The sequence below is a fragment of the Nicotiana tomentosiformis genome, chromosome 6 (assembly GCF_000390325.3).
Source record: "Nicotiana tomentosiformis chromosome 6, ASM39032v3, whole genome shotgun sequence".
NCBI classification, from domain to species: domain Eukaryota; kingdom Viridiplantae; phylum Streptophyta; class Magnoliopsida; order Solanales; family Solanaceae; genus Nicotiana; species Nicotiana tomentosiformis.
In genome coordinates, this window is record NC_090817.1 from 147,964,054 (window position 1) to 148,025,001 (window position 60,948).

At 37.3% G+C, this 60,948-nt stretch overlaps 7 protein-coding genes across 8 annotated transcripts in view; 5 read left to right on the top strand and 2 right to left on the bottom strand.

Moving 5' to 3' along the window:
- LOC104101434 (receptor-like cytosolic serine/threonine-protein kinase RBK2) overlaps positions 1-1,324 on the top strand; it is a 3,952-nt gene extending 2,628 nt beyond the window's left edge. For both annotated transcript variants that reach the window (XM_009608876.4, XM_033657443.2), the window contains exons 6-8: positions 113-248; positions 331-480; positions 703-1,324. In XM_009608876.4, coding sequence (XP_009607171.1) covers positions 113-248; positions 331-480; positions 703-873 — 457 coding nt within the window. In that variant the 3' untranslated portion in view covers positions 874-1,324. The remainder of the gene's footprint in view (positions 1-112; positions 249-330; positions 481-702) is intronic.
- Positions 1,325-3,795: 2,471 nt separating this feature from the next.
- LOC104101435 (histidine-containing phosphotransfer protein 1-like) lies at positions 3,796-7,099 on the top strand. Its single transcript, XM_009608877.4, has 6 exons — positions 3,796-3,954; positions 4,079-4,209; positions 4,315-4,383; positions 4,710-4,781; positions 6,157-6,229; positions 6,783-7,099. The coding sequence occupies exons 1-6, from the start codon at positions 3,892-3,894 to the stop codon at positions 6,831-6,833; spliced, it is 459 nt and encodes a 152-aa protein (XP_009607172.1). The 5' UTR covers positions 3,796-3,891; the 3' UTR covers positions 6,834-7,099.
- Positions 7,100-27,105: 20,006 nt separating this feature from the next.
- LOC104101439 (uncharacterized) lies at positions 27,106-27,735 on the bottom strand. Its single transcript, XM_009608880.1, has one exon. It carries the CDS (start codon positions 27,733-27,735, stop codon positions 27,106-27,108), a length of 630 nt encoding a protein of 209 aa, XP_009607175.1.
- A 171-nt stretch (positions 27,736-27,906) lies between these two features.
- On the top strand, positions 27,907-28,806 carry LOC104101440 (uncharacterized). The gene has a single exon (XM_009608881.1). The coding sequence runs from the start codon at positions 27,907-27,909 to the stop codon at positions 28,804-28,806; it is 900 nt and encodes a 299-aa protein (XP_009607176.1).
- A 7,464-nt stretch (positions 28,807-36,270) lies between these two features.
- Positions 36,271-38,145, top strand: LOC104101436 (LRR receptor-like serine/threonine-protein kinase SIK1). The gene has a single exon (XM_009608878.4). It carries the CDS (start codon positions 36,659-36,661, stop codon positions 37,880-37,882), a length of 1,224 nt encoding a protein of 407 aa, XP_009607173.1. The 5' UTR covers positions 36,271-36,658; the 3' UTR covers positions 37,883-38,145.
- A 10,800-nt stretch (positions 38,146-48,945) lies between these two features.
- On the bottom strand, positions 48,946-51,260 carry LOC104101438 (gibberellin receptor GID1B-like). The gene is made up of 2 exons (XM_009608879.4): positions 50,990-51,260; positions 48,946-50,395 (listed from the first exon to the last, which is right to left on the bottom strand). Exons 1-2 carry the CDS (start codon positions 51,026-51,028, stop codon positions 49,397-49,399), a joined length of 1,038 nt encoding a protein of 345 aa, XP_009607174.1. The 5' UTR covers positions 51,029-51,260; the 3' UTR covers positions 48,946-49,396.
- A 3,522-nt stretch (positions 51,261-54,782) lies between these two features.
- On the top strand, positions 54,783-55,898 carry LOC138894919 (uncharacterized). Its single transcript, XM_070179656.1, has 2 exons — positions 54,783-55,319; positions 55,389-55,898. The coding sequence occupies exons 1-2, from the start codon at positions 54,783-54,785 to the stop codon at positions 55,896-55,898; spliced, it is 1,047 nt and encodes a 348-aa protein (XP_070035757.1).
- The last annotated feature ends 5,050 nt before the right edge of the window (positions 55,899-60,948 follow it).

The following is a 60,948-nucleotide window of genomic DNA, read 5'->3' on the forward strand; positions in this document are numbered from 1 at the left end:
TATACTGTTTAGAGCTTCCTCAATGTCTTGTACTTGCAGCTAAGGTTTCTAATCTAGTATCAGTTTGTGTCTTGCTAAATCTTCTCATTGAACTTTGTAATTGAGGATGCAGCTACCTTGCTCCAGAGTTCTTAATGCATGGCATAGTAGATGAAAAAACTGATGTTTTTGCATTCGGAGTGCTAATCTTGGAACTTATAACTGGACGTCGAGCACTTGATTACACACAGCAAAGCCTTGTCATATGGGTATCCCTCTCTACTCTCTATTATTTACTCACCATTGTATGTGAAAAACAAAATCTGAATATTTCCTCTTTGCTTTTTCTAGGCCAAACCCCTGCTGAAGAAGAATAGAATAAGAGAGCTTGTTGATCCTTCACTTGCTGATGACTACAACTTATTGCAGATGAATCTCATGGTATTGGCTGCTTCCTTGTGTATACAACAGTCTTCCATCAGACGTCCGCGAATAAGTCAGGCAAGTGTTGAACATTGCTTGATCAAAAAAAAGTTAAATTTTCTATTCTACATACACAAGGCTATTCGAACATGTTACTGAGATCAAACCACTCACATGAATTAAGGGGGATGTTGGAACTGAACTCTTGCCTTCTTTACTCCACATGCCTTTATGATTGTTTATTAACAGTTTTTATGTATCCTCATTTGTGAAGAACTGAAAACTGAACTCTGAATACAGGTTCTGCAGCTTCTCAAAGGCAATAGTGGCAGCTTAGATATAATCAGGAGATGCAGAAAATCTTCCGATTGGAAGAGGCATTATGAACAACTCTTTAGTGCAGAAGAATGCAAAATGATCAGAGGTTTAAGTGGTTTAAGTATGCAGCAACAGATACCAATTGAAGTCTGAGATGTCTCTGGCTTAAGGCTCAAACTGTGATGTTGGGTTGATATAAAACTAACAACATCCTTTGGAAGAGGGATAGGGGATTTAGGACCTTCGATTTTCGTCTCATGATTAATGGAAAGTATGGAATTATGCATCTGCTCATATTTTTCTCCCTGCCCCGTCATGAGACCTACAATGGGGAACTTTACCTAACTGCCCGTCATGAGACCTACCCCCATATGATTAGGAATCAGAGGCGGAGCTATTTAGTGGGTTCTAAATTAATAATTTGTACATATTCAATGAACTTTTTAAGATAAATATCGGGTTTGAACCAAAGTCACTGAGTTCGGCTAAACCCGTAACCAAAGCGCTAGCTCCGCCCCTACCAAGGATCTACAGTCAGTCCGCGACTACTGGATGCCAAAGGCGTCTTCTAGCTACTGACAATGGTAAATAAATGTAGTGGTCAAACATTACATTAAAATAAAAAAGAAGTGATAATAGTCACTATAAGTATAGTGAAATAATTCTTTATTTGTAATTCTTATAATGCTATTGGAGCGTATCGGTAGAAAAGATTGACATGATTCAAGGGGGGAAAACACTTAAATATGCCAATGCAAGTTCTCTTGAACTCCCCCATTGCTGTTTGGTCAAGCTTTCTTCTTGGCCAAAAGTTTTTTTTTTTTTTTTTTTTTTTAAAGTTAAAGGTGTTTGACAAGCTTTTTAAAAGAAAAAAAGTGTTTTTGAGTAGAAGCAGAAGTAGCTTCTGAGGAGTAGAAAAAAATAGTTTCTTCTCAGAAATATTTTTTTGAAAAGCACTTATGAGAAAAATACACTTATAAGCACTTTTGAAAAGTCTGGTCAAACACTAATTGCTGCTCAAAAGTGATTTTCATATTAATTAGCTAAACACAAATTGATTCTCACCAAAAGTACTTTTTTAAAAAGCACTTTTTAAAAAAATACTTCTCAAAATAAGTAAATTTTAAAAGTTTGGCCAAACATGCTGTAACATTAGTTCGCTCAGTACTAGTAACTTTTTAAATTGTTTGAATGGACTACGAGTTTTTTCTGGCTATAATGAGCTTATAAAAATCTGCTTCTTACTTCCAACGCTGTTATATAGCCAAAAGGTATATCCTCCCTGTTGTCTTTTTCTTTTTTCTTCTTCTAGGATTCATCTTTAAATGGGTAATACATTGAAAATATTAAATTTATCTACTAACGACATCAAAAAATTACATGTTTAGTGTAATTTGATAAAAAAAAAAAATGTGCACCTGACAATTTTGATGGTCTAATGTTAACTCTTTGCGCTTTGAGTAGAGAAAATAGTTTAAAGATAATTTTTAAAATTAAAGAGAGAAAAGAAGGATGAGTAAATTAACTCTTTGCGTTTTGTGCCTCTACTAGAAAAAGTTGTTATTTCTCTTACATGCCAGTACTGAACTAGCAACAAAAAGGCTTGCGTTCATCAAGGTAAGATGCAATTATGTTCTCTCCAAATCCACCTCTTGGTTACACTCTGAGTTATAAAATTCTTTACAAGTTATATAGAACTATATGTTTTAACTATATCAAAATTCACCAATTAACCCAAATGTTAAGAGTTTCATTATTTATATAAGTATTTTGTTTCTCATTATTTATATAAGAAAATATCTAAATCCATTATTATAATGAATGTAGTCAATTCCACCTTTAGAACTTCACTAATTTGATCCTTCAACGCCTTTTCTCAGACTTTGGGGACCCATATATATTTGTCACATCTGTAACTCTCGTCATCTGCTTGATCTGCAAAGTTTAAAGTCACATAAATAAAACAGAAAAGGGCTAACAATACCCCTAACGTATTGAAAATGATTCAAAAATATCATCTGTTAACCTTTTGGTCCGCAAATGTCTCTAACGTTTGTTTTTTGGCTCAAACTTACCCCTATATCTAACAGAAGGGCCAACAATACCCCTAACATATTGAAAATGGCTCAAAAATACCCTCTGTTAACATTTTGGTCCGCAAATGCCCCTAACGTTTGTTTTTGGGCTCAGACTTACTCATATATTTAACGGAACTAACCTGGTCAATTTTTTGACTTTTACTTCGCCATGTGACATTTTCTTAACCTGCCACATATATTATTTGTATTAAATAAACTCACCAGTATCTTTTAAAATACCCAACGACCCTGACCCGCTTCTATATATTTGGGCGGTCAGCTAAAAATAATTACATTCGCTAGTTAAATATATAAAAAATATACATTGATTATATATAAAAATATGTATATTATACATTAATATTTTAATATATATTTTATATGATATTATTTTTACGAGAAATTATACGGTATAGTTTTCCCTTCAAATTTTACAGATCTTAATAAGTTTAACAAATATAAATTTTAATTTGCAAACATAACAATAGAATGATTCTAAAGGAGAAACAAAGAAACAAATGTAAAGGAAATTATTTAAAACCTTTAATTATATACATATCCAACTGCTTAGCACATTAATGGACTTCACATGATCTTTTTAATGGAAACTAATGGTGTTTTAATATATAACAATAGAGCTAAAATATTAGCAAAAACTGTCGTTTCATTGTCAGCTTAAATTCGAGTTATAGATCATAATTAATAGGGAAAACTATACCGTATAATTTCTTCTATAAATAATATCATGTAAATATATATTAAAATATTAATGTATAATAATACATATTTTTATATATAATCAATGTATATTTTTTTTTATATATTTATATAATATCATGTTAGATATAGGGGTAAGTTTGAGTCCAAAAATAAACGTTAGGGGCATTTACGGATTAAAAGGTTAATGGAAGTTAATTTTGAGCCATTTTTAATATGTTAAGGGTATTGTTTGTCCTTCTCTTAGATACAAACATTATGGGCATTTGCAGTTAACGAAGGTATTTTTAAACCATTTTCGACCGGTAACCCTTTTCCGTAAATAAAATAGTACTAACAGAATAGTACAAGTTGGAGTTTTGAGTGCACCCAAAAAATGGAAATTGTTGGAAAATTGCAGAAACAGTTTATCGACTTCATTACAGCTTTGTACCATGAGGTAAGTTTCTTTTCCCAATTTCTTTTACATTTGTTTTATTTTTGTTTATTGATTTGAGGCTTTTTCTGATGTGGGTTTCGTTTTTCTTGTTCAAAAAAATAATTTTTCTTTTTCTTTTACAAAGGGATTCTTGGATGATCAGTTTCTTCAGCTTAAGAAACTACAAGATGAGAGCAACCCTGATTTTGTATTTGAAGTAGTGACACTTTTCTTTGAAGATTCAGAAAAGATTATCAACAATCTGGCAGCTACACTGTGAGATTAAGTGTCTTATAATTTTCTGGGGTTATTTTTCCTTGATTTTGTTTTATAAAAGTTGAACTTTTGGCTCATTAGTTTTTTTTTTTTTTAATTGTTTAGTCAGCAGCAGGTTGTGGATTTTAAGCAAGTTGATTCCCATGTCCACCAATTCAAGGGTAGCAGTTCCAGGTACTTAATTTTAGTTGGTCCCTTACATTTTTAGGAATACTTAGTTTTAGTCGGCCCCTTACATTATTAGGTCTGTGTCGTTGACTGAACTACTTCAATTGATGTTGAAGATTTTTTGTATTTTCCAGTTACATTTGGACTACTTTTCTGAATAGTAGGTTAGTTGACAAGTAATACCTACTTGGTGAATTTATTGTACTCAGAGATTTTGTTTTATGCTATTAGATTTTAGATCACAGTAAGTAGATAGTTGAATTGAAGACTTTCTGTTTTTCTTAAGTATCACTATTACTTTATCTGACCTGAATCTCTTTAATGTTGAGCAGCGTAGGTGCACAAAGAGTAACGAATGCTTGTATAGCTTTCAGAAACTTTTGTGAACAGAAGAACCTTGAAGGGTGAGTTTTGCTTTATGCTCTATTCGTATGGGATTTGAGAAAATTTCATAAACAAATTTGGCTGCTTAGATATTCAGAAAAATAGTTTACTATGAAAGTTTTGTATTCTACCATGTCCAAAATTGGTCATTGTGGTTTATAATCATTAAATTCATTTCGCAGCATGGTCATAAACTGGTCGAGAGGTAGTGCATAGAAAAACGATAGTATGAGACTTACCTGTTATCATGTGGTATATTCTTTAATCAAATTAGAAGAATGTTTATCATTGGCTAAGTCAGATACTATTTGAGGCTAATATGGATCTTCATTCACAAGGGGTACATGTCTAGAACTTTCCGATTTCTCTTTTCCAGCTACTCCATTGTAATTTCAATCACCCAGTGTCTGTCACGTCTCTGTCTCCCCCCCCCCCCCCCAAATTTCCTGGTCTCTTTGTGTTCCTGTCTCTTCTTTTGTGTTTTGGGGATAAAGTTGTGCTTCTGTCTCGCTTTTCTGGACAAAATCAACCTTGTTGAAGCAATTAACAAAATGAAGTTCACGCCTTTTGGGAGTTTTATATATATAATGTATGCAGGTATAGAAAACAATGGGATTTGAGTAGAGATATTTCTGGTTGGTTAAGGATATTGGAGTCTAGCATGCCACTTCATTATTGTTTATCTCTTATAGTAGTAGCCAAATTCTTTGAATTGCCAAAGTAGCAGTAAGTTTCACTTTCAAAGTTATCAAATCGCAATAATAGACCACTTTCTCTAGTGAGTCTCTAAAGTTTCACTAAATTATCATTGCCCCTTAAGAGAACACCACCATGAACCGCAATCTCTGCAGAGATCTCTAAAAGTAGCATTTGTACTTCTTTCCGTCTCAAATTTGCTAAAGTTTGCATTGTTTAGCTGAGTATACAATCTTCTCTCTTTCACAAGATGAATATTAAGGCCAACTCAGTTGAAGCATTTCCACATAGTTACGTTTTAGTATTATGTTGGAAGAAAGCATTGAAGATTTATGTACCATATGTTATGTACATATAGTCCATAAGTCAGCAACTAACACCATGTAGCTGTGGCTTTGGGTTTCAAGACAAATAAAAGGATAGATAGGTATTCCATCTTGATTCGATTCCCTTGTAGGAACTTTTAACTCCATGAGATAACATAAGAGTTAAAGCCTCTTTATTAGTTCCGGCTTTCAGACATATAATTGCAAATGGTTGTAAGAAATGACGAGCCCCATCATTACCTTGCTTTAGTTTGGATTTAAGTCTTCATACTGTCTTGCTATTGTGTTCATGTTGCATTGGAGTTCGATTTTTTAGTTGTACCCATGAGACTGCAAAATGCTTCAGCTTTGTACATTTGTTTTCCTTGTGCAGGTGTGTGCAATGTCTGCAGCACGTGAAACATGAATATTTTCTTGTGAAGAACAAACTCGAAACCTTGTTGAGGGTAAGTACTCATCTATGAATGCATTCCAAGTCTAAGTGCCATATCATTGAAGAGAAAGCTACTTAGTATATGATACTAAAAGTTCAGTGAGTCGGGTGTTCTGATGCTCAACCATCAACTTGGATATTTCACCAATTATTTCATGATATAGTTGACAGAGTATGTGTTATAGGTCATAGCATTTGATAAGCAAACATGAAATTTGCCTTGAGGCTGGCGTTTAATGAGATAGTGAAACTGCCCTCTCAGCATTCTCATTTGATTTAGTTTTTACCACTCAAGTATTGTTTGAGATACCAGATTTCTGACATCGAATTCTCTTCCATGAGAAGAGTATGGTTCATTGCCTCTTTGGCTTCATTAAAAGCTTTTGATTCCCTGAAGTCTCCATTTTTTCCAATAAGGTTTTTAGCACCTTGCCTTTGTCACATTACCAATTATGTTTTCGATTATTTCCAATATATTAATAGTTAATTTTGAGAAAGGTTCTTTTTTGTTTCTCCCCGAAGTCTTAAAGTCAGCTCAAATCACTGCTTGTTTTATGAAAATGTAGCTAGAGCAGCAAATCTTGGCAGCTGGTGGTACGATTCTTGTCCTGTCATAGGTGCTGATAATTTAAGGCATACCAAAATACAAGGATAGTAGAGAGGAAGGGAGTTGGCATTGCAAATGAGTTTCAAGATTTTGGTGTGAACTGCTTTGATTGCTGGATTCTAATAGTTGAAGATGTAAAGAATTCATTGTGAATAGCAGATTTCCTATATTGTTACTTCAAAATTCCTTTCGCCTTTTGGCAGTGAGCTATCTATATACTAACAGCTGAACTTTTTCTCCCTTCAATGGTTATCACTAGGGTTGTTATTATCAGAATTTACGTGGTAAGCTTCAGCCATTATTAAGTACTAGAACTTGAGGTGTTCACCTTGTTGTTAACAAATTGTAAAGGACAGTGTCAGATGCATATGGATGATGTCTTCCACCTCCCCCCCCCCCCCCCCAAACAACAAGCAAATCTAGGATCTAGTGGGTTCAAAATTAGTGTGATCTTATTATATGCAAATTTTCTCAATTTTTGTTGTATATGTATAATTGTATACATTGTTTGACCTAAAAGTAATAGATTCAGTTGAACACATAGAACCCACTTCAGATTTGCCGTTGACCCACAACATGTGAGAAGTAGGGTGGGCATCGGCCGGTTCGGTTCGGTTGTGAATATTATCGGTTTAGCATGTCGGTTATCGGTTTATAAATATGCTAAACCGATAACCGAACCGATAAGATATCGGTTATCGATCGTTATTAGTTCGGTTATTGGTTTACCCGATTAGATAATGAGAAATATAGTGTATAATGCCATGGACTGAACTTCAATCACTGAAGTTTGCATAATCAGATTCCAAAGCATAGCCATTTCGCCATTCCATTTTTCTTTTAAAATACATACTTTTGTTTTACTCAGTGCAAGTTGCTTATTTGACCACAGGATACCATTTGCAAGTTCCCTCAATTTTTCATATTACAAACAAAGAAAAGGAAGTAATCAAGTAAGGAATAGTTTTACATAAAGTTGAGCCGCAGTACAATTCACTGGAGTCTATAGTGAATGTTAAGGAGGTTATATCCTACCTCAAATTATTCAATAATCACAAAATTATATTTCAAGAGTACATCTCACTGCTACCCTTGAAGGAATGAAGAATGAAGACTTGCAGTTGAACAAAGTTCAGAGAAGGCTGAAGCCCTAGATGTATTTATATACTTTAAGGATAAAATCATAATTTTTTTAATTTTATTGGGTTATCGGTTAACCAATTAATAAAATTGGATAAACCGAGACCCGAACAGATAACTCAATAGTAAAAAAATACAAAACCGTTACCGAACCATTAAACTAATAACCCAATATCGATAACCCAGTAAGTTTTTTTCGGTTCGGATTATCAGTTTTACCCGATATATGCTTAGCTCCAGCAAGATGTGACCTCTTATTATTAGATTAGCCACCTGCATGAAGTTGCTTATGGACTAGAAATTTAATAAGATGGTCAAAGCTCTTCTTTGGAGGTCAGTCAATAAGAGTTGCTTTCACTGATCTGTAGGTAGTTCAATGAATCTGCCTTTTTATAAGCAAGTTCTCCAACTACTTTAATTTAGAACGTGAAATTCATGGATTTCCTAACTTCTTTTGGTCTTTTTCACCTCAATGTGGTTGAACGGGATTTGCATAAGTCTATTAACATCTTTTTTGGTTTTCTTGCTCTCTCTTGTGATGAAGCCTAGCACTACTTTAAGACAAACTAGAGTTCTTTTGTCTCTTAAACAGGGGGAAAAAAGGGTATAAATAATTTGTTTCCTCACAAATTGGGATAGCTCTCTGTTTTTCCTTTTCCTTTTTAGTTAATTATCTGTATATCAAGGGAAGAATGGAACAAGGCTCATTTTATGGTTGGTCCTGCTACCTATATCATAAAGGGATAGGGTGTAATATACTCTTTCCGTTCACTTTTACTTGACACATTTTGACTTTTTACGTCCCTTAAAAAACAATGATTGACATGATAATTTTAACACAATAACCCTATTAATCGATACTCAATAATTGAACCCAAATTTTTAAATAACTTCTGAAGAAAAAATACTCCAAAGAACAAGAAAATAAAAGATGACTTTAGTGGACTTTTGTGTTTAACGAAGGGTGATAATAAAGAGTTCCGGGTGAATTCCAATATTAAGCATTGGAAAGCTACAACTGACTATTATTTATTCAAGAAATGTTGGTTAATGAATTAAGAGTAAAACAAAAAAAAAATTGTCATTCTCTTGATGTGCGTAAAGTGACAAGTAAAAATGAAAATCTACTTTTAATATACATGGCATGTAAAAGTGAACGGAGGAAGTAACTCATAGTCACTTTCGGTCCAGACCAATAACTAATCTAGCCAACAGCTAGGTAAATCCCCAGCTAGGAAAGTTATTTAATGAACCTTAGGTGAAACAGTTATTGGAAATTAGTTTAGTTGGATATATAAGCTAGGAATACCTTTGAGTTCTTGATTTTTCTAGTCTGACGAAATGGAGTTTAGCATTTGCTGAGATGGTTGGCATTCCTAGTTTAGCATTTCGAGACCAAGACGACATCCTAATTTCTGCATAAAAGACTTTTAATGAACATTTTAGTTTTAAGCAAGGTGTAGGGTTTTAGAAAAATCTCTCAACAAAGTTAATCCACACCTTTGTCAGTAGCTCAGTACACCTCTATTTATTCAACAGAACAAACATGAAATATCCATTTGCTATGTGTTAGCATTTGTCAACGACACAGCATGTGCAGTGCTCAATCGAATCTATACGTGCAAAAAGAGGAGAGCACCGTGTATACGGCCAAAACCGATCAGTCCGTCGTACAAACTGGTCGAGATGGTAATACTTTGATCGAAGAGCGTCTTCGTAATATCAGATTGAGGTCCGAAGTCAGGTCATCAAGCTTCGAGTTCTAGGACCGATCAATGTCAAGCTCGATATCATTATCGAGCTCGAATTCAAATCGAGCTACGAGGCGAAGCGAAGTTATCGAGCTTAAGATCCATAGGCCGACCGGCACCGACCCCGAATCGATATCAGACTCCGAGTCGGAATCGAGCTCGAGTCAAGATCGAGAGCTCGAGTCAATATCGAGCTCACAGACAAGAGCCGTTGCAACCGCACTAGGGGAGAGAATCATGGCAGGAATTAGGGAAAAGCTAATTCATCATGGGTTCCCCACTATGTATTTTTTATTATATCTAAAGTAGGATCTCTCCACTATAAAAGGGATGATTGTTGTTTCTGTAGGGCAGCGAGTCATTTACATTGTAACAAGAATCCTATTTTCTCGTATTGAAAGATTAACCTTTTTTGAGCTCCATCACTTCATCTTATTATGCTCATTCATTTTTCTCCTTTCTACTGTGTTTATCTTTTATTCTTTATAGTCAAGATTGGATATTTCTATTTCTCTTTACGATTTGTGTCAAGTTATTACATATACCCTTAGAACTACGTACAAATTCAACTCTATCCGATTTTCGGGGTAAATAGTTTGGCGCCCACCGTGGGGCTGAGAATAACAGTAGTTATTTGATACAAATCTACAACACATACCATTTTACGCTTGTCTTTTGAAAACACTCGATTAATGGCTTTACCTATCGAAAACGAAGCCGGCCTTCAAGATGAAACCAACAACTTGACGCCCAGGGCCGGAAGGCTGCTTGTCAATGCCGTGGAAGCTCGAGTCGGAGTACCTGAAGCTCGGGTCGAAGTACCACTAGACGTTAATTCGCATGTGGCACTTGAGGCAAACCAACGTTCTGAACCTGAAAATAGCGTTCATGGCGGTATTCGATCTGCAGCTCGAGACACCCATAACGTTGACAAAAACGGAGTCAACTTGCGTATGAATTTTGAAATGTTGCATGCCCAACAAGTAGCGATAACTCAGTTACAGAGCCAAACCCAGGTACCAAGCAGGCCAAAGCCCAGTCCACCTCGAAAAATTGCCCACATAACGGAGCCAGCCATAGTAAGGTCAAATGAGCAAGAATCGGGGACTACTCCCGAAATTGCTAAGATACTCGAGGAAATCACAAAGCAGATCGAAGCAAACGATAAAAAAGTATAAACATATAATTCCAGGGTCGATCAGATCCCGGAGGCTCCACCAATGATAAAAGGGTTGGATTCAAAAAAATTCGTGCAAAAGCCTTTTCCCTTGAGTGCAGTCCCAAAACCAATCCCAAAAAATTTTCGTATGCCCAAGATTCCCAAATATAACGGAACTACCGACCCCAACGAACACGTCGCCTGTTACACATGTGTAATCAAGGGTAACGATTTAGAAGATGACGAAATCGAATCTGTGTTGTTGAAAAAATTCGGAGAGACCCTCTCGAACGGGCAATGATTCGGTATCACAATCTGCCACCGAATTCCATCGACTCATTTTTCATGCTAGCAGATTCTTTTGTAAAGGCACATGTCGGTGCCATAAAAGTCGCAACAAGGAAATCAGACCTTTTTAAAGTAAAATAAAAGGATAACGAAATGCTGAGGGAATTCGTGTCCCGATTTCAAATGGAATGTATGGAGTTGACACCGATCACGGACGATTGGGCCGTTCAAGCTTTCACCCAAGGGTTGAACGAGCAAAGTTCAATAGCATCACTTGGGCAGATGTGCACAATCGATATCAGTCAAAAATCAGGGTCGAAGGGGACCAATTAGGAGCTCCTTCCGGATCAGTACATCCAAACAGGTCGGTTATAAAAAACCAGAGGGACATCGACGGAGAGCCAAGGTCGAACAGAGACCAATATCAACCATACACCACAAATCGAAGGAACAATAGTTCGGGATGCAATTCCGCCCGGAACAATCGAATGAGTGATCAAGGACAGAATTCTCGGGGACTTATGAGCAAAAGTGGTTTCAACAAATATGCCGATCCTATAGAGGCACCTCGATTATCGGAATATAACTTTAGCATCGATGCATCGGGCATTATATCGGCAATCGGAAGGATCAAGGATATTAGGTGGCCCAGACCCATGCAAACCGATCATTCCTAAAGAAACCCAAATTCAATGTGCAAATATCATGGTACACATGGCCACAAGACCGAGGATTGCAGACAATTAAGGGAGGAGGTAGCCCGTCTATTCAATGAGGGCCACCTTTGAGAATTCCTCAGCGATCGAGCCAAGAACTATTTCAGAGAGAGAGAGACGCCAACAGAAAAAATGAACAGGAGGAACCTGAACATATCATTCATATGATCGTCGGTGGGGTCGACACTCTACAGAAACCCATACTCAAACGCACAAATATACCGATCACTAGAGAAAAACGAACCCGAGATTATATGCCTGATGACACATTATCATTCAACAACGAAGAAGCCAAAGGCATCTCTTGGCCCCACAACGACGCTCTGATAATTTCTATCTTATTAAATAAAGTTCAAGTTAAGCATGTTTTAGTGGATCCAGGTAGCTCTGCGAATATCATCCGATTGAGGGTCGTGGAGCAGCTCGGTCTGCAAAATAAAGTCGTGCCCGCAGCTCGGGTCTGAAACGGCTTCAATATGGCCAGTGAAACAACTAAAAGGGAGATTATTCTACCTATAAACGTGGCTGGGACCATCCAAAATACCAAGTTCCATGTAATCGAGGGCGACATGAGGTACAATGCCTTACTCTGAAGGCCTTGGATCCACAATATAAGGGCGGTACCTTCGACTCTCCACCAAGTAATAAAATTCCCGACGTCGGATGGTGTAAAAACAGTGTACGGGGAGCGGCATGCTGCGAGGGAAATGTTTGCAGACGATGAGGTAACACCAATATCAACACTATCAACCTCAGAAAGGTCAAGCTTCAAAGGTAAACGAGAAGTTAAATAGCAATCACAGCTGCAAGCCTCGACCGAATCGGGGAAGCAGCAAAATAGAAGAAGAGGAGGAGGACTTTCTGACCCCTCGAGCTTTTATCATCCCCGAAGATTCTGACGCCACCAAATCGACGGTCGAAGAGCTGGAACAGGTTATATTGATCGGGCATCTGCCCGAGAGAAAGGTATACCTGGGAACAGGATTGACCCTCGAACTCAGAAAAAAACTTATTCAATTTCTTATCAATAACATAGATTGTTTTGCTTGGTCCCATTTAAATATGACAGGAATCCCACCGTCAATAACAACGCACCGGCTGAGCCTGGACCCTAGGTTCAAACCGGTGAAACAAAAAAGAAGACCTTGGTCCGAGGTAAAGCACGCATTCGTAAAGGACGAGGTAACTAAACTTCTAAAAATAGGGTCGATTCGGGAAGTAAAATATCCTGAATGGTTAGCCAATGTAGTTGTAGTCCCTAAAAATGGAACAAACTTAGAATGTGTATAGATTATAAGGATTTAAACAAGGCGTGCCTCAAAGATTCTTTTTCACTGCCTAACATCGATCGCATGATCGATGCCACGGCCGGCCACGAGATCCTTACTTTTCTCGATGCCTATTCGGGGTATAATCAAATTCAAATGAACCCGGAGGACCGAGAAAAGACTTCATTTATCACCAAGTATGGAACGTATTGTTATAATGTAATGCCCTTCGGGCTAAAAAATGCAGGAGTTACTTACCAACGCCTAGTAAATAAAATGTTCGAAGAACAAATAGGTAAGTCAATAGAAGTTTATATTGATGACATGTTAGTTACGTCCCTGCGTGCAGAGGACCATTTGACTCATTTGTAGGAGACGTTCAAGATTTTAAGGAAATATAACATGAAGCTCAACCCCGAGAAATGTACTTTCGGGGTTGGTTCGGGCAAGTTCCTTGGCTTCATTGTATCGAATCGGGGAATCGAGATCAACCCCGATAATATCAAGGCCATCGAAGACATCGCCGTCATGGATAGTGTAAAAGTCGTGCAAAAGCTAACCGGACGGATAGCCGCCTTAGGCCGATTCATTTCGAGGTCGTCAGATTAAAGCCATCAATTCTTCTCTCTACTCAAAAAGAACGATTTCACCTGGACCCCGGAATGCCAACAGATATTAGAAGAATTGAAGCGATACTTGTCGTGCCCACCACTGCTTCACATACCGAAGGTAGATAACAAACTTTACTTATACTTGGTGGTATCGGAAATCGTGGTGAGTGGCGTACTAATTCGAGAAGAGCAAGGTACGCAATTTTCTATTTATTATGTAAGTCGAACCTTAGGAGAAGCAGAAACTGGATATCCACACTTAGAGAAATTGGCACTTGCACTGATAAGCGCCTCTAGAAAGTTAAGACCATACTTTCAATGTCACCCCATATGCGTGTTAACCACCTACCCACTTCGTAATATTTTGCACAAGCCCGAACTATCGGGCTGATTGGCCAAATGGGCTATCGAACTCAGTGGGTACGATATCGAATATCAACCCCGTACAGCCATCAAGTCTCAAATTTTAGCGGACTTCGTGGCCGATTTCACGCCAACCCTCGTACCCGAAGTTGAAAAAGAACTCTTGATAAAATCGGGTACATCTTCGGGGGTTTGGACCCTCTTCACAGATGGTGCTTCGAATGTGAAGGGGTCCAGGCTTGGCATCATTTTGAAACCCCCCACGGGTGGCATTATTAGGCAATCTATCAAAACTTCTAGGTTGACTAACAATGAGGCCGAGTACGAGGCCATGATTACACGTCTTGAACTAGCTAAAAGCTTGGGAGCAGAAATTGTTGAAGCCAAATGTGACTCTTTACTAGTGGTGAACCAAGTAAACAAAACTTTCGAAATTCGAGTGAGTGATTGCTCGAACTCGAAGTAAGATAGCCCTTAGGCTTAATAGTCGAGTGAGTGATTGCTCGAACTCAAACTCGAAGTATTGTAGCCCGCAAACTTTTATGGCCGAGTGAGTGATTGCTCGAACTCGAAGTAAGATAGCCCTTAGGCTCAATAGTCAAGTGAGTGATTGCTCAAACTCGAAATATCGTAGCCCGTAGGCTTTATGGTCGAGTGAGTGATTGCTCAAACTCGTAGTAAGATAACACTTAGGCTCAATAGTCGAGTGAGTGATTGCTCGAACTCAAACTCGAACTCGAAATATCGTAGCCCGTAGGCTTTATGGTCGAGTGAGTGATTGCTCGAACTCGAAGTAAGATAGCTCTTAGGCTCAATAGTCGAGTGAGTGATTGCTCGAACTCAAAATATCATAGCTCGTAGGCTTTATGGTCGAGTGAGTGATTGCTCGAACTCAAAGTAAGATAGCCCTTAGGCTCAATAGTCGAGTGAGTGATTGCTCAAACTCAAACTCGAAGTATTGTAGCCCGTAGGATTTATGGCCGAGTGAGTGATTGCTCGAACTCGAAGTAAGATAGCCCTTAGGCTCAATAGTTGAGTGAGTGATTGCTCGAACTCGAACTCGAAATATCGTATGCCGTAGGCTTTATGGTCGAGTGAGTGATTGCTCGAACTCAAAGTAAGATAGCCCTTAGGCTCAATAGTCGAGTGAGTGATTGCTCGAACTCGAACTCGAAATATCGTAGCCCGTAGGCTTTATGGTCGAGTGAGTGATTGCTCGAACTCGAAGTAAGATAGCCCTTAGGCTCAATAGTCAAGTTAGTGATTGCTCGAACTCAAACTCGAAGTATTGTAGCCCGTAGGATTTATGGTCGAGTGAGTGATTGCTCGAACTCGAAGTAAGATAGCCCTTAGGCTCAATAGTTGTGTGAGTGATTGCTCGAACTCGAAATCGAAATATCATATCCTGTAGGCTTTATGGTCGAGTGAGTGATTGTTCGAACTCGAAGTAAGATAGCCCTTAGGCTCAATAGTCGAATGAGTGATTGCTCGAACTCGAACTCGAACTCGAAATATCATAGCCCGTAGGCTTTATGGTCGAGTGAGTGATTGCTCGAACTCGAAGTAAAATAGCCCTTAGGCTCAATAGTCGAGTTAGAGATTGCTCGAACTCAAACTCGAAATATCGTAGCCCGTAGGCTTTATGGTGTAAGTTTTTCAAAACTCCTTCGGTAGTGGCCGGCCCTTAAGCCTGTTTGAATCGTGAAGCAGAATGAAATTTGCAAAATATGAGTTATCGGTAAATAGGTCATTATACATGTGTTCATATTTTGTGCCAGGACTCGAGCAAAACTATGCGGGCATGGTTCGTTTTGACCATTTGGCCCTTACACGTTTCCCTATCGAGACACTGTTTGACATGACTTTGGTATGAAATAACTTTCTAGTATCGAACTTGATTTATTCGATGGTAAAGGCCTCCAGTATTCGAGGTTGATTGTAAAGAAGCCTTGGATACTATTGAATTGTCCTCAGGTAGCACATAGTTGTTGTCTCGTTAAAAACCTTGCCGAAAAACCCGGTTGGGATAAAAACCGATCCAAGGGAAAAAAAGTGTAACGCGTACTTTAAAACATGAGGTCTCAATGTCTTTGGTCGAACTCCTGCAATAAGTTAGTGTCGAATATATATAGACGAAAGAAGGGAGAAAATAGTACCTTAACAATAATATCGTTTGAGGAGTGATATGTTCCAGTTGTTTGGTAATGGTTTGCCATCCATCATTCCGAGTTTATAAGACCCTCCTCCGACTATATCGAGGACTTGATAGGGTCCATCCCAATTCGGGCCGAGCTTCCCTTCATTAGGATATCGAGTGTTGGCGGTGACCTTCTTAGGACTTAGGTTCACGATCCTGAAGTGGCGGAGGTTGGTTCTTCTATTGTAGTACCTTTCGATTCGTTGCTTTTGCGCAGCCTTTCGAACAAGTGTCGTTTATCGTTTTTCATCTAATAATTCGAGGCTAGTACTCATAGCCTCATGGTTTGATTCCTCCGATGTATGTCGAAACCTTGCGCTGGGTTTTCCGACTGGAATTAATGCTTCGGAACCATACACTAAGTAAAACGGAGTTGCCCCCATACTGGACTTCGATGTTATTCTATATGCCCAAAGGACTTCAGGCAGAATTTCTCTCCATTTCCCTTTAGCTTCGTTCAACCTTTTCTTCAGGTTTTGGATGATAGTCTTGTTTGTCGATTCGGCCTGTCCGTTCCCACTGGGGTGATATGGTGTTGACAATATCCTTTTTATTTTATGGTCTTCAAGAAATTTTGTTACTTTACTGTCGATAAATTGCTTACCATTGTCGCATACAATTTCTTTGGGTATCCCAAATCGACACACGATGTGATCCCAGATGAAGTCTATAACCTCTTTTTCTCTCACTTTCTCGAACGCATGTGCTTCAACCAATTTAGAGAAATAGTCAGTCATAAACAAAATGAATTTAGCTTTACCTGGGGTCGATAGTAGAGCGCCGATGATATCCATCCCCCATTTCATAAAATGGCCATGGGGATAGGACTAAATGCAGTCGTTCCCTTGGATCGGTTTTTATCCCAACCGGGTTTTTTCGGCAAGGTTTTTAATGAGACAACAACTATTTGCTACCTGAGGACAATTCAATAGTATCCAAGGCTTCTTTATAATCAACCTCGAATACTGGAGGCCTTTACCATCGAATAAATCGAGTTCGATACTAGAAAGTTATTTCATACCAAAGTCATGTCAAACAGGGTCTCGATAGGGAAAAGTGTAAGGGCCAAATGGTCAAAACGAACCATGCCCGCATAGTTTTACTCGAGTCCTGGCACAAAATACGAACACATGTATAATGACCTCTTTACCGATAACTCATATTTTGCAAATTTCATTCTGTTTCACGATTCAAACAGGCTTAAGGGCCGGCCACTACCGAAGGAGTTTTGAAAAACTTACACCATAAAGCCTACGGGCTACGATATTTTGAGTTTGAGTTCGAGCAATCTCTAACTCGACTATTGAGCCTAAGGGATATCTTACTTCGAGTTCGAGCAATCATTCACTCGACCATAAAGCCTACGGGCTACGATATTTCGAGTTCGAGTTCGAGTTCGAGCAATCACTCACTCGACTATTGAGCCTAAGGGCTATCTTACTTCGAGTTCGAGCAATCACTCACTCGACCATAAAGCCTACGGGCTATGATATTTCGAGTTTGAGTTCGAGCAATCACTCACTCAACTATTGAGCCTAAGGGCTATCTTACTTCGAGTTCGAGCAATCACTCACTCGACCATAAATCCTACGAGCTACAATACTTCGAGTTTGAGTTCGAGCAATCACTAACTCGACTATTGAGCCTAAGGGCTATCTTACTTCGAGTTCGAGCAATCACTCACTCGACCATAAAGCCTACGGGCTATGATATTTTGAGTTCGAGCAATCACTCACTCGACTATTGAGCCTAAGGGCTATCTTATTTCGAGTTCGAGCAATCACTCACTCGACCATAAAGCCTACGGGCTACGATATTTCGAGTTCGAGTTTGAGTTCGAGCAATCACTCACTCGACTATTGAGCCTAAGTGTTATCTTACTTCGAGTTCGAGCAAACACTCACTCGACCATAAAGCCTACGGGCTACGATATTTCGAGTTTGAGCAATCACTCACTTGACTATTGAGTCGAAGGGCTATCTTACTTCGAGTTCGAGCAATCACTCACTCGGCCATAAAAGTTTGCGGGCTACAATACTTCGAGTTTGAGTTCGAGCAATCACTCACTCGACTATTAAGCCTAAGGGCTATCTTACTTCGAGTTCGACCAATCACTCACTCTATTATTAAGCCTAAGGACCAATATGGGTATGTTACTACAAGATTCGAAAATTACCCATTATTTGATAAAACCTAAGGGTTATTCTATTCTGAGTTCAAAACATACTCGAACTTAGTTATAAAAAAAAATAGTGCGGTCATATCGTCGATCACTCACCCTTGCGTGTCTAAAGAACCTAAGGGTTTTGTCCTAAGTTCCAACTTGTATTCGCTAGATTACAGAGGTTACAACAACAAAATTTTCACAAGGCAAAAGCACAAAACATGTTTTGAGCACAAAACTGAGAAGGGATTCAAAAGAAGTTTTTCTACTATATATTGATAAAAGGGGTATGTACAATAGACCGATCAAGGCCTTACAAAAAAGGAAACTAAATCCTAACTACGGCCGGTTTTCGACCTCTTCTTCGGGAACAACTTCTCCTGCAGGCCCCTCATCGGATCCTCCTCGACTGCCTTCTTCATCATCATCTTTGTCATCGAAGGAGGCAAGATGCCTGGCTTCAGCCTCAAGCACCTTGGCTCGGGCTATCTCCTCGGAGAGGTCAAAACCTCGAGTATGGAATTCCTCGAGGGTCTCCCTCCGGGATTGGCACTTTGCCGAGTCTATGATCCAATGCTCTTGGTCAGAAGCCTCCCTTAGCTGCATTAGAGTAGCCTCAGCATCGGCCCGGTACATAGCAATGGACTTATCCGCCATGAATTTTGTCCTCTCGATCTCTGCCTCGGCCTTAGCAAGCCCGGTTTCGAGCTCCTCGATTCTCTTGGCTTGGGCCGAACTTTTCTGTTTGACGCCCCGAAGTTGGACCTCAGCCGATAATAGTTTGGCTAAGGTAGCTTCTTTTTCTGCAGCCAAGCGGTCCATGGTCTCCTTCCACCGATCACACTCGGCCTTGACCTGATCGACTTCTCCCCGAAGCAACCTGATCTTTTCAACCTTTTGTTGCAGCTGAGATAACAAAGTGTTAACTTCCACAGTTAGGTCGAGTCTGTACTCTATCAAAAGGATGCCCACTTGTTTATCTAGCTCGGCCTCTTCCTCATGAGCCTTGGCCAAATCCCCTTGAAGATGCTTTATAGCCTCGTCCTTTTAGCAGCAAAGAAGCTTCAGAGCATTCCTCTCCTTCGAGACCTTTTGGAGCTCGGTCTCACACTGGCTGAGATCAGCTCGAAACTTGGCAAGGGCCTACACAAAAAGGGACAACGCAAGTCAGATTTAGAAGAGAGTAAAGAAACAAAGTGCAGTAAACAGATTATTACCCGAGATATGAGGCGTTGGGCCTCTTCTAGGAGAATAGAAGTGTCACTAATATCGGAGGCATCATTGACTCCAGTAAAGCAATCCCGAAAGGGATCCCCTATACTAGAGCCTCCGCCCATATCAGGGGTCTTCAACTCTCGAGCTTCCCTTAAAGCCTCCTCAGAAAAAGTCGGAAGAGAAGGCAAGTGGCATGCTGTCATGGTCTCGAGCAAGTCGCTCGGGATGCTCTGATCAATCTTCGGGGTCTCAGAACCGGCCCCGTCCGGTGTGGTCATGGATGAATGAGAAATGACCTCGACCTCTAGTAATTCGGGACCTTCACCAGATTTCTTTTTGGAAGCCTCCTCGACACGAGGCTTGATTTTAGCAGCCACTGTCGGCTCGGAGTGTTTGGAAACCTCGACGGCTTTCCTAGGTCAGACCGTCAGTGCCGAGGCATTTTCCTCTTCTTCATCTCTCAGTCTTTGGACCGAGTCCATTGTAAGGGTGATTACTTTGCTCCTCAACCTTCGAGGCTTGGGCTTGGGGTCCTCGGACTACGAGGAAGTTTTCCTTTTCTTATCTTCACCCGGTTTTGGAACCGGGGACTTGGTCCCTTCCTCGCCATGATTCTTGGCCTCCCATCTGCCTTTTGCCAAATCACGCCATGCGCGTTCGGCATAAGTAGAAGTCGAGGCTAACTTCCAAACCCAATCCTCGAGGTCGGGCATCGCTTGAGGCATCCAAGGAACAACTGCATATCGAAAGGGGTATCAGGTGAAGTCGAAGAAAGTACGAAGAATAAAGTTTGAAAGATCACTTACGGTGAAAATTCCACTCCTCGGGGAATGACATCTTCCCTTCCGTAATATTGTCACGGGTCCTCACCCGTACAAAATGGCTCATCCAACCCCGATCCTTGTCTTCGTCGATGCTCGAGATTAAGGCCTTCGTTGCCCGGCGTTGGAGCCTGATTAGTCCTCGACAGATTCGAGGCCGATACAACCGCATAAGGTGATTTAGAGTAAACTCTAGCCCCCCCGGCCTTGCTAGAGAAGAAGCGCAGTATGATTACTATGCGCCATAGAGAGGGGTGAATTTGGCCAAGAGTGACCTGATAACTTTTATAAAAATCAACAATCACTGGGTCGAGGGGACCCAATGTGAAGGGGTAAGTATAAACACTTAAAAAACCCTCCACATGAGCTGTGATGCTCTCCTCGAGAGAAGGAATTTGCAACACGACCTCGGGACCCCAATTGCAGTCCCTCCTTACGGCCTGGAGGTGGCCCTTTGTTATCGAGCACATGTACATAGACAAATACTCACATCGGCTCGGGATCGATGAAGGGTTTTCGACTTTGAAATCGGACTTTAGAGTACACGAGCCAGGAACATACTCGTGGGGAGGCGGCTCCGCCGGCGCCTTGCCGCCGTACAGTCGGGAAGAGGAGCAAGAAGCTTTCTCCTTCTGCAGTATGGTGGTCATATGTTTTTGCCATTTGTATAAATAAAGAGGAGCGAAGGAAGATAAAAGGATGGTGATTTCAACGCTAATGAAGATGGTTCTACAGGCGGCGAAAAGGAGACGAAAAGAGTGAGAAGATTTAGAGGTCTCATTAGAGCAAAAAGTAAAGTTTGACTCAATGAAGGAGTGGGCTATTTATAGTCTAAACAATGGCGGTTCAATTTCGGTAATGGCCGACCTTCGTCTGACACACATTAAATGCCTTGGTAAACTGAACCGACGGGACAGCTATCACGTACGTCATGATCGGACTTGATGCAAACGTCAGTATATATCTAATCGCACCGTTGGAAAATTATGTCGTTTTTTGTTATATCCTTCCCGAGAAATGAGGAGACTATCTGTATACGGCCAAAACCGATCAGTCCGTCGTACGAACTGGTCGAGATGGTAATACTTTGATCGAAGAGCGTCTTCGTAATATCAGATTGATGTCCGAAGTCAGGTCATCAAGCTTCGAGTTCTAGGACCGATCAATGTCAAGCTCGATATCATTATCGAGCTCGAATCCAAATCGAGCTACGAGGTGAAGCGAAGTTATCGAGCTTAAGATCCATAGGCCGACCGGCACCGACCCTGAAACGATATCAGACTCCGAGTCGGAATCGAGCTCGAGTCAAGATCGAGAGCTCGAGTCAATATCGAGCTCATGCAACCGCACTAGGGGAGAGAATCCTAGCAGGAATTAAGGAAAAGCTAATTCACCATGGGTTCCCCCACTATGTATTTTTTATTTTATCTAAAGTAGGATCTCTCCACTATAAAAGGGATGATTGTTGTTTCTGTAGGGCAGCGAGTCATTTACATTGTAACAAGAATCTTATTTTCTCATATTGAAAAATTAACCTTTTTTGAGCTCTATCACTTCATCTTATTTTGCTCATTCATTTTTCTCCTTTCTACTGTGTTTATCTTTTATTCTTTATAGTCAAGATTGGATATTTCTATTTCTCTTTACGATTTGTGTCAAGTTATACCACATACCCTTAGAACTACGTACAAATTCAATGCTATCCGATTTTCCGGGTAAACACACTGACCTAGTGCCATTGACCAACTCAATACGAGTAAATGAGAGAGAACTCAAAACAACATAGACAAATTCATAATCTAGAGTTAATAGACTCAGAATGAGTGATCTTATTGTATATGTATATTTTAAAATTTTCTTATACATGTATACCAAGTACGAGTCGAAGTTATGAATTTTGTTAAACCGACCGCCTAGATCAGGCTCTGCGCAGCAGCCTAGCTAGTTGGATGAAAGAGACGTGATATGTAAGCTTCATAAATGAGCACATTCTACTTTCCTCCTTCACTCTCTCTGTTGTCTGTACAAAGTTGGCTATGCTATCCCAAAATTATTCACCTTAATTCGGTCCACCCCTCTCATCTTTACTGCAAAAGGCCCACAGTTGTTGGGGTTGGTGCAATCTAAACAAACACGTCTCTATGCATTTACTAATTCAGTTATGATCTTTGTTACGTGTATATATATATACTAGGCATTTATATTACCACAGATATTTTAATCTTTAAGAAAAACAAGTAACACATTTTAATTTTGAAGTTTTTCAACTGAAATATTAAGACCATTATATTCTTGACAATTGACATAGATGTATCAAAATGAAAGAATGGTTTGGTAACATGAGTTATCGTAAAGATTACGTTTGCTACAGTTCCAAACTTCAATAACCTACTATATATCATCACTCTTCATTAATTAACTTCTTAGTTAATGAGTATCATTGTTCTAATTGATTCGGTTTGCTACTTGTAAGTTATTATGATGGTACAGGCTAGAAAAGAGCAGAAGTAACATGCAACTTTGTATAAGCATATGTGAATAAAATTAGGTTTAGTAGTTCTGAATATATTAGGTAACGCATAACCGAGGATGCGATGATATATGGTTAGGATTTCTCACATTTTTAATAAGAGATTTCAAGTTTAAACTTGAGAATGAAGAACTTTTTGAGAAAGTGCTCCCTTCCCCACACCCCCTTTCTCCTCCTTTAGTAAGCCTATTCAGCCCGAAACAAAATTAATTGGATCGATAAATTTTGAATATCAAATAGTTAAACGCGAAAAAAAATGATTAATTGCTGGTGATGTATAGGGGGAAAAGGCCCTTTTTAGGTAACACTATAATCATCAGGGAAGTGGTTTGCCTTCATAATTTGGGAGCTATGCACAATTGTTTGGTTAGACTTAAAGATGACTACTTAATAGTAGTCTCAAAACCTAGGGAACAATATTTGCTGAGAGAAATAATAATTGTATTGCCTAGCTAATTTACATTTCTGCCCAAAGAAGTGTCCCAAGATTTTTGTTTGTCAAACATTATTATTTGTGAGGTACATTTGTCCTTTTGATACAATCATAAATATAGAGAACGATCAAAGAAAAAGTAATGTGTTAGGTATACTCTTACTTCTTGAATGTAAAGCTTAAGCATTACATAATCCACAAAATATATCCTCTGATGAATATGTTTTGGATTGAAGTTAAGGAGAATGGAAGAAGATAAAGGAAAGGTTTTCATTTATATTTTTTTAAAACTTCTATATTGATTTTTAGGGAGAAAGGAATGGATAGATTTTCAATATTAAGATAATTAAGTAATTTCTTTTACCTTGAAAAGTAGACAAAACGGAGAGAAACGGAATTTCATTAATTCAATTAAACCTTTGTAATACCAACGTCTAACTTAAAACGCATACATAAGATAGCCAACTCAATAAAAAGATATTAGCACAATACAAACTTAATATTTTTTTTATCTTTCTCATCAATTATAAAAAAGATTTTTATATATACAATAACAAATTTAAGTATATAGTGCAAGATATGTTATACTAACAGGTAGCTTGCTTTGTTTTTCAAATTATACAAATCTTTCTTTTTCTCTTCCTTTATTTCTGTTTGAAGTATCTATAATCTTGGGCATCTTTTGGCTTTTATAAAAGCAAATGTCTTATAACTCAATAATTGTAGAATTGGGCATCAATTATTATTAGTCAATGAATAGTTGGGAATTGGGACATATTCATCAGCTAATTATATCAGCCACCCTTTATTTGCTAACCTTTGAACTGTTAAGTGATTGGATTTAAGAATATTGGAAGGAGACGCTTTCTCTTTTTCTAACACAAAAAAGAATCATTTGTAACTACTTTGCTTTGGCTTGAATATTGAACTGAGCAAGAAATGGTGGGGAATGAGAACCCATAATATCAGAAGTTCATAACAACCTCTAGTCACTATTATGAAGAATTGAAGAGTACTGAAGCCCCATTTCCTGAAAAGCAAATATCATTACTCTATAATATGTGCTTGGGCCATATTAATTGATTATTAGCCACTTTAGAATCTATTTGATGTGACTCTACGGTTTTTTCACTTTGAGTCCGCGTCAAAAATTATTTATATTCGATAGCCAAAAAATGTATAAAATTTGTATAATTTTTATATATAACATACAAAATGTATATATATACAAAAAATATATATATTTCAGCTATTTTTTTTAGAGTGGCTATACAGTGTTGTTTTTCCATTGACTCTCTCCCTATCTCATCCCACACCACTATTCTCTGTTAATTCTTGAAATATCACTTCCCTTTCGATATCTACTAAACTTCATGTTTTTATTACCTAAAACTACTTTTAAACACTTTTTATCAATTTATTAGATATTTCACTTATATCAAAGAAACTCAACTGTTTATATATAGCTAAATATATCTCGTCATCAATTAAATAAAATGATACTTATCAAAGTTTATATCAAAATCATTTTTCTAATGTTGATAACAACAACAACATACCGAGTATATTCTCAACAGGTGGGGTTTGAAGAGGGTAGTCTTTACGCAGACCTTACCCCTACGTAATGAAGGTAGAAAAATTATTTCCAGTAATTTTTTTTTTAACGTTGATAAACAACTATATTTGGAAACTACTCCACCAAGAAGGCCATAGGACCCATTTCCAATTGGGCCCCAAAGCTGGCATAAAAGGCCCCACTGAGAACGGGGATCTTTACACAATTATCTGGTCGGATTCACTGTTTATTCTTTCGAGCTGGTATATATAAATCATATATCGTCTATATATAAGTTATATTCATATTATACATGAATTATATATATATTATATATTTATTGGTTACTTTTAATTTAACTCTTGTATAGACTGCTATTTAGGTTAACTTTTCAAAGTCTTAAGACTTAAAAACAAGAGGAAGTTGATAAATAGTAGCACCGTACTTCAACTGCAACAGATCGCACCGTCCGTCAACTGCCATTGCTTTTCTTCTCACAGTTCCTCCGTGTTGTTGACTGTTTTGCATGGCTACGACCAGGGGCGGAGACGTCTTTTGGCTACGGTTCGATCGAACCCAGTAGTTTTGGTCCAAACCTTATATTTGTTTTAAAAAATTTATTGAATATACATAAATTATTAAGTTAGAATCCAGTAACTTAAAAAAAATTGAATCATAAATCCATAAGCTTTAAATCCGGAACGGTAGCCGCAATACTTATTGCATGCTTCTCATACGAATATATATCAGAAAGAGCGATTTGACTGCTTTTATTTTATGGTAGAAAAAATTAACAAATGGAATAGGAGATTTGTTTCAACACCTTTAATGTTTACTTAATTTGTGTAAACATCTCAACCAGACACTTGGCCACTAAGAATAACACAGAAATTTCTGTCTCTTTTTCTTTTTTCTGTTTTAAGCATGACCATGAAAGTGCAACAAATTAAATATTTATACCGAAGATAGTGATAAATATTATTACCATAAAAAAAATTTGATCGTGCAATTTTCTGAAGTGACCTTATTATTATCCTTTTATGTTTGGAAGAAGGGGATCCACTATCCCGTAATAATAAGCTAGTTGTAATGAATCGCGCTGAAGGACAGACTGGGCATAGGCACAGCAATAGGGTAGTGCGTCCACCAAAATACCCGGACAATTTTGTGATCCCTATCAAGGACAACGCTGCATATTCCGTTAGAGATAATGCAACAACAGAGAAGGGCATATAAGGAGGAGTCTACTATATAAATGGGCAGCACGGGCGGAGCTACAGTTGTGGGTGCGGGTTTGGGCGAACCCAGTGACTTTTTTCGAGATCTTGTATTTGTATTGAAAGATTTACTACATTATATATATAACTGCCGAACTTAGTAACAAAAGTGGTCTGGGTTCAATGGTAAGGGGGGTGGGTTCGCTGTGAGACACCCGAGTTCGAATCCCTCTGTAAGCAGTGTGTTATTATTATTTTTATAATATTTTTAGAAAGCACAAACTAAATGAGTAAAGGACGACGTTTTCCCAAACAACTCCAACGACAATTCCTCTTACTTTCCTCTAAACTAACATTTTTAATAGTTTTTTTTTTTCTAATAAACAAAAGAAAAAACTCTAAACAAAAAGTAAAAAACAGACGCCTTCCAACTCCAAACAAGGACGAATGAAAATCCCAAATCAAAAAAAAAAAAACTAGGGTTCCTCCGCCTCTGTCTGTGACCGTGTGACTGTCTCTATTGACCGATTTTTGCTGCTAGTTGCCACCACTTTCTTCCTTACAAGTTAGACCCTTCTTCCTTCTTTAATTCTTCTTTTATGATTTTTTTCTTCATGTTTTTCTCTTATATATTATATTTGATAATTTATACAAAATTTGATTTTTAATCATTGATTCTAGGGTAGCCAGAGGCGGAGCTTGAATTTGAAGTGTATGGGTTCTAAATTTTAAGATAAGACGATGACCTAAAACCAATATACAATAACTAGTTGACTAAAGAATGAGTATCGATATTTAATAAATATTTAAAAAGTAACGAACCACACAAACACAATATATGAATATAAACATTATCATTTCAATTGCACTCGACGACTTGTCATGTTTTGAAAACGATCAATGATCGCATCATTAGGTACACTTTCAAATACTTCGTCCTCTATATAACAAACTAAACAATCATTCAAAAAGTCATCACCAATCCTGCTTCGCAAGTCATTTTTAATAAATTTCATTGAAGAAAAAGCCCTTTCGACCGTTGCAGTAGCCACATGTAATATCAAACTCAGCTTCACAAGCAAATAAACAAGTCCCCATGTCTTGTGAATATTTGTTTTGACCATTGTCTTCGAGAGATCGCCAAGCTCTTTCAAGTTAGAGAATGCATTGTCCATTTCTCGCACATAGTCAATATAGTTGTCAAGCTCACGACTAAGATCTTCAAGCTTAGAAGCAGTGAACTCATTTGGATAATATGTAGCAAGTTTCATAATCTTATTTTTATCATAACTTACAAAAGAATCATCGGGACTCAAACTAGCCATACCAAGAAGAAGATCAGTATTCACTTTACTAAAACGACTGTTAAGCTCCGAAAGTTGCAAATCAATAGCAGCATAAAAAATATCTACATGCAAATAATAAAAATATGTAACAGTTGAGCTTTTATGCTTAGACTTTCCAAGACCATACTTCTCATCCATTTTTGGGATCACAATACCATTTTATCACAAAACAAAGAGACATCTTCCATCAAAGAATTTCAAGTAGGTGATACTTTCACAACGGATGATTTTAGAGGTTGGAATAAAGGTTTAGAAAGGCTTAAATCACATGTGGGTGACATGAATAGTGTTCATAACCGATGTTTTAAGATGATGCTAGATTTAATGAACCAAGCACAATCCATTCTAACTTCGTTGGACAAGCAATCTGGAAAAATTAAAAGTGAACATCGAGTTCGCTTGAATGCTTCAATTGATGTAATAAGATATCTTATGAAAGAAGGAATGCCTTTTTGGAGCCATGATGAGAGTATAACTTCTACAAGAAGAGGCCATTTTTTAGATCACTTAAAATGGTATGCAGATAGGAAGAAAGATGTGAAAAATATGGTATTAGAAAAAGCTCCAAAATATAACATCATGACTTCTCCTGAAATTCAAAAAGATATTGTGAATTCTTATGCAAAAGAAACGATGAAAGCAATTATTGAAGATTTGAATGGGGATTTTTTTGGAATATTAGTTGATGAGTCTAAGGATGTCTCTCATAAGGAACAAATGGCTCTTGTTATGCGCTATGTCAACAAGGAAGGTGAACTTATTGAGCGATTCTTTGGTCTTGTTCATGTTAAAGCTACTACTACACATGCATTACAAAAAATAATATATTTTTTGCTTTTACAACATTTATTGAGTTCATCTCTAATACGGAGACAAGGGTATAATGGAGCTAGTAACATGCAAGGAGAAATTAATGGTCTTAAAACTTTGATTCTGAAAGATAATCCTTTGGCATATTGCATACATTGCTTTGATCATCAATTGCAACTGACTCTCGTAGCGGTTGCAAAGAAACACCATGAGATAAATAAATTTTTTGACATTCTTGCTAATGTTTTGAATGTTGTTGGAGGTTCTTATAAGTGTAGGGAAATGCTTAGAGATGATCAAGCTGAAAAATTAGATGAGTTATTAGTGCTTGGTGAAGTACATACAGGAAGTGGATTAAATCAAGAACTTGGGCTTCAAAGACCAGGTGATACCCGTTAGGGATTACACTTTAAGACATTGTGTAACTTTATTTCTTTATTCTCATCAATTGTTCATGTACTTGGAGTTCTTTCAAATGAGGGTTCAAATTATTAGGAGAAAGCACTGGCAAAAAGTCTAGTGGAAGATATAAGATCTTATGAGTTTGTGTGTATATTACATTTGATGTTAAAATTATTGGCAATTACATATGATTTGAATATGGCTCTGCAAAGAAAAGATCAAGATATTATTAGTGCTATGAAACTTGTTGATTTCTCAAAGAGGCAATTGCAAACAATGAGGGAATCTAAATGGAATTCTTTGATGGAAGATGTCTCTTTGTTTTGTGATAAAAATGGTATTGTGATCCCAAAAATGGATGAGAAGTATGGTCTTGGAAAGTCTAAGCATAAAAGCTCAACTGTTACATATTTTTATTATTTGCATGTAGATATTTTTTGTGCTGCTATTGATTTACAACTTTCGAAGTTTAACAGTCGTTTTAGTGAAGTGAATACTGATCTTCTTCTTGGTATGGCTAGTTTGAGTCTCGATGATTCTTTTGCAAGTTATGATAAAAACAAGATTATAAAACTTGCTACATATTATCCAAATGAGTTCACTGCTTCTAAGCTTGAAGATCTTAGTCGTGAGCTTGACAACTATATTGACTATGTGCGAGAAATGGACAATGCATTCTCTAACTTGAAAGAGCTTGGCGATCTCTCAAAGACAATGGTCAAAACAAATATTCACAAGACATGGGGACTTGTTTATTTGCTTGTGAAGCTGAGTTTGATATTACATGTGGCTACTGCAATGGTCGAAAGGGCTTTTTCTTCAATGAAGTTTATTAAAAATGACTTGCGAAGCAGGATTGGTGATGACTTTTCGAATGATTGTTTAGTTTGTTATATAGAGGATGAAGTATTTGAAAGTGTACCTAATGATGCGATCATTGATCATTTTCAAAACATGACAAGTCGTCGAGTGATTGAAATGATAATATTTATATTCATATATTGTGTTTGTGTGGTTCGTTACTTTTTAAATATTTATTAAATATCGATACTCATTCTTTAGTCAACTAGTTATTGTATATTAGTTTTAGGTCATCGTCTTATCTTAAAATTTAGAGCCCACACATTTCAAATCCTAACTCCGCCTCTGATGGGCAGGAGACTAGTATGTAGAGAGGATGCAAAAATGAGTCTTGTCTTTTATCTTTACTATAGGTTTTGTTAGTTCTGGAACCTCCCTCTTTCTGCTAGTTTTATTTAATTTCTTCTTTCATTGTCGCTGCTAATACTCAAATCAGTAGAGGATCCATTGAATCTGTAATCCTTTGGTTCAGAGTAATATTAGTTCATACTATATGGTGCTCTCGTTGAACCTCCTCTCCAAATAGGTGACCCTCCGATGACGCGCTTAAAATCGTTGGACATCGAAGTAGCTCAGATTAAGGACCAGCTCGTTTTGCATTTGCACAACTTCGATGCTATATCGACGACGTTGTCTGATATCTAGAGTCAGCTACAAATTTTGACGCGGGGAAAATAACAGCAACCTCCAGATGCTCCGACCACCGCAAATCACCCTAGTTCCTCCACTATCGCCGCTACGTCTTCCACCGTAACACCACCTCCCACCTCTATTGCCCTTACAATACCAGTTCTACCACAAAATACCCCACAACCTCAATATCAAACACACTACCATCAACATACACCTGCATACCCCCAAAATCCCCAATACACTAACCAACCCCAATATAGTCACCCAAGCTAGTACAACCACCAACCCCAAAACAACCAACAACCCTTATACAATCAACAATACTACTTTTTGCCATAAAATCACTATGGCCACCAACCACTCTCTCCCACACAACCATATTATCAGCCGCCGACTTATCCCCATTTTACTCCGCCATTTAACCCCAACCTAGGGCCACCACCATTTTCACAAAACATATTCGACCCTTTTCGCCGTACCAAATCGAACACGATTGACATACCCAAGTTCGATGGTTCACACGCTGAGAGTTGGGTATTTCAAGCAAATCAATACTTTGATTTTAACAACATCTTTGAGGAACAACACCTGAGTGTTTGTCTATTTTATTTGGAAGGGGAAGCTCGTGAATGGTATCGTTGGATGCACAGGAATCACCAGATTTATAGCTGGGATCAATTTACTAGAGCCTTGCTTGTTCGTTTTGGCCCTAAATCGTTGGAAGCACCAGAGAGTTTATTAGCAAAACTGCAAATGACATCGACGGTGAAAGACTATTTGACTCAGTACGAGAATTTGGCTAATCAATCCACTGATGTGGCCCCGTACATGCTACTCCATTGTTTCACCTCTGGTCTCCGACCCGATATTAAGAGTGAAGTCCTTTACTTCAGGCCCAAAGATTTAAATGAGGCTATCAGCCTCGCTATTCTACAAGTGCAGAAACTTTCAAGTCTAAATGCTTCTCCCAAGCCCACTTCTTCCTTCTGGCCCAATGTCAACTCTTACACCACATCTCTTCCCAGGTCCAGCTTAACTCTTTCCCCAAACTCCACCCTTTTTTCCCCCAAACGAGTTACTCATCTACCCAACACCTCTGCACTACCAGCAACCACAATGCCGACAGTCGTGATCCCAGGGCTAGGTCATGTACCCTACAAGTAATGATCTCCAGTGGAGCTCCAACACAAATGCGACCTCAATCTTTGCTTTAATTATGATAGCAAATGGGTCAAGGGTCACTGTTGCACCAAACCGCCGCAATTATTTCTTCTCATCTCTGACGTAGAACATTATGACCCTTCGGTAGGTCCTCCTGATAATCCTTTTGTTGAATCAACAAAAGAATCACAACCACTTGAGGATGACCCTATCGCATCTATTAGATACATGGCTTTATCTGGGGGGCCAAATTCCGACCACATTAGGATTCACAGGCTCTGTGCATGGGAACGCCGTTCAGGTCCTTTTGGATGGGGGTAGCACTCACAATTTCATACGCCCTAGAATAGCCAAATTTATTAAGCTCCCAATTGAAGATTCATTCGAATCTTCGGTTATGGTTGTAAATGGAAGTATCTTGAAATTTTTGGAAGTCGTCAAGGCCTTGTCTTTAACAATTCAAGACTACACTCTTACAGAGGACTTCTTTGTCATTGAGTTCGCAGGTGCTGATGTTTTTTTGGGTGTAATTTGACTGGCAACTTTGGGCCGCACAGTTACTGACTATGCCACTCGGGTCTTTGAGTTCCAGTACAAAGGTCAACAAGTCACTTGGACCGGCAATGCTGGACCAGTTGTGGAACAAGTCCAATTGCAGGCACTCTGTCGGCTCCAATCCACAAACTCTATTTCTTGTTTCTTCCAATTACAACTAGTGCCGCATACATCTTCTTCTACCACTGACCTACCACCTGACCTCTATAACCTTCTTGATGCATATTATGATATCTTTGCTCAATCCGCATCCCTACCTCCCTCTAGACCATAAGACCACTGAATACCTCTCTTACTAGGGTCGACACCCATTAATGTGCGGCCATATCATTACCCCTATTTCCAAAAAACAAAAATAGAACATCTCATTGCTGAAAAGTTACACTCAGGTATCATACGACCAAGTTCAAGTCCGTACTCATCCCCTGTTTTGCTCGTTCGCAAGAAGGATGGTACTTGGCATTTTAGTGTTGATTACCAGGCATTGAACTCCATCACTATCAAGGATCGATTTCCAATTCCTACCATTGATGAACTATTCGACGAGTTACACTGTGCTTGTTGGACTTACTTGCTGGGTATCATCAAATCAGAGTTCACCCCCATGATATTAAGAAAATAGCCTTTCGCACGCACGAGGGCCATTATGAATTCATTGTTATGCCTTTTGGTCTGTCCAACACACCATCTACCTTTCAGGCTACTATGAATTCCATTTTTAAGCCATTTCTTCGCCGATTCGTACTCGTCTTCTTTGACGATATTCTGATATACATCAATTCTTGCTATGCTCATCTTCAAAACCTTGAATTGGTGTTTAACCTGCTTCACCAACACACTTTAGTTGTCAAATGCTTCAAGTGCAAGTTCGGACAGACCTCCATTGACTATCTTGGCCATATTATCTCGGCGAAAGGCCTTCATGTCGACCCCTTGAAAATCGAAGTCATCAATGAGTGGCATGCTCCTTCTTCTGTCAAATAGGTACGAGGATTTCTAGGTCTTACTGGTTATTATCGTCGCTTTGTCAAAGGCTATGCCCGATTAGCATCTCCACTGGCGAATATTCTAAAAAAGGATATTTTTCGGTGGACTGAGGTCGAGCATCCTGCTTTTCTCCGCTTAAAAAATGCTTTGAGCACTGTCTCTATGTTATGTTTGCCGAACTTTCAAAAGGTTTTTTCGGTGGAAACTGATGCTTCCGGAACCGGCATAGGAACAGTGTTGTCTCAAGATCGTCACCCAATTGCATTTTTTAGCCAGAAACTCTCTCCTCGCATGCAAGCAGCATCCACCTATCATCGCGAAATGTTCGCAATCACTCAGGTTGTACAAAAATGGCGTCAATATCTTTTGGGTCACAAATTCTTAATCTTGACGGATCAGCAACCTCTTAAGTCCCTCACAAATCAAGTAATCCAGACCCCTGAACAATAACAGTGGCTTCGCAAACTCATTGGCTATGACTTTGATGTCATTTATAGACGTGGAAAACTCAATTCTGCTGCCGATGCCCTTTCCCGCATCCCTACTTCTCAGTTTTTCTCCATTGCTTTCACTGAATTTGCCTTGCTTGATAGGCTGCAAACTTTGAACAAGTATGATCCTACATTATTGGAGTTTCGATGTCAACTTGAGAATGACCCTACTTCCCTTCCCTACTTCTCCTTCCACGAGGGACTCTTTTTCTATTGCAATAGGTTGGTAATTCCACCGGACCAGAATATTCTCCATCTGTTACTTTATGAATTTCATGCTTCAAAAATCGGAGGCCATTCAAGGATTGCTCGCACCTTCCATAGATTATCATCCAATTTTTATTTGCAAGGCATGCGCGCAGATATCAAGAAATTTGTTCAGGAATGCCAAATCTGCCAACAAATGAAGGATTCTTCTTTGAATCCATCAGGGTTGTTTCAGCCTCTTCCCCTCCCAGAGGCAATCTTTGAGGAAATTTCAATGGACTTTATCACTGGCTTACCCTCATCCAATGGTCGTACTGTGATTCTAGTAATTGTAGATCGACTCTCTAAGTATGGCCATTTTGTTGCTCTGCCTCCTAACTTTTCTTCTCAAAAGGTTGCTGAATTATTCATCCAAGAATATATTAGACTTCATGGGTTTCCTTCCAAGATCATCACTGACAGGGACCCTATTTTCTTATCTAATTTTTGGAATGAAATCAACAGACTCCATGGTACTCAATTAGCCAAAAGTTCAGCGTATCACCCTCAAACCGACGGCCAAACTGAAGCTCTAAACAAGTATTTAGAAATGTATCTTCGTTGCTTCACTGCAGATACCCCTGCTGCTTGGTCTAAACTACTTCCTTGGGCTGAATTTTGGTACAACACTTCCTTTCAAAACATCTCCAAATTGACTCCTTTTTGAGGTCGTGTATGGTAGACCTCAACCCTCTATTATCCGATTTGTGGTTGATTCCTCTAGTAATCCAGCTGTGGTGGAATCCTTTCGCCAACGTGATGAGATGTTAGCCCACCTCAAAGACAATCTCAAAGTAGCCCAAGATAGAATGAAGCTCCTAGCTGACAAAGGTAGACGCGACATTTCATTTGCAACAGGTGATTGGGTGTACATAAGGCTGCGACCATATCATCAACTCTCCATCCGACTTCAACATTACAGCAAGTTAAGCAGACGCTACTTTGGTCCATTCCAAATCATCCAGCGAATCGGAGAAGTAGCTTATAAATTGGACCTTCCTGCTTCATCAAGGATACACAGCGTCTTTTATGTATCTGTTCTACGCAAATGCATTGGTCAGCCTTCCCAACAAGTCACGATAATTGACTTGTTAGACCATTCCTCTTCCAAGACTCTGCATCCCAAGAGTGTTCTGCAGCATCGTGTAATCTCCAAAGGCGGCCATCAGGTTGATCAATGTTTAATTAGTTGGTCAAGACTTCCGTCCTCTGAGGCTACTTGGGAAGACACTGCATTTATCCAACGCAAGTTTTCTGAGATGAACCTTGGGGACAAGGTTCGACTTCAAGGGAATGGCAATGTAATGAATCACACTGAAGGACAGACTAGGCAGAGGCACAACAACAGGGTAGTGCGTCCACCAAAATACCTTGACAACTTTGTGGTCCCTACCAAGGACAACGTTGAACATTCCGTTAGAGATAAGGCAACAACAGAGAAGGGCACATAAGGAGGAGTCTACTATATAAATGGACAGGAGACTAGTATATAGAGAGGATGCAAAAATGAGTCTTATCTTTTATCTTTACTATAGGTTTTGTTAGTTCTGGAACCTCCCTCATTCTGCTAGTTTTTTTTAATTTCTTCTTTCATTGTCGCTGCTAATACTCAAATCAGTAAAGGATCCATTGAATCTGTAATCATTTGGTTCAGAGTAATAGTAGTTCATACCACTAGTAATCTGAGCAAAGCAATATCAGACATAATACGTAACTAACCAAAAAAACAAAGGAGATTGTGGAGGTTATGGAGTTATGGCAAAATTAATTTAATACAAACTGTCAATGATCTGGTAATGTTAAATTGAATAAATACATAAAAGAAATGCATTAAATGGAACAAATAGAGCCTAAAGTTCTTTCTATAACCATTTGGTATCTAATATTTATTGGCTCCACTAATTAAATTTCATGTCGTATAGAGCCTATTAATGTATAGAGCCTATTAACATAGAACTCTTTTTACCATGAATTTTTAAGAGATTGATTTACACTCTCTACGCCAAACTCAAAAGGTTGTACTTATTACATTTCTAACAAGCAAAAGGGGGTCATAGGACTCCCCAAAGTATAAGAGTGAACCTAATAAAGTGAAACAATCTCGGGATGGTAATTATGTATTATCCATTTTGCTAAACATAACACAAAAACTAGAGTAGATGTGAAAACTAATTGGAGAGCAAGTGACTGGCAGAAATAAAAGACATCTAAAAATGTTTCATTGAAAATACATTTGCAGTAAAAATTTGTACTAGTACTTAACTATACTACAGAAAATAAACAAACAAAAAATAAAAAGGAAAAGTAAAAAATATAAAGAGAGTAAAAAAATTACACTTTGATGATTGTGCAAGCATAAGGTCACGTGGACCTCGTCTGAATCACCTAAAATCTCCGAACCTGATGATCTGTCACTCCAAACCTCAGGCTCGTGATATCCAGCTAGGCACGTACAACCGTTTGGCCATCCGCACCTCTTCCCGATGAACAAACAAAACACAACATTAACTACAACAAAAAATAAGTAGAAAAAACATTAACTCTGTACCTCCTGTCTTGTACACACACAAGAAAGTGACCGTAGAAACAATAACTCTGTATCTGCTATTCTCATTTCACTTCTTCCACCTTCTTCTCTCCTAAGCCACCCAAAAACAAAATCCAAATTTCTTATACCAATTGTATTGAATAAGATTCATTCATTCAACCATAAACAAAAGCTTTTGCTTTGCTTTTCTGTGAAGCTACTTTTTTTTCCTTTGCTGTTGGTTTCCATTAAAGCTTTCACAAGGCCCCATTTGACACGAGAACTCTTTGCTTCTCACGGAAAAGTAAACCAAACAAACCAAAAAGTTTCAATCTTTACCTTATATAAGCTTCTTTGTATCATTCTTCTCTTCATCTATACGGTAATTATGGTACCATTCTTTGTATTTTTTACTCCATTACTTTTTGTTCTTAAAAATAGTTTCTTTGTACATGGGATTTTAGACCCTATTGATTTCTTGGCATTACAAGCTATTCGAAAAGGCTTAGATGATTTACCCGGTTCGAATTATTTTGCTTCTTGGGATTTCACTTCTGAGCCTTGTAATTTTGCTGGAGTTTACTGTGATGGAGATAAAGTGATTGCATTGAATCTTGGTGACCCGAGAGCCGGGTCACCAGGTCTAACCGGAACTTTGGATCCTTCTATTGGAAAACTTTCTTCTCTTGCTGAGTTTACTGTAGTTCCGGGTCGGATAACCGGTGCATTACCCGAAAGTTTGTCTCAGTTGAAGAACTTAAGGTTTCTTGGAGTTAGCCGGAACTTTCTCTCCGGCGATATTCCGGCGTCATTAGGCCAGCTCCGGGAGCTACAAACTCTTGATCTTAGCTTTAATCAGTTAACTGGAAATATTCCTTGGGCTATTGGTGCACTTCCAGCATTGTCCAACGTTATACTTTGTCACAACCATTTGTCCGGTTCGATCCCACCTTTTGTATCTCAAAGATTAACCCGTTTAGACCTTAAACATAACGAACTTTCTGGTACTCTTTTGCCTATGTCGCTTCCTTCTTCTCTTGAATACTTGTCATTATCATGGAACCAGTTTACCGGTCCAGTTGATTTTCTGTTAACTCGGCTGAACCAGTTGAACTATCTTGATCTTAGCTTGAACCGGTTTACCGGCTGCATTCCCGGGATTTTGTTTACTTTTCCACTCACAAATCTTCAGCTACAAAGGAATTTATTTACCGGTCCGATTTTACCAATCTCACAAGTGGGTATTCCGACGGTGGATATCAGTTTTAACAGGTTTTTTGGGGAGATATCGCCATTGTTTTCTAATGTGCAGAATTTGTATTTGAATAATAACCGGTTCACTGGTCAGGTGCCGGCGGTTTTGGTGGACCAGTTATTATCAGCCGGGATGCAGGTTTTGTATGTACAGCATAATTTTCTGACGGGGATTGAGATTAATCCGACGGTGGAAATTCCGGTCAGCAGTTCATTATGTTTGCAGTATAATTGCATGATACCACCGGTTCAGACCGCTTGTCCGTTGAAAGCCGGGAAGCAGAAGAGTAGGCCTACTGATCAATGTGTGGAGTGGAAGGGCCAAAAGGGTGACAAAACAAATAATATTACTGGATAAAATATGGTTTTTAATGTGTTTCTTTGTATTTGATTCGTTGATTTATTAATTTTTTATGAGGTTAAAAAATAAAAAGTAAATGTGCATAAAGGAGAGAAAGTTAGAGTAAAAGGGAAGGGGGTAGAGTGACCATCCTGTATGTTGTGTTTTCTGGCAAGCCAAAGTGTGACTATCAATTTTGGCATTTTCATTTGGCTAACAATTTGCTGCTTATTCAATTTCTTGGATTACCATTGAATTTACGGTTTTCAGTTTCAACGAAATTATCTATCTTCTTGTTTTATTGTGTTGTTTACAAGCTGATCAAAGAAGGTTGTTTGAAAGAGTTCTCCAATTGCGGATAGAAGGTAATGGCAGCGTGTACAAATGCACCCTTTCTCGATCTATATGCATGTTGAACAATTTTAGAAATCGTACCGTTACATTAAGGACAAATTTATTGTTATAAAGGAGTAGTAAGTATAGCAATGCACTAGAACTACTTACTACAAATTCTGAATCCGTCTATGAGTTCTATATGTTAGTAATTCATGATTGTTTTATGTGTTTTCTCTGTGTATGTTTTGGTGTTATCTAACGTTCAAAATCCAAGTGTTGGGTGGGTGTATAAGTACGTGCATCTTTGTTCAGGCCTAGTGTTGATGTTGTCTCCTTTTTCCTGTTTACAGCAACTGAGAATGGAGTGGTAGGGATGCTTTTTTCCAGCTTTTCGTTTGTTTTTGGGCATGGAGGGGGACACTCAACTGTCAGAGATAAAATATACGTTACAGTCTACATATTGGATCATCGTATACTTCTTATATTATTTGATCCTAAGATGCATTATTATCTTATGTGATCAATGGAACGTAGTTTTCCTCGTGAAAGACATTAACTCTCTCTTGTCTGTCTGTGTCCACATCTTCTCTTAATTTCCTCTTCCTTGTGCAAGGAATTTGGCCTTGTAAAGGGCTGTTTTACTTGTAAACATGTTTAATTTTAAAAAATTTAACAAAAACCTCAACTCTGTTGTGTTTGTTCGTGCTCATGATTGTCTTCTGGTTGTAATTTTCATTTTTACTAGGGTATTTTATAATATTAGATTTATGTCTGCTGGCATTGACTGACTTAGGCTAGTTGTGTTTGCTAAGTAGGATAAACTACCATGGACTATGCAGCCCTTCAACTTCGATAATAATATATGTCAATATATACAAAACATATATATAAAAAAATATACGTTGAATAATGAAAAAAAAAAGTGTTCTTTATGGAATAAACAATAAATGATGCTACTTTTTTAAATAATAGTTAAAAAAAGATCAAACGTGTAAAAAATTCAGTGTGGGATTTTATTAGTATATAATTCGAGCCGAAAGTAATGAGTTCATTGAATTTGTCTCTAACAATAGCGACACCTCCTAAGCAGGGGCAAAGCTAGCATACTACTTACGGTTTCGCCAGGACCTAGTAACTTTTGGCCACACTTTGTATTTGTGATAAATAATACTTAATATATATAAATTATTTATTTAGAACCTAATAAAATACATTTTTAGAATCTATAAACTCAAACTCTAATTCCTCCGCTACTGAGCGCGAGTAGATTCTAAGTAGTTGTGTGAAGGACGGGGTAGTTTCCAAGTGTTGAGCAAGAATAGGTTCCAAGTAGTCGTGCTGAGCACGGAGAGGTTCCAAGTGGCCGTGCCGAAAACGGGTAAGTTTCAAGTAGTCTTGCTAAGCACGTATAGGTTCCAAGTCGTCATCTAGGTTCCAAGTGCTCAATAGGGCCAGTGTGCTCAGCACGGCTCCTTGAAACCTATCGTTGCTCTGCACGGCCACTTGTAACCTTCTCGTACTCTTCACGGCCAATTGTAACCTTCATGTGCTCAGCACGGCCACTTGAATCATACCTTTGCTCAGCACTTGGAACTTATCGCGGGCTAAGCAAAACTATTTAGAACCTACTCGTGTTCAACACGACTACTTAAAACTTACATGTGGTCAACATGATCACTTATAATCTTCTCGTGCTCAGCACGACCCCTTGGAACCTAGTTGTGCTATGTGTGGGCACTTGGAACCCTATATGTGCTTAGCAGAACTAATTAGAACTTTTACGTGCTCATCATGGCCACTTGGAACCTGCTAGTGCTGCATGGCCACTTGTAATCTTCCCGTGGTCAGTATGGCCATTTGGAACCTACCAGCATTCAGCACGGCCACTTGGAATCTAAACGTGCTTAGCACGACTAGTTCTAACCTTTTCGTGTTTAGTGCGGTCACGTGGAACTTAGTTATACTTCTCACGGTAACTTAAAATTTATCCATGCTCCGCACGGCCACTATGAACCTATCTGTTCTCAGCAAAGCACTTGTAACTTATTCATACTCAAGATGACCACTAACCTACCTGTGCTCAGCAAGACCACTTGGAATCTAACTGTGCTCAAAACGGCCACTTGGAACCTATTCGTGCGCTGCACGACCACTTGTAACCTTCCTGTGGTAAGTGCGGCCACTTGGAACCCACATGTACCCAACACGCCCACTTGGATATTGCCTCATTCCCAGATAACTCCCATTTGGCAACATCCACTCAGTGCTAACAAGCATTGATTAAATAGATATTCTGCATCGATACTTAGCTGTTGACTCATGGTGTTGCAGTTGTGTATTTGCGCTGAGTTTACCTAGAAAAGAAGGCATAAGAACTCATTGCAGCATATTTGGGAAGAAGTAGCAGCGAATTAGAGCACACAAGACACAGTGACTTTTATTAAGTGGCTTCTGATTGAACACAAAGTTGCTCAAATCTCTTACTTAGAGTAGTCTATCATCTCTAATCCTACTCATAATTCATGAAGTCTAGATCGCTGTGCAATATAATAGATGAGTGCGGTATGCTAAAAAATCATATCAACTAGTAACGAAGTGAAACTATACCTATAAATAGCCATTTACATGATCTTTTTGAAATGTGGAAAATGCTAAATCAAAAATATGCACTATTTATGCTGATGTTTTAACTTCAATACCACACAGGGGGAGGGGGTGATTTGTGTGGTATCCAATTTTTCGCGTGCACAGATTATGGAAGGACCTGGTTCTTCTATGTGTTCCTTATACTACTGTTGCGGAATAATAAATGCAGAAATTAAAGAACACAAGTATTTTACGTGGAAAATACCTGGCTCAAAAGGTGAAAAAACCACGACCTACTTCCTAGTAGGATTTTTCCAAACTCTCCACTAAATCACTGAGCCAAAAACTGCATTTACAAAACACTTTTGTAAATTTAGGATTAACTCTAATCTCGTTGTGGCAACCAGCCTCTAACTGTTGCGACAACTTCAAGTTAACTCTAACTTGAATAATCTGAGTACCTATTACAATTGCCTCTAGATAAAGCTGAAAGGTACAATATGAAAATACCTGCTACAATTGAACTAGAATAAAAGACAGACACTTGGAGCTGATTCTTCTATCTGGTTCATGTAACTTCAGGTTCGCACACTTGAATCACACACGAACTGCTTGCAAAATGTCTTGCTATTTCTCTCAATTCACGTTTAACTTCTGCTTTTGTGCGTCACGTGTAGAATGAGAACATCGTGCGATTTATAGAGTTAGTAGAGTAGAAAATAACTAAAGTTCTAATGTTACTCTTCCTTGGTGGAAGAGTTCTAGTTGATCTCAACCTCTAACTCCTCCCCTTATCTTGGATAGTGTTCTCTTTGATTGAGACTCCTCCTTATCAATTATGCAACCATTTTCGATCAGGAGATATTAATTCAACCAAGTTAAGCTTATCTCCTTCACGTGCATCCCACATGCTCGAATCTGCCCGTATCTATGCATACAAGGGATGGATCTGATTCATGCCTGAGCTTCCTTTGTTAATTTTCAAAACTAACCTTCACTTAGGCCAATATATGCTAATTGTTACATGTGATGTATCCTGATTGTTTAAAGGTGTGGTGATGAATGGGCTTTCGAATGGTACTTCTAAATCCGTTATGGGGTTGCGATGGGCCTAGAGCTCAACTTAGCAACTCATGGACAATCAGTTTCTAGCAATAATATGAGTAGATGTTCCCAACAGGTTGCAAAAGTTTCAGAATTATGCAAACGGAATGTGGAACGCGGATCATTGGGCTTAACATAAACTAGATGTTATCACTTTTAGCCTGCCCCAGAAAATATTTATATTTGTAGCCAAAAAAATATATAATTTTTTGTGTATATATATATATATATAAAAAATATATAGTACTATATTTTTTCAGCTATTACTTTGAGACCGGTTATACAACGTCATTTTTTCATAAATAATGAATTAATATGGGCTGAAGTCAGAATATCATATGACTCCTATTTCTGGGGAAATGACATTGTATAGACGCTCTCAAAATAATACCCGAAAAATATTATATATATATATATATATATATATTTTGTATGTTATATACAAAAATTATACAAATTTTATACTTTTTTCGTCTGCGGAATGTAAAAATAATTTTTGGCGCATTCGAAATATGAAAAAAGCCCTTCATAAGTCTAATAACTTGCTGCACTTCCACAAATTTGATGGGATTGGATAGTCTTTTTCTTCTTTTACGAATCTCATTTGGATAATCTACCAACTTAAATTGCATCATTTGAGTTAAAAGGAGTATTTTATAAGTGAAATCTCATTTTTATAAAAAAATTATCCATTCCAGCCATCTACCATGATTCGGATCCAGTCAATCGGAACCATATATATGTATAACATAAGAAAATTAAAAGGTAATGTGCATATATAATAAACTACATCCACTCTACACACACTGGTGGATCTAGAGTATTGTTACTAGGTTTATGAAAATCCGGTAACTTTTACGTAGACACTATATTTCTATTAAGAAATTCACTAAATATTTATAAATATCTAATTGTAAACCCACATATTATTGTATATTAATTTGAGATTACGGTAGGAACCCATAAACTTAAATTCCTAAATCCGCCTTTGCCTACAGATTGAATGTAAATCGTGGATCCATCTTTACACAAGAACTTTCTTTGGTTACTAAACATGAGATATGGTTGTCAGTGGCGGACCCAAAATTTTGTACAAGCAGGTTCAATCTTAGAAGTATATAAATTTAGTGGTAAAATAGTAGTTGTCAAGTGAGTTCAAATTAAATATTTATATAAAATTTACACAAATTTAATCATAATTTATACATATACACAATATTATTTTTTTGTGAAGCGGGTTCAACTAGCCATCATTTGGGTCCGCCACTGATGGTAGTAAACTAGACAAGGCACGTGTAGGGTTAGCATTAAGGCCATATTATTACTTCTTTTTTCAACGAGCTGATTATAATTTGTATCTAGTCGTACGAGATAATGATGCAACCCATTGCTTAAGAAGTTGAAACTCTAATAGTGGTGTAGATCATTTGTTCATTACATTATTAGTCTATATATTTAACGGTGATCCTATCTCTTTAAATGTTATGGTATTGATTCTCAAGCCGAAGTCCTTACTAGTGTAGGTGCTAACTAGACACTATTATCAGATATATATATATATATATATATATATATATATATATATATATATATATATATATATATATATATATATATATATAGTATCTATGAACGTGCGTTGCACGTTATTAATATCACGTGATATTTTAATATTTATTTATATGAAGGATTAATAAAATTTAATTAATTAGTGAAATTTTATGTATAATAATACAACAATCATTTAAATGTCGAAAAATATTATTACATTAGCATAGTACATGAATTTAAAATAAAAGGACATCATTAAAACTTACACAAATGATCAATTTTGTCATATTAGTTAGATAATTAAGTATTATGGTTTAAAAATATTTAATGTGATGATATCTTAGAGAACACTTCTTTGTGGACAATATTTTTTTGTGTTTGCTTCCTCCTAATGCTTTGGTTGCTCTACCTTAACCAAAACTCTTGTTGTCGATCTTGATATCCCTCTTGAAAGTGCAACATACAATTGTTTGTGCAAGAAAATATATTGCGGTAAATATAGTCTAATATTTAGGATATTTGTCCTTGTACTTTATTTGTTATATTTGTAAAACATAAACATACTAAAAAATATTTTCACACAAACTTAAAAGAATATACCTTAGTTTCGGAAGACGAAAGTTGAATTCAAGGATAATAATATATTTAGAAGCACATTGACCAGTATCATAATTTTTGCATATATGACGTTATTTTCAAAACTTTTATACCATCTGTGTGCTATTACATAAGTTATTCGGCGTATCTAAATTTTTCAGTAGCATGACGTACATTTATTTTTCAAAATTAACCTATATACAATGGAATATCAATTTTAACTTAGTCTATTATATATACGGTGACACTAACATACGTAAAAAATAATAAACTTGACAATAAATATGTATGGTAGAAGGACATTTGGTATTAAAGTATTTAAGTATTCTTCTAGGTAGTAATTATTGGTATCATTTTCTGATGAGTCAAAAACTAAAAAATATTTTATTTTTACTATAAAATTTTGCAATTAACCTTTTATTTAGTTAATTAACATATTCATTTCTGCAAGCTAATATATCTTTTTAATTCTATCATGCGAATTGTACAAATTGCGTTTTAATCTAATGATAGGAATATTTCTCTTATTAAATGCACTACTATTATCATTGGGATTGATAACCAAGTGTTCAGGAAAAGGTAAAATCATCTTTTATTGGATGCTCTTATTCGTTTCCGACACGAAGCAAGAAGACGCTGAATACTGGATCTGTTCTTACTTTATATTTCTCGTCAGTTGAATCTTTTTCATTTGAGGCTAGAAGTATAACTTTGGCAAGCTAGCTTTTATAGTCTTTATTTTTGTTGATTTTGGAACTACTGGTAGTACTTGACAGAAATCACCTCCTAAATCATTAATTTTTCACCAAACGGTTTATTAATATCCAATATATCTCTAGAACTTCGTTTGACACTTAGCCATACATACTTCATTCCATATTATCAATTGTTTTTCCTTATAAATTTAGCACCATTGCTCTGCTTTGATATATTTGTGATAGTTATTTAAGTTGTTTGAAAATGTATATCAAATTTAAAGTGAGTGACCTCATAATAAAATCATTGTTGGTACACCACTTGCTATTATTGCCAACACAGTCATGCCTCTTGATATGATATTTGCAAGTAATGCATGACATAGAAATATTATTTCGATTCCGTCGGAGGCATCTACAAAGAATAATTCCTTTATAGCAGAGTCAACTCTTTATAATATAGTCTTAAAAATTTGTTCTTATTTTGGATTTAGTTTTGATTGTACTTCCTCAGACACTTGTATAGCATTTTGATTCTTAATAATATATTAAACTTTTTAATTTTATTCTAACGCTCTTTTTATGGAATAAATTTATATACCCTAAGGTTTTCTTTTAACTTGAATAAGAATTCTACCCATATGATGAATATAAGAAATAATTGGATTGGATTCTCTTGCTAAATAATTAATTAAAAGATTTAATTATTTGATTTTAACAAAAGACAATAATTTACTCTATGTTGATTCAGATCTTAATATTAGTTCATCTCTTATTTTGAATATTTAATCTTAATTATAATTTTATCCACCATAAATTTTATTTTCAAAGAGTAAAAGATTGATATGATATTTCACTTTTAGATCTTTATGTTTGTAGAATCATTAGTGGTATTGACTCTTACCAGCCATTTTTTTCTTTTTCTCACACATTTATATTCTTAAATATTTTCTTATTTATTTTTTAATACTTGGGTATTTTTTAATACTACACGAAAAATTAATTAAAAAATATTATTTGAGTAGAAAAATAGTTCAAATATAAAATAAAATATATTATCGTGGGGTATTTTTTTTTTCTCAATTTCAACTCTTTATGCAGTCTATTTAATATTACTTTTATTTTTTCTTCGTATTGGACATTATGTAGTGGTAATGTATTGCCAATACGAAGGATTATTATGAAATTAATTTTATTAAACCTTCCTACATATTTTTAATGAGAATTTAATAGATAAAATTTTATTAATTTAAAATCTTAAATATCAAAAATTAGCATAGAAGGTATTAGCATAGAAGTTATTGCAGTTATGTCCTTTCTCTATGAGTTCTTCCGTTTAATATTTTAGGGCAATTTTGATATATTAATATTGTATTTATAATTTTATAATAATGTAGGCTCACATTTTTTTCTAAATGGATTTGAACAATATAATACATTCTCAAATTAAATTAGTAATAGGATATTATAATACGTTTTCAAATTAAATTAGTAATAGAAATTTTTAAGAAGTATATCCTAAAAGTAATAGGATTACATGAGAAAAGATATTTATATGTTCAATTTTATATGAATTAGACAGCTTGAGAATAATTATACTAATAGGATTTCTAATGTGTAGTATTATATCCTAAAACTAATAAGATTATAAGGCTAATATTTAGAATTCCGGTTATGTCCTTTTATTATGAGTTATTATGTTTAATATTACAAGGTTATTTTTGTAAATCGACATTATATTCATATTTTTATAATAATATAGATAGATAGATAGATAGATATATTCTCTTGATTCCACTCCTTTAATTTTAATTTCCTTTTAATAAAGAATTTAAAACTCGGTGAATAATAGATATGGCCTCTTTACCTTCTTGGCCACTTAAATACCACACCTAAATCCCTAGCAGAACTTAAACTCATGATGCACTGACCACACACCACATATTATACTAAATCTTTATGCTCATAATTAAACTTAAAATTTTGGTTCCTTTAAGTTCGAAGGCTTAAGTTATAGGATGGAAAGGTTTGAAAATAGAGGAAACTTGGGAAAAGCAACTCCACAACATTATTTTTTTGTCAACATTAGCTGCTACCATTAATAAGCATAATCAAAAAGATCTTTTGATGACAATGACTTCACCTTGTCCTTAACTCACGTTTGTATAAACTTCTACTATATCCAGCTGTTAATCCTCACAAAACGACAATAATGAGTTATTAATCAGTTTAAGATGTCAAATCAAATGGGTTTTGGCAGCATTGAATCGAAGCTATTCTTCCATACAAGAAAACTCTACTAAGCAAGCAATTGGCCTGGAAAAAGTATCAACTAAAAAGAAAGATAACATTACCTATCTTTTTCCTGTTGTTACTTTTTTTTTCCTTCCTAAGTACACAATTTCCTATTAATTATTCTATTTTATTTAGTTTATGTGAAACTATTTTTTTTATATTTGAAAACAATTAGCTTTACATTTATCATTTTAGTTTTAATAGAAAGTTTGATAGTCAAACAAATGTTACAGAGTGTTTAAGGTTACAAGTCTCAAAATTCTCTATTTCTTTCTTAAACTACGTGTCAATTCAAAATATGTCACATAAATTAGAATAGAAAGAGCATTTAATAATCAATATAAGCGTATCTCATTATTAATATTTACCGTCCACATAATATATTTTTATTTGGGACAAAATTGAACTAATGTTAACGAACATTGAAGTGTTCCCACTAATGTGAAAACAAAAACAGGGAGCATTTTGCTTTGTTTTGTTTTTCGAAATGGTCCCCAACAGTTGGAGGAGAATTAATTAGTCCTAGTCTCCTACCCACTATTTACACTAAATAAATTATAGTAATATGTGTCTTTGTATATATATTGTTATCACTAATTACTGCTAATTAATACACATAAAGGACCAAATTGAATCTTATGCATGTACCTTACTTGCATTGCTATTTGTGCCTTAAACAAGTGACATACTAGTCACATGTCAACAACTATCACCGTTGTACCAAAATTTTCCTTCTACTACTAATCAATACACATAATCACCTTACTTTATCTCACTAATCCTAATAAATTAATATTTCCTCAGGTTCAAAATAGGTATTTATTTTGCACACCTCTTAAGTAAAATACTAACTCCTAAGGAAAAAAAATAATTTGACTAAACTACCCCTAACTAAAACTTGACGCATTGACGTTGGCCACTTAACAATTAACACTTAAAATTAGCTAGTATGAACATATTGCAATGATTAAAAGAACACTCCATAGACCAAACCATAAGTGAGCGAAACTTGGAATATGCTAAAAAACGTGAAATTTGAATGGCAATCAAACATAGAATAACCATATATTGTAATTTAAAATACTTGTAGAGATATGTAAATAAGGGCAAAATATAAGATTAATTCTTTCTTGATTTGGTGAGCGGGAACACTTATTTTGAACCCGAAAAGAAAAGGGCTAAGTGGTCACTCTTTTTTAACCGGTTACTCATTATCAATTACACAAAAAAACCCAAAGCTTGAGGAAATGTCTCAAATTCCCTAAAGTATCGCAGATTCCAAAAAGGACCCATCTATAACAACAGTACAACACCAAGATATGACAAAGAAATGAGAGTCGATCAACGTCAAGAAATGGAAAGAAGTCATTGATTATGACAACAACTAGGAATCACACTCGTCCAATCACAAAAATACATTAGAAGTAGTGTAGTAGTATTTTGGATGGACGGGGTTTGTCACACTGTCATTGGCCTGTTCAATCAAATGGAACAATGTATGCAATTCACTTGTGTTTTGGGTGTCGCCTTTCTGCTGCTTCCACGATAAGCTACTTATTATAATCCCTACTGGGATACAAAGAGGTTGCTTTTTTTCTCTATTCCTAAAAAAGAAAAAAAAACACTTACAAGAACCAAGAGTCTTCAATTAAAATGAGAATATATATTTCTTAACCACGATTAAATGCTAGTGAAGTTTAGAAAACGGTACGTTTTGATGTCCCAAGTCTGCCTACGACTTCACCTGTGAAATTATACTGAATTTGTTGTTGTACGTCTTGAAGCAAATACCTGGTATACGGATAATCTTTTTCCAAGAAATGATTTAACCTTTTTCACCAAAACAATTATGAGTATGACTAAGAGAACAACAATATGAACTATTCAAATGGTGAATTACAGAGGAGAAAAGCAACGAAGGAACAAAATCTTTATATTATATCTCCAGAGCACAATACATATGAAATTAGTCTTTTTAGTGGTAGTAGCCAGATGCTGGAAACAACTGAGACACCAAGAAATCTACTGCCTAAATTATCAATACAAGTCCCAACCCCAATTCTACATAACTTCACAAACCAAGCTCCAAACAAGATGAAGCTTCTTTGAATTACTCAAATACCAATTCTTAGGCACCAGATTGGCTGACTTCCTCACTGAACACCTCCACTGTTTTTACATGTAGAAGACCATAAAACTGATCCTTAGATGGAGATTACAACCCAAAAGACGTACGAATAAGGGTGAGAAGTATCTACCTAATCATCTAATATACACGATATACTATATACTACTGAAGAGGAAGAACCTGAGTGGAAGGTCAAGATTTTGTTATGTATAGGCTGCCTATAACTGAAGTTAAGTAAATCTATGAACAGTTAGGATGGATGAAGCTGGTTATCTCCTTCATTAGGCAGCGAAAATGGTCGTTATTAGGCAAGAAGTAGAAACCAATCGTTGCCAGCTTTAGGTATAGTAGATTCACCTCATGCCCTGATTTCTGCAAGCCTTTAACATAAGCCAATTGCCAATCTTGAACAAGATCCAAACCAGCTACCACAACTAGGCTCTTTGGAAACTTAACTCCTTCTAGGTTTTTACCTCTAGGTCCAAATATATTACATGCCGGATGGTCCCTATCTTCTCCTTGTGGTAAATATGCTCTCCAATACCAATCCCTATCTTGAATTGTTACAAAAAATTTCCCATCCAATCTCTTCTCAGATTCAGTCCTTTTTTGCCCACCAAACATGGGATGAAGGAGAATATTACCTAATACCTCGACCCCGTTTTCAGCAGCCCTCACAGCAACATGGTGAGCAATGTTACCACCAGAACTATCACCAGCCAAGTAGACATGAACTTCTGAATCTTTCCCACTCCGAAGCCACGGCCTTGACTTTACCCATTTAAGAGCACTCCATCCATCATCATATGCACAAGGGTATCGATGCTCAGGAGATCGTCTATAGTTCACAGATACAACAACAGCCTTACAAATGCTAACAAGGCGACGACAGAATGTATCATAAATAGCACTATTAGCTGAGGAATGAGTAAAACTTCCACCATGAAAGAACACAATAACAGGAGCAATTTCAGTGGTGCTCAATGGTTTCTCAAGTTCTACTTTACCCCATTCATCCTCATTGTCCGGAGCAGGTCTATAGACGCGGTTAAGCAAGCTTGTCGCCCGATCAACAACATCAAAAGAGAAAACACCATCAACTGGAAATGAGTTTGCAGGGACCTTTCGCTCCAAGAACTCAGCTAAATCGCGATTGAATGTGCCATCAGACCGGCGTAGCATGTTGTAAGCCAGTTTGAAATTGGAAATGAGGATCCATGTATTAAGTGGAACCAATCTCTGTCAAAAGGGACAAAATCCCTAGTCATTACAAAACATCTAAATTGATGCCAGAAACAAATTGATCATAGCGAATGCATCTTTATCCACAACTAGGCATTACAAAAAGAAAGCATCAAACTTTCTTCTTCTTTCTTTTTTGAAAGGGTAAAAGGAATTATAGTTTTTCTCTTTTTTAGCATAACCAGAAAAAGGAAATGATGGTAAAATAAGAAAAAATTAAACCCCCAAACAGCAATAGGAAAGAAACGGTAATTTCATAGAAGGTGTTAAATTGGCAAAAGGATATGCCAAAGAAACATAAGAATGTCAGAGCAAATACATAAGCAAAGCTCATATCAGCAAAATCAACGTAAGTTTCTTGCTTTTGCCCCAAATATAAGGTTGGGTTCTCAAAAAAATGAACTTTTCTCAGAAAACTGACTAAACTCTTTATTATTACAAAAAAAAAAAAACAGAATCGTTGATTATACATGAAATGATCCTTTAATTGAAGTAACTAACAAATTTGATAACAGCAACGCCAAGAAATTATGCAAAGAATGGTCGAAATTAGATATACTAGAACATAACAAGTTGAATTAAAGAAAATACCTTAGATTCAGCAGCGTTAACTTCATTATCACCTGCCATGGCTATTACACAATAATCAATCTTTAGAGACACTTAGAAAGGGTCACTAAACTTAAAAAAAGATCAGCTTTTAGCGCTCATAATGCGAAAGAGACTTTGATTTCTTTGCTTTCTCGTTTTGAGTTTCAAAACAACACTACTGAGAAAAGAACAGAGTACCAAGAAAAAACAGCACTAGTGAAACAGAGAGCTTATTAGGAAGAGGATAGAGGAATAGAGACGGAGACAGAGAGTGAAAGAGGAATAGAGAAGGGAAATATAAAGACAGTTAATAAGAACAGAAGAAAAAAGGGTAAGAAGGATAAGGAGAGGAGAGAGAGATGGGCATGGAGTCAAAAAGCAAAGGGGCAATAGACGACAAAGCAGGCGCCAAAATATACACTGTGTAATATGACCCACCATTAATTTACACACATTTGTAAATAATACGTAAAATCTTCTCTATTATCTTTGTCTAAGAAATAAGGAGAGAAGAAGAGAATAGATGAGTTCTTTTTCGTTTTCATTTTAGTAACAGGGAGGGAAGAGGGAATATTCAACTGCAATACTATATAGTATCAACTTTTTAAGATTGAAGTTTAATCAGTTTAGTACACTGCATCAGATCTGGAATTTACCAGCAATTATCTGTACTTGTGGCTTTTGAATAAAGATTTTGTTCCCGTTTCAATTCATCTCATTGCCCAAAATAAAAATAAAAATAACAAAATTTCTCTATATTTTCTAATGTATAAAATTTCTACTATGGACTCTTAAAAAAAATAGGACCTACATCAAACATATTAAAGTAACTAGTAGTACTCTCTCTATTTTAATTTATGTAAACCTATTTGATAGGGCAACGAATTTTAAGAAAAAATAAAGACTTTTGGAATTTGTGGTCCTAAACAATTCAAAAAGGAGCTCAAAGTATTTGTGTGGTTATAAAAGCTTCTCATTAAGGGTAGAATTGTAAGTTTAAGCAGAATTATTTTCAAATTTAGAAAATGATCATTATTTTTGGAACAGACCAAAAAGAAAATAGATTCACATAAATTTTAATATATATTCCAAAATATTGGAATCGCGTGCGGTGAATCATTTTCTTCCATTTTGTCTATCTTTTGTTAAGTATGTAATAATTCAAAGAGATTGTAATGATGCTATTTGGAAATAACTTCATTTCATATGATTTAATGTCTACTTTATACCATTTTAACTCTTTCAATTTTAACTCTTTCGATCACCATGATTTTACACCTACAAATTGGAGCATATGTACATCAAAGCAAGCTTCTCTTATTATCACCTGCAACACTCATCCCTTAAATGCATGTGTTGCAATAAAACAATTCAGCATTTGCTAGTATATAACATTATTGGTCTTATATAATACTTCTTCATTCCAGTTTATACAACTATTTCTTTATCGTTCTATAACCATACAAATTGACAAGTGTATTTAAAATCACAAGCTTCTAAATTATAAAGAAAAAAATAGAGTTAAATCCGTATGCAATCGAACACCTACTCTTGAAATGAAACAAAATGTATCAAAATTAAAACAACAATATAAATTTTAATACAATACTATACAATAAGATCGTCTAATCAAAACATGCAAGTTTTTTGCCAATATTATCCCTTATCTTTGAGGGTAGGTCTATTTCGGTCCCTCAAATATAGCCCTGAGCATATTTAGTCCCTTGAGTATGTTAAAGTGGAGCACATTTAGTCTCACTGACACAATGTATTCAAAAACTAACGGTGTTACCCAATTCTAATTCATGAAGCAAATCTTCTGCTCTGAAGCAAAACGTTTCCTCTCCTTTTATTGGATAACGTAAATTATTACTTTAATTCCTCATTTTTAGATAATGTCTTCTAAAATTTTGACCTTGAAAATATCTCCTTATGTGCCAGTTTTCAATGAGAAAATGACATTGTATAGCCGTTGTAAAAATAATACGAAAAATAATATATATATATATATATATATATATATATATATATATATATATATATATATATATTCTGCTACCAGATGTAAATAGTTTCTGACACGGGCTAAAAGTGATAATACAACTTGGTTATTCGTTTGCTTCAATAATATGCCTAGAAGTGATCCTGGTAGCTCTATTTTTTTCAAATTTTAACTTTTCTTTTTGAAAAAATCAACTGAAATGTTTTGGAGTTTTCGGCTATTATTTTTACAGCGACTATACAGTGTCATTTTCTCATTGAAAACTGGCACAAAAGGGGATATTTTCAAAGTCAAAATTTTAGAAGACATTATCTAAAAATGAGGAATTAAAGTGATAATTTGTGTTATCCAATAAAAGAAGAGGAAATATTTTGCTTCATAGCAAAAGATTTGTTTCATTAATAAGAGTTAGGTAACACCGTTAGTTTTTGAATATATTGTGATAACGAAACTAAAGGTGCTCCACTTTAAAGAACTAAATATGCTCAAGTTTATATTTAAGTGACCAAAATAGACCTATACTCCAAAGGGATAATATTATCAAAAAAAAAACTCCAAAACATGTTGTAACTCTAGCTTTCCTTGCGTGCGGCCGACGCCATGGCACGTGGCAACAAAATATTATTAGCACTCTTCTCTCGCCAGCTATGTGCATTGACCAAATTACCCTAACTATCTCAATCAAACTACATCCACTACCTTGGAGTATGACACGTATTTTGTCATTTAGCGCACAGCCGCGTAACGGCATGTCTTTTGTCAGATTCTATGAAGAAAAAAGAGAGAGGATTTGGATTTTGTCGTTCTTTCGCCTATACATTTAATCTACACCTTTTATTCATTAAAGCGACCAACACGTGTCAGATTGTTGGCACCCACCATGGTGCAAAGCAGGTACTAGGAAGGTGGGGTCTGCAAACTTTTAAAGGGGGACCAATTCGATAAGGGCTGCCCGATATCGACACGTGTTTCCTGGAGTAAGCGTTAATTTTTTCTTTGCGATTTGATTGATTCGATTTTTCTTTGGACAGCAAAGAAACCAGAATCGAGAAACTAATTGTGGTTCTTTTTGACAAGTAGAACGAAAATAAATGTTAAAAAAAAGAGTATTTTTTTTTTTTTTATGTATAACGCTCTTTTACAAGAGCGTTATACATTAACGGAAGTTTTGGACGTTAATATATAGTGCTTTTTAAAAGAGTGATATACATATAACGTCTTTAAGAATCGCGTTTTATATATGTATAGCGCTTTTTTAAAGAGCGTTATACCTGTTTTGTGGGCCCACCAATAAGTATCCTTCATTTAACTGACATAACAATAATTCAAATGGGTATAGCATCCTTTAAAAGAGCGTTATACCTAAAACAATTCAGCCCCCGAGCTAGGAATTGCCTTATTTAAAGGCATTAAGATTTTACAAAAATCCATTCAAAAATATTCCTAACTCCCGTTTAAATTTTTCTTCTTGTTAAATTCTCAAGCATTTTTTCATAATGTCAGAAGAGCGAAGAGGATTTTGATGAAATTCGGACAGCAATGTGGGATGATTATAGACCAACGGTGCTGGCAAAGGGCATGCTTTTTCCTGATAAAGCGCGCCTAAGAAGGGCGGCGAAAATGTACAGCGTAAAAGAGTGTCGTGAGATAACGGTATGGGAGAAAAGTTCGGATGTATGAAAGGTTATTTGCCGCAGATGGTTTACGGGTTGTCATTGGATGCTGCGTGCGAGTAAGAAGAACACAGGTATGTGAAAAGTGGGTAAATATATTTTCACCCACATATGTGAAATGGACACATTCAATGGGAATCATTTCAACTTGGATATTGACTTGATTTCTCTTGTCCTTATTCCACACCTTGAAGCGTCCATAAGGTATAAAATCAAAGAGTGCATTACATCAGTCCACTATGAATATGGTCATACTATTACCAAAAGAAAAGCATTTCTCGGGCGCAAACGTGCGTTTGAAATTGTTTATGGTAACTGCGATAAGTCATTTGCAGCTCTACCTAGGTACACGGCCGCACTACAATACTTTAACCCCGGGACGGATATTGAATGGAAGCTTGAGCGGAGTCCGAAAAAATCAGAATATATATTCAATTACGTGTTCTGGGCATTTAAACCAGCAATTGATGATTTTTCGCATTGTCGGCCGGTAATATCCATAGACGGCACTCATGTCTATGGAAAGTATGATATCAAGCTCTTGATCGCCGTTGCAGTAGATGCTAATGGACAAATATTTCCTCTAACTTTTGCTATTTGTGCCAATGAAAGTCAAGAGACGTGGACGCTGTTTTTGAACCATTTGAAAGAGCACGTTATCAAATAGCATTCCGGTATTTGTCTAATATCTTATCGGCATGGTGGTATCTTAAGTTCTGTACAGAATTTGCCTGCATGGCAAGAACCTTATGCCTACCACCGTTATTGCGTGAGGCACCTGAAGGCTAATATCCAGAAGGTACATCCCAACAAAGATCTGCATGATTTGATGTGGATGGCAGCAACAGAACACCAAGAGCATAAATTCCGGAGGCATATGGAATCTATCAGGCAGGAAGACGAGAGAGCCTATGGTTGGTTGATACGACATGAGCTTGACAAGTGGACTTTGCATGCGGATGGTGAAAAAATATGGGGAATTCTGACTACAAATGTGTCAGAGTCTTTCAACGGGTTATTGAAGTCGGGAAGAGGATTGCATGTCACTACCATGGTGCGCATGTCCTTCAAGCTGATGGCAGAGAGGTTTGTTGAAAGGGATGCAGCTGCAACATCATTGATGGAAAGAGGTGTTGAATTTATGCCACTGTCGATGAAGAAATTTGAGAAATACAGGCGGCGAGCAAATTGGTATTTATTTTTACAGTATAATCACAACAGAAATGTTTTTTGAATTTCGCACTCCTATCCATCAAAATAGGGGGAATAATGTACATACCATAAATGAATCTACAAGGTTATGCTCTTGTAGGAAATGGTTCATCTACCACATGCCGTACTCACATGCCATCAGGTACTTTCAACATGTTGGTTTAAGGTCAACCAACTATGTTGATAAATAATATAGTGTCGCTGCATACTTAAATACCTATAGTGGGCAGTTGCAGCCAGTGGGTACAGAGCATTATTGGCCGCCGGAACTATTTAAAATGGTGTGTAACAAGGAGCTTTTGCGTCGAATATAGGTGCAGAAGAGAAAGCATATACGGAACCAAATGGATTTTAGCGATATCATTTATGCGCGCAAATGTGGTATATGCTTGCAAACAGGACATGGCCGTCGAAAATGTCCTTCGGCTGGTTTGGGTGGCGGTGGTAATCCAGCTCTTGGTGGGAGTTCTTTCAATGTGCCAAACTATCAAGGATACACGTAGTAACTGGGTTTCGTAATATAGTTGTAATAAGTGTATGTACTTGTTTATGTTGCAAGATGTATCAAATAAAATTATGTTTTCATTGTTGTTAAATCTTATTGATAATGATCCATTTTTCAATTGTATCAAATTAAATCTTATGTTCCCATTATTTATGCGGCAAAAAATGTATGATGGTGGACTGTTGGAATGATGGTGAAGTTGGGCACCGATACTGGATTTGTGTGAACAAGTTTTATAGGATTCCCGACAATCGTTTTTGCAATTTTGAGGTATGGATTGATGCACTATGTAAGCAGGAATGCTACAAACAAACTTTGCAGTATTTTCATGATGTGAACAAAAGATACGAACGTGATGAGGTCATGTATAAACGAGAAATTGCGGCGTTGAAGGAGAAACTAAAAGAGGTGGAAGAAAGAAAAAATAAGTTGTTGGATCAATTTGAGTGGTTGAAGAAGAGAATAGTTGACTAAACAAACCAATATATGTGTTAAGTGTTGTATTTTATCTTTATGCTTTCCATGTCATGTATTTTCATTATGTGTGCCGAATTTAAATTATGTTAAGTTGTTATGTTTGTGTTCGTGTTGCAGTATTAAAATAACGAAGAACCCGGAAAATATATACATAATGCACATATAACGAAAACAATAAAAATTATTTGCTATTATTTACATAAAATAATATTTACATCAAATACAAAAATAAAATAAAAAAAATCAATGTGTTCCACAACCTGTGTGCTTCAATGAAGCCGCTGGCCTGAGGCGCATTCCATCCCACCCGGCTACGCTATCAGGATCATCCTCATCACGTCGCCTTTTTATAGAAGGGTGCGCTGCAGCATGATCATCCGTAGTGCTGGCAGGATCAGTAGAAGGGGTCATCGGTCCAGTAGTAACCTACAGAATAATAAGTCAGCTCAGTATAGGAAAATATATATTAAGTCATAACAATTTAAATTGTCTTACCACGATCTCGTCGGGTTCCAGACTATAATCACCCGTCGCAGCCAGGTCAGCATCACACAAAGCGGCCTCCGTGACGGGCGAGGACGAAGCCTTAATAAGAAAATTAATAAAGTTATTTATGAAAAATAAATGAGAAAAGAAAAATAAATTTAAAGTAAATACTAATAAAAACATACCTGCGCCTGTAAAAACTCCCCAGCACCCCTCGATGATGAGCCATAACTCAACCGGTGCCCACTATCCATATCTCGGGTCGGCCGATCCTCAGCAGTGGTTGATGGGCCTGGGAAGTATGCATCCCAATCCTCTCCGGTAATGTCCTTGCCCGCAGTCAATAATAGACCTGACGGGGTCACCTGCGAAGTCCTTGGAGAGAGCTGCAGCCCAAGGCTGTATGACGGCATGCTGCTGGGATACTCGTCCGGCTCATGAAGGTCACCCGGCAGATTAGCATCAACATCATCAACAGGGGCCTCAACGCCCCCTTGCTAGGGACCACCTCCTTGCCGCCTACCACGACCCCGTGGGGAAGCCCTACCTCGTGGGGCACCCCTACCTCGTGGGCACCCCTACCTCGTGGGATACCCCTACCTCGCTGGTACTACTCTGGAGCCACATAAGCATGGTCGTGTCCTAAGAACTGATCCTCTCGGGCTCGCTGCAGTGTCCGAGCAGCCACCTCTGCAACCAGTCGGCCATAATCGTGAAAAGCGGCTGCTCCCTCGCCGGCATGCTGCTGCATCTGCAATCCCATCTGGTAGACTATATGTAGGCCAATAGCCTGCACAACGTATAAAATATAAACTATAGAATACTATGTTACAGTTATATAACTAATAATACCAGAAAACATACCAAGGCCTCGTGCCGCCCGGCGTATAGAATGTACCGACCGCCAGCTCGATGAATGGGATTCCCGACGAAAAGTCGGGGAACGCGGCGGTACCAGGGCATATACTCATGAATAGTATTCGTCCGGCTCTGTGAAGGGGGAGGGGGGCTGAATCAGGTCAGCTCGCGCGGTCCCAAGTATCGACCTGCGCCTCTAGCCATGCCACATGTGCGTCGTCCACCCTGGAACGATCATGTCGCTGATAATGCGTGGGCTCCCATGTCACCCCTCTCGGTACAAGCTGCGGACGGCCAAACTGGCGAAGTACCCGCTCCGTGGCATGGTGCTCCACAATATCGAGGCACATCAGCGGGACGAAAGTGCTCCAAATCAGTCGGTAGGCCGAGCAATAATCGGGCAGGCCACCTATCAAGTCGTCGCTGTATGGCGTCCAGATGAACTATTAAATAAAAACAAAAAACGTGAGTATGCGCAACACATGTGAAGTTATACCAAGTAAAGTTAGGTATACATTTACCTGTGCGCCCTCCAGCATATCCAACAAATTCCTGCAAAGGGGGAGATTATGCCGAGCCTCGTAGATATGTACGTATCCCTGCCGGAGAACCCACCTCCTAACTAAAGGGAGAAACGGAGGTGGTATATCCGGAGGTAATGGTGGTAGAGGTGCCTACAACTGCAGGAACCGCTCCCAGGCCCAAACCTAACATACAAAGTTAACGTAAAATTTAAGATTATTTTTTACTAGATATGTTATAGTGAATAGAGTATTCAAATATGTTGTCACCTGTAGTAGCGACAAAAATCCACATTCGTCATGTTGGGTGCCCATGCTCGCTCGGCACATCTGCCTATACAAGTAGGCGAGAACAGTAGCACCCCAGCTGTACTAGGGTAAATAATCTAGCCGCTGAAGATGATAAAGATATATCAAGGTGACTAGGTTCCCCGAAGTATTCGGGAACAAGACCCCTCCAAACATAAGGAGCAGCAGCAACCTCGTATACCGATGAATGTGCAGATCATCTGTCTCGCCAGTGATGTCGGGGTGCAATATCTCCAAATATTGTCGAATAGCTGTCAAACTCATGTGACTGGACCCTGATCCTGTGGCCTAAAACCAGTGAGCTGCTGCAGCATATCCAAATACTGCCCACGCGTAATCTCTCCCATGGCCTGAGGCAGTGCAATGGGCAGTCCATCAACGGGCAACCCATATAAAACCTCCACATCCTGCAACGTTATGGTGGCATCACCAATGGGCAGGTGGAATGTGTGCGTCTCCGGTTGCCACTGCTCTATCAGGGCCGTGACCAAAGACTAGTCGAGCTGCAGCCGCCCGATTTCCAAAATCCTGTAGAAGCCCGTAACCCACAGGCGCTGGACTACACGGGGATGGAGATCTTTGTAATACCCCGTTAAAAAATAATTGAAGAACTTAAGTATAAAGTCCGGTAAAATTTACAAAGAAAATAATATTTTATGGTGCCGAACTAGGATTACGTGTTTAAGAAGCTCGCCGCGGCTTGGATTTTTTGGGTTGAATAATGCACGGGAAAGTAAAGGAAAATTTTTGGCAGAAAAGAGCATTTATGCGGTCCATTATGCGACCGCAGAATCACTATGCGGACCGCATAATGGCCGCAGAGTGAGGCAGTTAATTGGGTAAGTTGGAAGCAATTATGCGGTCGACTATGCGATCGCATAACTGTTATGCGGTGTACTATGCGACCGCATAACTGTTATGCGGTGTACTATGCGACCGCAGAACAGTTATGCGGACCGCAGACTAAGGCAGATTTCTGGTCATTTTGGACACCAATTATACGACCGATATGCGGTCCGCATAACTACTATACGGTCGCATATGCAACTGCAGAACCTGTTCCGGAGCTTCATTTTTGGGTTTTTAAAGCCCGACCCTATTTCATTAAATACACTCTTTGGGTCATTTTTTAGGTATAACCTAATATTTTAGAGTGAGAGAGTGTGTCTTAGAGTGATAAGGTGTTCCTCAATGATTGATTCTTCAATTGTTGCTCAACTTTTGGAAGATTAAGGAGGGAAACTCACTAGGTCTTCATCCTAGAGATTGGGATTGCTAGAATTTCCGGAACGTTGTAGTAATTTAAGGAAAGCTCAATTGAGGTATGTTGGCTAAACTTTTTCTCTTGGAATTGAATTCCATAATATTTCCGTGAGTCTCAAAGTATGGGTTGCATATTAAAATATGGTGGCTTGAATCGTATTTCAAATGAAAGCTAGTATGCCAATTTATGTGAGAAAATCTCAATATTCTTAAGACTCTTAATTGCTCAATATGTACCTATAGTCTTTATTGGGAATGTCTTATTGTTGATATCCTATAAAGATGGTTGGAAGTGAAATCAGTAAATTGAGAATATAAAGTGTGACCAACGTACCAATAGTGAAAGTTATACTTGTGACAAATGGTGCCAATGAAATAAAATAATGTAAGAAAGATTATGAAATGAGCTTTGACTCAACTATTCCAAAATTGACTTCGACAATATAATCGGCTAAAAGTTTGTGAACTCAAGTGATGCCCATATGTGGCTGTTTTAGCTAATGCTATGCTTTGTAAGTAATTTTCAATGTGTTTTGCATTCTTACACATTCGTAAGTGAAAATTGTGTATGATTTTAACTTGTACTTCGATTGCCAATCATTTTACTCCATTGCGCCATGAATAAAGAATCATATGTATGGCCAAGAGAGCCA

Excerpts from the sequence above, each read along its gene's own strand:
- LOC104101438 (XM_009608879.4), bottom strand. The coding sequence starts at position 51,028 with ATGGCAGGTGATAATGAAGTTAACGCTGCTGAATCTAAG. Across the intron at positions 50,396-50,989 it reads TTAACGCTGCTGAATCTAAG|AGATTGGTTCCACTTAATAC; the intron begins GTATTTTCTTTA and ends CCCTTTTGACAG.
- LOC104101435 (XM_009608877.4), top strand. The coding sequence starts at position 3,892 with ATGGAAATTGTTGGAAAATTGCAGAAACAGTTTATCGACTTCATTACA. Across the intron at positions 4,210-4,314 it reads AACAATCTGGCAGCTACACT|TCAGCAGCAGGTTGTGGATT; the intron begins GTGAGATTAAGT and ends TTAATTGTTTAG. Across the intron at positions 6,230-6,782 it reads AACTCGAAACCTTGTTGAGG|CTAGAGCAGCAAATCTTGGC; the intron begins GTAAGTACTCAT and ends ATGAAAATGTAG.
- LOC104101440 (XM_009608881.1), top strand. The coding sequence starts at position 27,907 with ATGATGCTAGATTTAATGAACCAAGCACAATCCATTCTAACTTCGTTG.
- LOC104101439 (XM_009608880.1), bottom strand. The coding sequence starts at position 27,735 with ATGGATGAGAAGTATGGTCTTGGAAAGTCTAAGCATAAAAGCTCAACT.
- LOC104101436 (XM_009608878.4), top strand. The coding sequence starts at position 36,659 with ATGGTACCATTCTTTGTATTTTTTACTCCATTACTTTTTGTTCTTAAA.
- LOC138894919 (XM_070179656.1), top strand. The coding sequence starts at position 54,783 with ATGGACACATTCAATGGGAATCATTTCAACTTGGATATTGACTTGATT. Across the intron at positions 55,320-55,388 it reads TGAACCATTTGAAAGAGCAC|AATTTGCCTGCATGGCAAGA; the intron begins GTTATCAAATAG and ends AGTTCTGTACAG.